The sequence below is a fragment of the Triplophysa dalaica genome, chromosome 16 (genome assembly GCF_015846415.1).
Source record: "Triplophysa dalaica isolate WHDGS20190420 chromosome 16, ASM1584641v1, whole genome shotgun sequence".
Lineage (NCBI taxonomy): Eukaryota > Metazoa > Chordata > Actinopteri > Cypriniformes > Nemacheilidae > Triplophysa > Triplophysa dalaica.
In genome coordinates, this window is record NC_079557.1 from 16740988 (window position 1) to 16794296 (window position 53309).

Sequence of the window (53309 nt, forward strand, 5' to 3'; positions counted from 1 at the left end):
ACACGGCGAAGAGGGAGGAATGTGATCGAGAAGAGAACCACAGTGAATGTCCCGGGCCAGAGGGGTGCCAACATCACAATGTGCGCAGTAATATCCACTGATGAACTGCTGTTACACAGACCACTAATTGGGCCACACAACACTGAACGTCTCTGTGCGTTCCTGCATGATCTCTATGGAAGGGTTGTGCTAGGTGAGGAAAGGGATCCAGAGAGAAGGAATGAGCCAACATTTATTATTGTTTGGGACATTGTGGCATTTCACCACTCCCATGCAGTCACCGAGTGGTTTGCGGCCCATCCCAGAATGGAGTCACCTTTCCTCCCACCTTACTCCCCTTTCCTTAATCCAATTGACGAGTTTTTCTCAACATAGAGGTGGAAGGTCTATGATAGGCACCCTCACGAACAAGTCACTCTTCTCCAAGCCATGGATGATGCATGCAATGACATCACAGCAGAACAGTGTCATGTCTGGATTCGCCATGCCAGAAGATTCTTTCCAAGATATTTAGCGAATGAAAACATCCATTGTGATGTCGATGAGAACCTGTGGCCAAATCCACAAGACCGAGTTTTTCTTCTTTCTTTTAATCTAAATTGTTCCTTTGGAAAACCTATGTTGTGATTTATTTCATCAGTAAATGCCACATTGCAGTATGTCAATGACACCAATGTGTCTGTACTATTCTCTCTAGTCTACATTAAAATAATGAAACCTGAGTCACATATTTTGTAGAACTATATTTAATAATTGTACTTACTAATACACAGTGAAACTATGGGTATCTTGTGTATGGGTGATCTAAAGTAATGTCCCTATGCTATTTCATAATAAATTCGTTTTTTGAAACAATGCTTCTGCAAATGCAAGGTCTCTTTAAAGATATGAACGCAATGTGCAAAGTTTTGAACACTGGACAGCCTGTGTAACAAATACTGACTGTTTTGAGTTTTGTTTCTAGAGTTTTGAAAAATGACATGAAGGTTCTGTTATTAGTGCAAAAACGATTGTAAAAAACTATATTTACAATGTTAAATGTCTTCTCATGCTTTGACATGGTCAACTTCTCATTAAAGGAGTTGGGCGTATGACTTAGTATTTCTGTGCTCGATACAATCCGCCAGCCAGTGCCACCCCTACCTAATAAGCGATATAGGCAGTTGCATGGGGCCTCCCTGTCGTGCGTGAAAATTTAATTTACTTGCTCGTTGTGTCAGTGTCAATCATCATGTGCGTTAGCTTTAAACTGTGCAAAGATTAAAAATGAAAAGGCGGCACTATCAGTCTGGTGCAGAGAAGAGGAAGAAGAGGAAAGAAGATGAGAAAAGACAGGATCAAGAAAAGGGTTAGTGTTCAATTAAAAATGTAATCAATTTTAAGAAGACACTGTATATAAAACATTGTTGAATATAAGTTGTGTGTTCTTGTAAAGGTTATGTACAAGGACTATCCGCTCAGTAAACATACTAAATAGAGTTTTGTTTAAAAAAAATATGCTTAATGTGTATTGTGAGGGTTAGTGTGGAAGGGGACAGAATAATTTAAACAATGTGTGTGGGTCGTGTGTTTTTTTCTCCGTGCGCGTGCGTGTGTGTGCGTGTGTTATGCACCTTAGGGGCACTTTTGAAGTATTTTCCAAAGAATAGACTTAGAGCTGGTGAAAATGCAGGTCAGTTAAATAACTTTCTTATAGATGTCACTTCACTGAAATACAACTAAAATAGCCTTTTTATATTAACAATACTACATGTAAAAAGCTTTATTAGTAAAACATATTATAAAAAATATTAAAATGAACACAAATATACATTATCACAATGAGCGATCAAATTTACTTCTGTTTTTCCATCTATTTTGTGCAGCAGCTGCCTCCTCCTCACATGACAGTCTTGGCCCTGTCTAAGCCTACATTGGCCTTGCTTCCAGCTTATCTGTTGCCTCCACCACATCCCGAGTGTCCTTAGAATTTTTATTTAAAAGATTAATTTACTAATTCACAAATACAGTAAAACTGACTGTAGTGCATGATATTACTTTTGATGTTCTGCTTGTAACCTCTTTCTTTTGAATAAACTGATTGCACACTTTAAGCTTTCTAAGTTATGTTGTGTGTATTTACGAATCAGAACTAACATTTACGGGTTTGGGGACCACACGATTTCATCTCTGCTCTTTGCGTATGATGTTGTCGTGCTGGCCCCATCAGATCACGACCTTCAGCAGGCACTGGGACGGTTTGCAGCCGAGTGTGAAGCGGCTGGGATGAGAATCAGCACCTCCAAATCCGAGGCCATGGTTCTAAGTCGGAAAAGGGTGGCTTGTTCACTTCAGGTTGGTGGAGAGTTCCTGCCTCAAGTGGAGGAGTTCAAGTATCTTGGGGTCGTATTCACGAGTGAGGGAAGGATGGAACGGGAGATTGACAGACGGATCGGTGCAGCCTCTGCAGTAATGCGGTCGCTGTACCGGTCCGTCGTGGTGAAGAAGGAGCTGAGCCGCAAGGTGAAGCTCTCGATTTACTGGTCAATCTACGTTCCTACTCTCACCTATGGTCATGAGCTGTGGGTCATGACCGAAAGGACAAGATCCCGGATACAGGCAGCCGAAATGAGCTTTCTCCGCAAGATGACTGGGCGATCCCTTAGAGATTCAACTCAACTTTATTTATATAGCGCTTTTTACAATTTTCATTGATTACAAGAAAAACAACTAAAGGCATATACCTGTAAAAACAAGAAAAAGGTGAAAACAACAAAAGACAGACAAACAAATGCTCCACACACAAAATATGCATTCATACTTACACACATTGACATAGACACACGCAAACACACTCGCACAGACACACAGTGAAAGCACACATAGGAGAGAGAACCACAGGTCAAATATTAAACGGACTATAAATTCTTATATGCAATATTAATTATGTCTAACTTCTAAATTCTAAAGCAAGCCCCCCGGCCAGGCAAATAGTGCAAAACAAAATGCAAACGGTGGCGAGGAACCCAAAACTCCAATCGAGAAAAAAAACCTCAGGAGAACCCAGGCCCAACCAGGGGATTCCAGTTCCCCTCTGGCAAAAGCTGCTGCCTCTGCACAAGCTAAACAGTGCTTGCACAAAAAGGCTAAATAAAAAATAAATAAACTTACAAATAAGGTAAATTATAGATTTAAGATTATCATTAACAATCTAATAGCATTTGAAGTGTTGTAGAAAAATCGTGTCAAGTTGCCGCGTCCTTTATCCAGCTCTATCATCTCAGCTCTTGTTAGGTCATCGCTTCCCATTCTCAGCTCTGCCATCAGGTCTGGCCATGAAATGCATCCTGCGGTAACCTTGGAACAAAAAGACAAGACTGGCTGAGAGTAGAGTACTGTTCTGCACTCTTTGATGCAACAAGTACATCATTTTGTTGTTGGATGTGTTCCTGGTTGCGGTTGATCTAAATAATGCAGCCTAAATCCTTTGAGGATTAATATTATGGAAGTGTAGTGTATGCAAGATTAAAAAGATGCGTCCTTAGTCTAGATTTAAACTGACAGAGTGTGTCTGCCTCCCGGACATGGCAGGGAAGAATATTCCAAAGTTTAGGCGCTAGATAAGAAAAGGATCTACCACCTGCACTTGATTTTGAAATTCTAGGTATTACTAACTGACAGGACGCATGAGAGCGTAATGCACGTGGAGGATTGTGATACAATAGAAGTTCATTTAAATACTGCGGCGCTAGACCATGTAGGGCTTTATAGGTAATAAGCAAGATCTTAAAGTTAATGCGATGCTTTATAGGTAACCAGTGCAAGGTTGACAGAACCGGGGTTATATGCTCATACTTTTTTGTACGTGTAAGGACTCGAGCTGCCGCGTTTTGAACCAGTTGAATTTTTTGTAATAGGCCTGCAGGGCAACCACCTAAAAGTGCATTACAGTAATCTAGTCTTGATGTCATGAATGCATGAATATATTTCTCTGCATCTGACAGTGACAGCATATGACGTAGTTTAGCTATATTCTTAAAATGAAAAAATGCAATTTTACAGGTGTTTACTTCTGTTTTGTCCGAGTTCAGTAGTAAAAAATTGTTACTCATCCAGTTTTTTAAATCAACTATGCATTCCTTTTTTATTCGATGAAACTGCTGGGTTTCATGAGGCTTCGAGGAAATATAAAGTTGAGTATCATCAGCATAACAGTGAAAGCTAATTCTGTGTCGCTTTATTATATCTCCTAGAGGTAGCATATATAATGCGAAGAGCAGAGGCCCTAAGACTGAGCCCTGTGGTACACAGTACTGGACTTGCGATCTGCGGGACACATCATTGTTTATTGCTACAAATTGAAAACGGTCAGATAAATAAGACTTAAACCATTTCAATGCTATTCCATTAATGCCGACGTAATTTTCGAGTCTGTGTAGGAGTATGCTGTGGTCAATGGTGTCAAATGCAGCACTAAGGTCTAGCAGCACCAATAACGAAATTCAGCCACGGTCAGATGCTAAAAGCAGATCATTTGTAACTCTGATCAAAGCAGTCTCTGTACTGTGACATGCTCGAAATCCAGACTGGAATTCTTCATTAATGTCATTCCTTTGGAGGAAGGAGCATAACAGAGTTGAAACTACTTTTTCAAGAACTTTAGATATAAAAGGTAAATTCGATATAGGCCTGTAATTCCCTAGTTCTAACAGAAAGACTCAGGAAACATAGAACGATAAATAATATTTATTAAACATAATGTTAAAGATCCTCTCCTTGAACTGCCACCTTACCGTGGTGGAGGGGTTTGAGGAATGACCCTAGGAGCTATGTTGTCTGGGGCTATATGTCCCTGGTAGGGTCTCCCAAGGCAAACATGTCCTAGGCGACGGGTCTGACTAAGAGTGGTTCAAAATCCCCTTATGATGACAAAGAATTTGAGGACCGTGACATCGTCCGGCATGGCGCAGCCGGGGCCCCACCCTGGAGCCAGGCCCGGGGTTGGGGCTCGTATGCGAGCGTCTGGTGGTCGGGCCTCCCCCCATGGGGTCCGGCCAGGCTCAGCCCGAAGGAGCGACGTGGGCCCACCCTCCAGTGGACCCACCACCTGCAGGAGGGACCGTAAGGGGCCGGTGCAAAGTGTATCGGGCGGCGGTCGAAGGCGGGGGCCTCGACAACCCGATTCCTGGACGCGGAATCTAGCTCTAGGGACATGGAACGTCACCTCTCTGATGGGGAAGGAGCCTGAGATTGTCGTGAGGTTTAGAGATTCCGACTAGAAAAAGTCGGGATCACCTCTACGCACAGCTTGGGCTCTGGAACCAAACTCCTTGAGGGATGATGGACTCTTCACCACTCTGGAGTTGCCCATGTTGAAAGGGGGCGGGCTGGTGTGGGTTTGCTTATAGCCTCCAAACTCAGCCGCCATGTGTTGGAGTTTACCCCAGTGAACGAGAGGGTCGCTTCCCTGCGCCGTCGGGTCGGGGATAGGTCTCTCACTGTCGTGTGCGCCTATGGGCCAAACGGCAGTGTAGAGTACCCGGCCTTCTTGGAGACTCTGGGAGGGTTGCTGGAAAGCGCCCCGACTGGGGACTCCGTCGTTCTACTGGGGGACTTCAACGCCCACGTGGGCAACGTCAGCGACACCTGGAGGGGCGTGATTGGGAGGAATGGTCCCCCTGATCTGAACCCAAGTGGTGTTCTGTTATTGGACTTCTGTGCTAGTTACAGTTTGGCCATAACGAACACCATGTTCTGAAGACTGGAGATATTGAGTCCCAGTGGACCATGTTCTCCACCTCTATTGTCAACGCGGCCACTCGGAGCTGTGGGCGTAAGGTCTCCGGTGCCTGTCGAGGCGGCAATCCCCGAACCCGGTTGTGGACACCGGAAGTAAGGGATGCCGTCAAGCTAAAGAAGGAGTCCTATCGGGCCTGGCGGGCTTGTGGGACTCCCGAGGCAGCTGACAGGTACCGACAGACTGCAGCCCGGGTGGTTGGGGAGGCAAAAACTCGGGCCTGGGAGGAGTTCGGTGAGGCCATGGAGAAGGACTATCAGTCGGCCTTGAAGAGATTCTGGCAAACCGTCCGGCACCTCAGGAGTGGGAAGCAGTGCCCTACCAACGCTGTTTACAGTGGAGGGGGGCAGCTGTTGACCTCGACCGGGGATATCATTGGGCGGTGGAAGGAATACTTCGAGGATCTCCTCAATCCCACCGTCACGTCTTCCATTGAGGAAGCAGAGGCTGAGGGCTCAGAGGCGGACTCGTCCATCACCCGGGCTGAAGTAACCGAGGTGATCAAGAAACTCCTCGATGGCAGGGCACCGGGGGTGGATGAGATCCGCCCTGAGTACCTCAAGTCTCTGGATGCTGTGGAGCTGTCTTGGCCGACACACCTCTGCAGCACCGCGTGGCGGTCGGGGACAGTGCCCTTGGACTGGCAGACCGGGGTGGTGGTCCCTCTTTTTAAGAAGGGGGACCGGAGGGTGTGCTCCAACTATCGGGATCACAATTCTCAGCCTCCACGGGAAAGTCTATGCCAGGATACTGGAGAGGAGAATCCGGCCGATGGTAGAACCACAGATTCAGGAGGAACAGTGTGGTTTTTGTCCCGGTCGTGGAATGCTGGACCAGCTCTATACCCTCTCCAGGGTGCTGGAGGGTTCATGGGAGTTTGCCCAAACAATCCACATGTGTTTTGTGGATTTGGAGAAGGCATTCGACTGTGTCCCTCGCCGCATCTTGTGGAGGGTGCTCCGGGAGTATGGGATTCGGGACCCTTTGCTAAGGGCTATCCGGTCCCTGTACGACCGGAGCAGGAGCTTGGTTCGAATTGCCGGCAGTAAGTCAGACTTTTTTCCGTTGCATGTTGGACTCCGGCAGGGCTGCCCTTTGTCGCCGGTTCTGTTCATAACTTTGTATGGACAGAATTTCTAGGCGCAGCCAGGGGCCGGAGGGTATCGTTCCTACTCTCACCTATGGTCATGAGCTGTGGGTCATGACCGAAAGGACAAGATCCCGGATACAGGCGGCCGAAATGAGCTTTCTCCGTAGGGTGGCTGGGCGATCCCTTAGAGATAGGGTGAGAAGCTTGGTCACTCGGGAGGAGCTCAGAGTAGATCCGCTGCTCCTCCACATCGAGAGGGGCCAGCTGAGGTGGCTCGGGCATCTTTTCCGGATGCCCCCTGGACGCCTTCCCGTGAAGGTGTTCCGGGCATGTCCCATCGGGAGGAGACCCCGGGGAAGACCTAGGACACGCTGGAGGGACTATGTCTCCCGGCTGGCCTGGGAATGCCTCGGTGTCCCCCCGGAAGAGCTGGAGGAAGTGTCTAGGGAGAGGGAAGTCTGGGCATCCCTGCTTAGACTGCTGCCCCCGCGACCCGGCCCCGGATAAGCGAAAGAAAATGGATGAATGGATGGATGTTAAAGATCTTTGGGTATACGCGCCGTCCAATGAATGAATCATGGAAAAATGATTCTGATGTTCCTGCCTGAAGATAAGGCCGGGGCGGAGCCTACCCCCGGACTGAGGACGGGACCCTGACCTGGTGGTGGTGGTGGGGAGGATGGAGGTTTCATTCATGCATTAGTTTCTGCGAACAAAAGAGAGCTGAGGGATGATAGGATAACCAGTAATTAATTATGATGTGAGGAGTCTTCCTGATAGAACTTGCGTGGAAGCTTACATTTCTACCAGAAAGACTCAGGAAACATAGAACGATAAATAATATTTATTAAACATAATGTTAAAGATCTTTGGTCCAATGAATGAAACATGGAAAAATGATTCCGATCTTCCTGCCTGAAGATAAGGCAGGGGCGGAGCCTACCCCAAAAGAGAAAGTAAACAAAATCAACCCACCGGATGATGTGTCTCCTTGCTGTTCCTAAAGGAGAAAGTAAGTGTCGGTTAGCCATGGTTGAAACATGAAGTAACATTATACCTGCCTTCTATTGATGGTGGGCACCGGCTAATTGGGCTTCTCAAAGCCTTCAAATTCTCTAGAAGCTTGCACAGGCTGAATGGCTTGCACGAGCTAACAGAATTTTCCCCAACAGAATTTTCCAGAGGCCTGCACAGGCTGAATGGGCTTGCACAAGCCAAAAAAAAAAATACCCAAACATTTTTTCCAGAAGCCTGAAAGGGCTTGCACAAAGCCAACAAAATTTCCCCAACGTATTTCCAGAGCCTGCTCAAGCTGAATGGGCTTGCACAAGCCAACAAAATTTACCCAACGTATTTCCAGAAGCCTGCACAGGCTGAATGGGCTTGCATGAGCCGAAGAATTAACTCAAATCTTACAGAGGCTGGTATGAGGCTTGCCAAAGCCGTGCTTTAAGTAACCTATACTTATTCCACCACCACCAGTAATTGTAGAGTGAGTACCTTAAACTTGTGGAGAAGGCCTGCTGAGCATCCAGGATGGTTTTAGAATCCAGTCTGTAGTGTCTGGATCATTGGTGAGAAAAGCCATAAACCCTTTTGTCCTGGTTTCTTGATACCATCATCAAAAGACAATAGTAAGCATGGCTCATGGGTCTGGTTTTAGCTTGAACTCTGTGATAACCATTTGGTTCCTCTGTTGGATATTTAAGACTCCTTCGCTTCAAAGCATTGTTGATAAGTCTCTGTCTCATCTCTTACTTAACATATGAGGCTGAGCAGAGAAACTTCTCTGACAAATAGGAACTTATGTGATTTAAACTATCCTTTTCTGTAAATGTATCTAAATGTCTAGGTTGTGTGTTGGCGCTCATGCCATTTTAGATACTCTGTAACTGTTAGATATGCCAGTTTTGATTCAGGGTTCATTTGATGTATTCATACGTCCACAGTTCAATGCCTTGCATGTTTCATGTGTAACTACACATCTTTGAATTCCCTATATGATGAGCTATGTTATAAAAACAAAGCACACATCATACTATGTCCATAACTAAGTTTAGGTATTAAATGCAAACTGACCATACTGTCAGAGCCATGCAAATGAGGTGCCATGAGAAACAAAGAAACCTTCTTAGGCTCCATTATCACTTTCATGGCATTGGCCCGCAGAACCCCCGCTTGGGGCTCCCCTCTGGGGAGTCCGTTTAGGCCATGGAACTTTGGACTCAGAACCCAAACTCAGCGTTTCAACAGGATTGCATTCTGAAACCATTCAAGATTTCCATCCACGCGCATACGGGTATTGGTCCAACAACGAGATTGCAAGTATCCTTTTCTAAATATAGAGTAGCTGCGTTAAGAGTGTGCCTCTTTGTTAAAGATGATTTTATTGGTTTTCAGACATGTTTTACCTGCCTCGCGGCCATGCCCTCGCACTCTCTCTCTCTCTCTCTCTCTCTCATTCTCAGTCTCTCTCTCTCTGTGCTTCCTTGCACGTTTGTTCAACTCACGGCTGTCCTGTGAAAGTATAATCTTTAGATTTTAATTTAGTTTGACAAAGGCCATGTCTGTAACACTCTCTGCCTGGACGTTCCTCACCGGACTCCATTTCCCACAATTCCCTGCATGCACACCTGACATTGTTGATTTCACCCGCACCTGTTTCCCATTTGACTCATTATTTTGACACTATTTAAGTTTCATCTTTGTTTATATTAATTTGTCGGTTTTACTGTTATTTGATGCTCTTTTCTTTTTATCCGTTTGTTAACTTGAAGTTATGGTTTTCTCGTGCTTTCTGAATTTACACTTACAGTTAATCACATTGAAATAAATGGTTAAAATCAATACTTTGAGGATCGTCACTAATAACTAGATTTTTTGCACTTATAGATTACTGTCAGTGTCTCTACCAGGCTTGACAGGAATTCTCATCTCTTTATTTTACTTTATATTATCTAACGCAATTATGAACATTGTAGTAAAAGTTATCTTTCCCTTTCTCACAAATCTAACGTTTCTGAAGTTGGCTAGTTAGGTACAATTTAATATGCCAACAATCCCCTTACAGTTATGTTAATGATAACAAATATGCTAGTTTTAATAAAGACTACGCAGTGGTTTTAAAAGTGTGTGGGGGGGTATCAGCAGAAAGTTTAATACACCGGCGAACAGAGTGCTCACCCCTGGACACTATCGCGAGGGACAGCATAGCATGAGCATCGTCAGGCGCATTTTCTGTAATATCTGCTTCAGCTGCAGCGTCACCCACAGGCTTACGAAAACACTGAGAAATAGTGTTGTTTTATATGCTTGCCTTTCATGATCTCCTTTTGTTTCATACCCCCGGTTGCACGAATGCTCCCAAAGTCAGTGATCGCACTTTTCTGAAACAAAACGATGTTTTATATCATTTTAAGTGGGCATAATTTATGCCTGGAATACACTAAAATACTTTTAACTCCGAACAGATTATTTTTTAACTAGACGTCTTACACTTGAAGACTTTTTGAAAGTTTCAGATAGAAACACACTAACTGATCAAATCTTCAGACTGTCACAGCTTTTCTGCAACAAGTCCAGACTGAAATTCGGAGCAAAAGTATTGTAGTGTATTTAAGCCATCTTTTCTAATGGCTATACCTGCGTATCATGTAGACTACACTCAACTCCACTCAACTCAACTTTATTTATATAGCGCTTTTTACAATTTTCATTGTTACAAAGCAGCTGTACATGAGACACATTGAATACAAGAAAAACAACTAAAGGCATATACCTGTAAAAACAAGAAAAAGTTGAAAACAACAAAAGACAGACATATACAAATGCTCCACACACACAATATGCATACTTACTTACACACATGGACATAGACGCACACATGCAAACACACTCGCACACGCACAGTGAAAGCACACATTTGGGATAAAGGAGAGAGAACCACATGTCAAATATTAAACGACTATAAATTCTTATATGCAATATTAATTATGTTTAACTTCTTAATTCTAAAGCAGCCCCCCCCGGCCAGGCAAATAGTACAAAACAATATGCAAACGGTGGCGTGGAACCCAAAACTACAATCGAGAAAAAAAAAATGAGGAGAACCCAGGCCCAACCAGGGGATTCCAGTTCCCCTCTGACAAAAGCTGCTGCCTCTGCACAAGCTCAACAGTGCTTGCACAACAAGGCTAAATAAAAAATTTAAAAAAATCCCATTCTCAGCTCTGCCATCAGGTCTGGGCATGAACTGCATCCTGCCGTAACCTTGGAACAAAAAGACAAGACTGGCTGAGAGTAGAGTACTGTTCTGTTCTACACCACTATGGCCACTTTTTTTTTAATAAAATACATTTAAATAGGAGACAAACTGGCCAAAGCTTCTAAAGCCCTTTCATATGGACTGGTGTTTTTTTACACAGGTGAAAGTGTCTCCTACATCTGGGCATTGCAGATGATCACGTGCTCTGGATGAGCGCATTGCGTAGTAGGTTCTCAAATTGATTTCTTTCAAACCTTTTACATTTAAAATGACTTATTTTAGCATTTTATTTAAAAAAAATTAGAGCAAGCTACTAGTTAATAAAACACTGAAATAAACTAGACTTAAATGCATTTATAATTACAACATTTGGTAATAAAGTGTTGAAATAATGTGAGTATCTTACCTAACACACTTCAGTAACGTTACTGCAGCACGTGCAGCACGTTCAAAATACAAGCTTTCTAGGGTAGAGCTTTTTAGGTCAAAATAATGAAAGTCGCTGTGAAAATATAAATCGGCAATCAGAGATGCACTTTAAATACCTGGATCAGATTTCCCAGAGGACCACTGGCTTAACAACAGCAAGTGTTTACATTGTGGGAGAAAAATAAACATGTTAGCATAGATACTAGATTTAGTAAATTTATGAAATCCGGTCGATTTTCGTACATATTTTTTGCGTACGTTCAGAAATTTTAAGTTAGTGCTGCAATACATATAGCCTGTAATCAGCTATAGGTCAACATGAAACTGTAATTTTGAGAAATGTACACCTACTATGAATTCAGTACTTCTCAGTGTTGATGTCAGTTTTTTAATAGACTAGAGCCCCAATACCTGCAGCTAGACAATGCTGCACCCTGGCGGAGGTTTAAAGTTAACACAGCTTTGTAACTGCGTTGCATTTAATTTTACATTTATGCATTTGGCAGACGCTTTTATCCAAAGCGACTTAAATTGCATTATCCTATACATTTTTACACTTAGATATATGCAATCCCCTGGGATCGAACCCACAACCTTGCGTCGTTAACACAATGCTCTTACCACAAAGCCACAGGAAAACTAATCTTTTGGTTGTGTTTATGTTAATAGACTGTGCTTTTTGACAAGAACATTTTGTGTGTAGCTAATGCATGACTGTCATTTAGATATGGTGATGGTGCTATATTTTGAGTTTTGGTATTTGGCCTAGGGTCATTGACCTGCATGCATTGTGAAGGACACAGTGGATTTTTACCTGACTGGTTACATCACACTCAGAATTACAGATTATAAAACTGTTTTGATTATAAATTACTTAAACCATTAAGGCAGTACTTTATTATGTGCTTAAAGTTGGCTACTACTTCAAATATTCAATGTCAGAATGGTGGATTAGGGCCATGGATGTGACATTATCAGTCAAAATTTGAAATATAAACTCTTATAGAATGTTTTAATTACCTTTATATCGAACCATCTGATTTTTTTTCCCTTAACCCATGTTGATAGTTTATACATTAGAAAATATCAGTAAATGTAAGTTTTTATACCAACGTAAAAAAAACATGCATAATGTGACTTAAAAAGACAGGTCTTAAGACATACTGTGTAAGATTTCTGTTAATGAAAATACACAATCCAGTAATAATAATTCCCAAACAAATGAAGAAGGGACAGCTCTTATAACATAAAATAGTTATTATATTTATATATGGCCTAGCCTATATTTTTATTCATATTTTTTTCCTGTGGGTGTTTGAGGAATAGAGACGTTATGGATGTGATAAACTTTAACTACCAAATATTAAGATCTGAGCTATCCATTAGTAAAATCTGGATTATCCTAAAGATGCAATAAGTAAAATTAGCTGGATAAAAAAAACATGTTTCGTGACAAACCCTTTATTTAACAATGTAATAATAAATACACATTACAAACTAAAAGACAAAAAGGCACATTTGTTATAAACATATCCACTGTTTCCTGCATATTTTATCAAATAAATACAACAAGAAGTCTTGTTTTCACATTGACACAAGTTGCATATATGACAATACCTGAATTTGTGTTTAGATATTTTAAGAATACAAAATATATCTGTAACAATCAAGTAGAGCTGATTACAACACTTAAGATGCATAGAAACAATCTTCAAAAGCATTGAGATTCTTTAAGGTTTCAATAAATATTATTATTATAAGTTTATTTTACCAGGAAAAGCACATTGAGATTTAAAATCTCTTTTACAAGAGCATCCTGGCCAAGATTTTAGCAACATAGCACATGTGGGTGCATAAGCAAGATCCATCCGTACACACATTACACAAAAAATTAAATCATATCAAAATAAAAAATTAAACAAAGCACCTCGAAGCAGTTTCTGTTCCAGTTCATTTTACATCACTTTAAAAACATCCATCGAGACCAGCTCACAAATTACAACTTGTTTTTCAAGTTGTGCAGTGGGAGCAACAAATTTAAATGCACTTTGCCCCATTTCAGTTCGCACACTCGGAACAGACAGCAAAAAAGTTCTTCTGACTGAAGATTATAACCCCCTACATGCTTTTTATCTGCAAATAAGAGGGAAGCTGACCCAAGATAGAATTATATACTAAGACATGCCAGTGTTTTAGTCTGGACAAAGCAGAACAACCAACACGAGCATAGAGCATACAATGATGAGTGAGGGCCCTGCAATTTGTTACAAATCTCTGCACACGATAAACAGTGTCCCAAGCATTAGCACTTGGAAGAAATGTAAAGGCCTTGAACTACCATCATAGCCACAATATAAGATAATACCACTGCTGTTATTCCTAATGTGCACTATAAGGCATAAAATATGTTGACATACAATATTATACATGTATTTCTATTTGTGTACAAACTTTATTGAGGCATTTTAGAATGATCATCTGTATTTATAACCCTGCTCTCCAATTCACTCAACAGAGGGACAGATTGTCTTCAGTTCCCTAAGCGTGAGTTTAGTATGCATTAACTGTTGGAAACCTCCCTCCTGATCATCCTGTGGAATTTCCTGTTCTTTAAGACTTGTGGAACCGGTAAGACATGAATGCAAAAATATGATCTACCTGAGGCCACCTTTACTATACAAAAGCACAGGGTAAAAAAAGTCCTCACCAAACTTGCTGGGCGTGCCTTGAGAAAAGTCTGTAGTTAGGTAACAAAGGCCACATTTTCCAAAAGATGCCATAGTGATAAGGCACATGGGCACACTCTCTGATGCTCCTAAAATTGAGTAAATATCTGGTGACTGGCTGAAAGAGTAAAACTTTCATCCTGGCTACAATCTCTAGGTTACCCAGGTTTAGCCATTCAACATAGATTACCCATTTCAAATTACCCATGAAGCTGAGTAAATGTCACAAATGAAATTATATTACACAATTCTGGCTGTAGGATGAGCAACAAACTGAATGTGGGAGTTCATAAAAGTAAACATAGAAGCTTAAGCATAAACAGATTCTATTCATGAGAATGGGCCATTGAAAACAAAGCATAAACAATTAAAATGTGTTCAACTATTTAGCATTACGCCGTTAACTTCTATCTGCTCATCCCTAGGACTAGGGGAAGGTCGTGAGATACAAAATACCTTTAATTTAAGGATAACAGTTGTAAATTGGTGAGTAAAAGTACTACACGATACATAAATGAAACACATAATGGTTTGGTTTTCAACTGCAAGTGTGCTGTAAACACAAGATGTCCATCCATTTATACAGAGATCATTAAATTAATTTATATTTTTCAATAGTTATATATAAATCTCTGTATGATGTCAAGAGAGACCAATATTAATTGCAAACTGTTTATAAATCAACAAAGAGCATTACACAACAGTGTCACAATCTCCATTCTGTGACTTCAAGCTTTGGGCATATGAGATTGCATGGCCAACAGTGAAAAACTGTACATCTTTGGAATCATTCTTTGGGTCATAGTAGCCGCCCCTCCTCAAAGAATCAACGACAGATGTGTTGACCTGCACCAAAAGTACACACACACCCAGCTCCTTGTAGTCCTTGCAAACCTCTTTCAAAGCGTTGACTCCAGCAGTGTCCAGAAACAGCATTGTACTGCAGTCTATGATTAACGTATGAAAAGTTGTGTGCTGTACTAAAAACACATTGGTGGACGCTTCAATCTCTCGCTTTTGTTCTTCTCCACCCTGTTCCTGTTTCTTCCGCTTGTCCAGTTTCTTACGCCTGGCCTTTTCTTTGAGTGGATCCAGTCCTACTTTTCGGTACAGTGACTTTTTAAACAGAGCTTGGTTGGCGTAGTAGATGGGAGCCTCGTAGCGGAAAACAGCCACCCCTTGTTGGGTATGAAGGCCCTTATATGACTCAAGGTCCTCAAATAGATCGCGATCTCCAGCTTGGCCAAGCTGAAGGACCTGTGCACACTGCGTTCGTCCTAACACGCAGAACGAAGATAAGAGAACTCCAACTAGTAGGCCCAGCTCAGTGTTTACTAATGCGGAGGTAGCCATTGTAACCAGCCAGATGATTGCATCTATGCGATTTACACGCCACATTTGGGGAATGTCTCCGAACTTTCGCAGCGCTCCACGGAGGTTGACGACTATGATGACGGCCAACACACATCTGCAGAGATAAAAGCAAAAAGACAGTCTGTGAATGTTAATAATAAATTCCAAGAATATTTTTCAGTCAGTGTTTGGATTAATGTCAAGTTTTGACAAAAAGTCAAATGTTGTTATCAGGGTTGCCAAGTCTGCTTTTTTCACAGACTTGGACTATTTTGTTTTAATTTACTTTTCTTTCTTTTTTTATTTTGAAGCCAAATACCAAATATATTCAGACAGATATTTCTATATTTGTGCTGGGGTTGTCGGGCTAGTTTGTGCTGGTCTTGTTATGCAGATCTGGCAACCCTGGCTGTAATTATAATGATACTGTTCATGCAAGCAAAAATAACAATTCATACGTACTTCTGCAACGAGTAGAAAAGAGGGGCAATAACAAGCAGGACAAGCAGCAGCACTATAGCAGTCACCAACCCTGAGAGCTGAGTCTGGCAACCAGTTGACTCCTTCACCAAAGTCTTGGTCAAAGCAGCACTGGTCGTGAAACAATGGAAGAAGGATGGGATAATATTACAAAACCCCAGAGCATACATCTCCTGGTTAGCATCCACCACATAACCGTGCTTCTTGGCAAACATCTCAGACAGAGAAACGGTAATGGCAAAACCAACAATGGCTATTGAGAAGGCATCGACAGCTATGTTGGGTATGAGATACCAGTTTGGTACCTGTGGAGTCATAAATCCAGTGGGAATGTATCCGGCTACATCAGACCCGTACTTTTCATTGAACTGACCAAAATGGGAAGCTAGAGTAGCAGCAATGACCACAAAGAGCTCAAAGGGGATTGGGGCTTTGAGTTTTGCCTTGAAGCGGTCATTTAGCTCCTTGGTAGGCACAAGCAGGAGCAAGCAGAGGATACTGGTTACGAGGTCACATACATTGGTATGTCCCAGATTCTTGAAAAGATTGATCCAGGTTCTTATGAGTGAGCCCCAGCCTTGTACCCGAGGAAGATGAAGGCCCAAAAAATACTTTATCTGAGATGTGAGGATGGTGAGAGAAGCGCCGGTAGCAAAACCACTCAACAGAGAGTCAGAGAGGAAGACTGACACGAATCCAACCTGTAGGAGACCCATCAACACCTGCAACACAAGAGCAAGTCAATTTGAGTATGCTAAAACAAATATGCATCGTGGCAGCTTTAGGCTATAATACTTTACAAACTAACCTGATAGACACCTGCTGTGAACGTTAGCGTCGCTCCCACCATGATTGCATAGCAACTTCTGTCACAGACTGGACCGGTGGTGTTTTCCACATTTACAGGAAAGGTCTGATTGGTGGATGAGGGGTATCCGGCCAGAATAAGTTCCCTGTCAACTACCTGCCCCACCAGCAGACACAGCACCCCAAACATCCCTACTGAGATATGCCTGGAGGAACCAAGTAGGGCATAGATAATGCTTGCAAAGAATGACGTATAGAGGCCATAAATAGGATCTTGTTCTGCCAGTAAAGAATAAGCGATGGACTGGGGAACCAACAGGATGCCCACGATTAAACCTGACATGGCATCTCCAATAATCCAGTCTTTGAAGCGGTAGCGAGGCAGCCATTTCAGAATTGGGATGGAATCTACAAGCAGGGCTTTGGCTCGATCGGGAGTGCAGCAACACTTTTTTCCCACCTTCCTTTTTAACAAAGATTTCCAGGGCTCCTTCTCTTTCTCACATTCTTCTAAAAGAAAGGGAGTGTCTGGCCCTGTCTTCACAGTGTCCTCTGCTGAAACACTTTCACAGACCTCCTTAACTGCCATATCGTCAGGAAACTTGTGCTGTAAAAGGCAACACAACAGCATGAATTAATAAAGCAAACAAGCATGACTGCAATAAGATGGGTAGGCAATTTTTATGAAAACAAAGATTTTTCTTTCAACATCATTTACTCAACCTTGTGTTCTTCTCTGTTTTCTAAATGAGGAAGGTTGAAAGTGAATTAACATTACCACTTCCAAAGATCAAATATTCATGGCAAATTAAAATGTAAATGCTATTATTAATGAGGCAATATTGCAACTTAAAGTGATACTGTAAAAATACAAATTCTTTACAAACACCTATATGACTTTCTTAATTTTGCAGAACACAAAGTATATTTTGAAAAACAAACCAAATGACGTTGGCCCCCATTGACTTCCAATTTTGTGTTCCAAAAAAGAAGCATATACAGTTTTATAATGACATTAGGTTGTATAATAAATGACAGAATTTTTATTTTTGAGTGAACTATCCCTTTAAGTTTTATTTGACTAACAATAGTTTCAATTTACATGAGGACCATAAAGGATTAATGATTATATACAGTTGTACACAACTGCACTTTGATTTTATTGTAAACTACTCATGAGCACATAATGTACCAGTAAAACTCAATGAAGCCAAAAATCCTACTAAGAGCGCTTTTAAACAGAATGTTTTGTGGCAGACTAAAGTGCATTTAAATGCATTTAAATAGTGATTTTCTCAAGCACCTGGTTGCACTCTAGCTAACTGCCAAGAGTCAAAAGTTCAGATGAACTCTAGTACACTTTGAAATTAGTGTGAAAGGAATCTTGTCAATTGAGAAAGGTAGATTTGGAAAGGACATTATTTTGTTAGTCATTTTAGATAAATTCCACATTAATATATAAATGTTCCTATAGATAATACAGTAAATTTCACCACCCTTTCAATTCCTTTATATTCCTGTAGGATTAATTTACATTGCACTTACAGATGTTTATCATAGATGTTACTAAAAACTGCAGTTATTGCAGTTATGTATGGGCAGAACAGAAGTATCAATGCACTCTAGCACTCGAAGGGGACAGCAGCAATTGTGGTCTTTTGATTCGATTGATTGGAAGGTGCCAGTAATAATTGATGTCAGCATTGTACACTGTGACCAACAACCTTCAGCAGCAAGCAACAGCGCTTCACACTGTACTTGACTATAGCCATTAAATTATTTGGTTGATTGTATTGTACACACAGGAGAATCTTTGAGGTTCAACATGGATTAAATGTACAGGTATGAGTGCACACCTTTATCCCCCCAAAGTAAAGTAGGGCATTTACTACATATTAATCCCCACCACAAATTCATATAGGCCAAATTCAGACATCTAAATTTTTTTGCCAATGTCACCGTTGGCTCGCTCACTTAAAAATTGTGTTGTAGTCAAGACCAAGACAAGACCAAGACCAGAGGCTGTCGACACCAAGACAAGACCAAGACTTTGAGGGGCTGAGACCAAGACAAGATCAAGACCAGCACTCCCAAAATTCATTCAAAGGATCCACAAAACACTAAAAACAAGAGATGCACCGATTGCAATTTTCTTTGCGGATTCCGATTTTATTATTAGTGAAACCTGCCGATAATTTTTTTTTTGCCGATTCCAATTTTATATCCACAAACTATAATTGACAGTATATAACATTAACTTTTCTTCAATAAACATTTTTTCATATTTTTTTATTATCATTACATAAATTATTGAACATTACAATTTCCCTAAATACAGTTTTACAACCTGCATTAAATAACAGAATCTTCTCTTGCCCAAATAACTCTTAAATTGAAGAACTCTGTGACTGAAAATACGTATAAATAATAAAATATAACTAAACTTAATCGACTCTCACAAAAGTCTAAGATAACAATAAAATACTTCAACTTTATTCTTGTCTGTTTCTGTTTATGAAACTATCATTGCTTTATTTTATTTTTTTATTGAATTTATATTGAATGTCATTTTACCTCAGTAAGACAATTAATCAGGTTGAATGGAACTTACATTTGTTTTACACATAGTGAACGACTTCAACATGAGTTTAGTATGTGTCAGAGTTTAGCATCACAGTTAGCATGTAGTACATACCTGAAAAAGACGGAGCAACGAAGGTGAACAACTGGATAGTCAAAAATTATCTGTGCACTACATGATGTGTGGAATCACTCAGTCACGAGCATAAATGAGCCGTGAAAGACAGCCGTCTTGAACAGACGTTTACTTGCATATTTGACATGATTGCCCGCGTCGCTGGCAACATACGATCGGCTTCAAATCGGCAACACGTGAGACTGACCGGCTGGTCACGCGCAATCATGTGAAAACCGTCTGATTCCAGTTTCTAACCGGTCAATCGGTGCACCTCTACTAAAATGTCATAATAAAATAATATTAGAAGTAACTTGTGTGATTTATTGTGCAGAAATGTATGTGTAGGATGTTTTATGTTCCATGTTTTATCACCCACCTACAGTAAAAAATGTCCAGGTAATCCAAAAACTAAAAATAAGAAAAGTAAATACACAAGATCAATATAAGTCTGTTGTGTTCAACAAAACAAAAAACTCAGTTACTTAATTAGTTTCATTGCTGTTTTATCTAATCAATAGCAAAATAGCTGTGTGTCGCTCAGAAATTCACAAAAGTTCAGATTTGTTCTAGATTTGTTTGGGACTAGCCAAAATAGAGCAAAAACTTGTGTTTAATTGTGTCTCGAGCTTATATCACGTATTAACTCAAGGCTTATTGATATATGAATATCACATCGGATGTTATAAAATAAAAACACAAGATCTCATACTGTACAAGTACCCTTTCTTCAATCACATCTCGGATTTTGTGGGCCTTTGTGTGTTGACAGATTTCTTAAAGACAACCCCCTCTTTCTTCTCTTACCAGGAGTAAGAGTAACAAAAGTAACTGAAGAATCAATACCGGCTTCAAGTACTACAACACTACTTAACACTTCTTTCTACTAAGCAACTTCAAAGGGATACTCCACCCAAAATTTCTGTCATAATCACTCACTCACCTGTAAAAAGTTAAGCAACTGACATTTCTGGGACATCATTGACTACGTTAGTAGGAAAAAATTAAATGATAGTCAGAAGTCAAAGGTACAGAAGAGTATTAGGGCCAAGCAATACAAAAATAATAGAACCATGTCGAGATTAAAGGGCTCATTTCACGAAAATCAGACTTCATCCATGTTTAAGTGCTAAAATCGGGTCTCTGGTGCATCTGCCAACTCAGAAAACATGAAAAATTACATTTGAGTAACTTGTGTCAGCCTATCTCTTCAATACTGGGAGCAAACGAGCGGTTCAGATTTCGCTCACTCTCTTAGGTAGCAGTTTTTATTATAATACCTGCATATTATAATGTGTGTATGGTTTGTAAACACGCAATGGGTTTGTCATGGTTACATGGGTTTCCACCACCCTCCTCAGCCCAACCCTAAATTACACTTAAAGACACACAGACCAAAACAGCGTGTTTCTCCTCACATGCAAAACTGGGCAATTAGAGCATTGTATAATAAGAGATCTGTGGTGTATTTTGAGCTGAAACTTCACAGACACATCCTGTGGACCCCTATTGGATTTAAATTACATTTGTGTAAAAGACGAAAAAAATGTTAAAGTCATTACAATGCGAAAGTAAACCCGCAATTTTTCAAGAAAAAAGGATTTATAAAATGTAGAGAATAAAGTATTTTCATTTTGAGAAAAAACTTGAAATAAAATGTTGCTTCTGGACGGCCACTGCAACGCGTGCAGTTGGTGTTAACGAATGTATAAAATGTCAAGTTTACATTAAAATCTCTAATTTAAACAAAAAACTGTTTATTTTCAGAATTATTTCGACATTTTTTTCAAAACACAGTGACTTTATTCTCAAAGTATAATGAGTTAATTCTCAAAATTTTACTCTAAGTTTTTTCCTCAAAAAACAACAACTTTATTCTCGAAATGTATCGATTTTACTCTCGACATTTTATTTATACTTTTTTTCTCGAAAAACTGCAGGTTAAATCTCGCATTGTAATGACTTTAATGTCTATATGGTTCCATCATTTTGCTTGGGCCTAATACTCTTCCGTAAAAAGGTGCCCTGAACTGTTTGCTTTCCTAAATTCTTCAAAATCTCGTTTTTTGTGTTCAACAGATCAAAAAAAATTATAATCATTTTTCCTACTATTATAGTCCATGATGTCCGAGAAATCTGAGTTGCTAACATTCGTCCAAATTATCTTTCTTTGTGTTCAACGAAACAAAGACACTGGAACAACTTGAGAGCAAGTAACAGATGACAAAATGTGTACCGCTTTTTACCATTTTACCACCAAGCAAAAATAAGCAATTATGAACACAGATACGTTAATCGCATGACTTTTTGTAACCTCTAAACTTTTTCTGAGGTTCTGTAGTCGACGTGTCAAAGATGGAGCCTCATTTTTCATTTTTAAGTTACAGTGGTCTTTTGAGTGCGACCTTGCGGTCAGATTGGTTAGAGAGCAACGGAAACTTGCATTAGCAAAGTTCACGGTGTACTACACACTGACTTTCAGTGTTAAGGAGCAAAAGCACTTAACACAGACACATACTGTAGGACACAGAAAAGAAGAACTGCAACTCAATGTAACATAATGCAGGGTTTTGAGAAAAAGTCAAACTGATACATGCTTTACGGGAGGTGAAAATTATAAAAGTAAAACTATTAGAAACATATTTTTATATATGTTTTTTATAAGTCTGCACACAGTTTCACATTCTAAAACGATGTAAATATGTAAATTGTGTGTGTTTTTGCAAAACAAAACAAATTAAATAAGACAATATCTTTATCTATTTATTTTAAAGAAACAAATGAGATGTGAGTTGAACATTTAAACGGGGTGAACAAAAGCTTTTATACTATAGTCTTGTTTCTTTTCTGTTCATTCTTTTAATAATTGGACTTCACTATTGAGTATTTTAATTTCTTCCCAAAAAAGTCATCATACCTTGTTGAACAAAATAACTACTCAATTCAAAACACGAACCACTTTTCCTTCTGATATAAAAATGATTTTTTAAATGCATCGAGTTGACAAAAGACAGTTCTCACAGTAATAAAGGTGTTCGCACCAAAGCTTTTGTTTTGCACTATCTTACCTAGACAAATACACATTTCCATCCAATCGATTAACTGATTTTGCTCTTAATCAGATGAGCTTTAACGTTAGTCATTTCAACACATGATACATTTCTGGCACAACATTTTTTGTAAGGTCAGCAGAATTCTCACCTGCCTACAGTGTTTAAATAAAACAGTCGTGAAACTGTAAATGTGGCGTGATTCATAAAAAACTCCAGTACTGTATGAATTGTATTGATCAATTAATATAAACTACAGTTAAACAAATTGTTGCGACGTGTACGTTACAACCGACAATGTGTACAAGAATCAGCCTATAGAATAATATTAAAAGTTGCACTATAAGGTGAAATTTACCTCAGACCGGGTGCGCGGAGATAACGTTTCATTGCATCATGACCATCCCAAAGAACAAATAATGACCCGGGACTTTTACAACATGGCATGTACACGAATGCTACTTAACACCAGGATCTGTTCCGTGGCGAGCGACACGTATGAACTGCCGTGATAAGTTTCTAAGATCACGTGTTCAAGAAAAAGAGGCGTGTTCGACTTCATGCCGAACTGCGCAAATTGATTGAAGAATGACATCAGAATACCGCGAGAGTGATTCAAACATAGGTTTCATAACTCTCTCGCGATACTTGGATGTAATGGCCGATGGGTCTATGTGACGCTGCAAAGAGCCGATCGCACCCAAACAGTACTACGGCGAAAATCTGAGTTTTATTTTTAATGTTATCGTCAGATATACCTACCTGATTAGTGAAAATCAGGATGAATAAATATTAAATATAATCCGTCGAAGCACGAGAGAAAATCAACAAAATAACGTCTAAATCCATATTTAATTTTAATTAGCCAAACCTTTTCAAAAGTTTTCTTCAACTTCCCTTTCCGTGATCTGAAGTTGAAAAAACATTTCACTTATTTTTTTTCATATTTAATTATTTTATTGTAGAAACTCATACTTTTTGCTTTCAGATAAAGAATTAACGGAAGAAGAAGAAAAGTAGCCTATATTATTCCAAGGATGATGGATCAGTCTAAAATCATTTTTGTATGCCCTATATTTTATTTTATCAGGAATTTCCTACACTTACCTAAAGAAATAAAACAAATAAATACAAAAACCTTTAGCAATATGTTAATCATGTAATGCCTTTAAAGTGCTTTTAATCGTAACCTTGAGCCAAAACAAATGCACTAATCTCCACATTTTAAAGCAGTTCTGTAACTAATCGCATCTAAAATCGCAAGTAAAGCTTTGTGGTGAGTCTAGTGACGAGTAGGGATACAACACAATCAGACTCATTTGTTTATACTTTAGTCTACAGTTTCTGCCTTTTCAAACTGTTCGAAAGAACTAGAGAATGAAGCTGTAGGAAATGTTCAAACCACAATATTCCTTGCTGATAAAAAAATCCAGAAAAAAACATTTTATGAATCTTGCTGTAAAAACCTCTAGTGTTAAGCAAAGTAATATATAACTTACTTGTTCCATTCCTTTCTTAAAGGGAGAGAATATCTGGCATTGCCATGCTTCACTGTTGAATCACTGTAACATGTCAAATATTTGCTTAGTAGTCCCACAATCAAAGAGTAACCAGGATATATTGCGTTATCAAACCTGAAAGGTAAAAAACTGTTTAGAAAACAAACTATTAAGAGGCTTAAACAGAAATTAGAGGTATTTTCAATGAAGAAATCAATCTAAAAATGTCAGGATTAGTAGAATATTGTGACTTTTTCGTTTTTACAAAATGTAGTTAGATCTTGCACAAATATTCAAAAAATCTTTCACGTCAATAGATTTGCATTTGACTGCATTTGTCAACATTCATTCCAGTCAAACAGAACGCCCTGCCAAAGGGTTGGGTCTAATCTTCTGTACTTTTACATCTGACATGATTAATCAAAATGAACTGATTATTCACCCATCAATCAAAAACATCTGAAAGGAATAGTTCACCCAAAAATTTACTTGACCATAGTCATTTTTATTCCTTTTATGGAAAGTCAATGGGGACCTTTTTTGGGGGGTGAACTATTCCTAGAATGAATCTGAACATTTGGGAATTATGAAAATCTTTCTTTTACCAATGTTTTTTTTTGTTCTGGAGTTAGATACCTGGATACGATTTCACTCGGTGAAAGCGTACGTACCAAATGTTTCAGCATTTTTCATTAAAATGTCACTTTAGTTGAATAAAACAAGCTAGTAATTTCCTTGAATGACTTACTGAGCGGCTAAGACAGAAATGTGTTTACATTGTATAGAGTATTAGACCCCGTGGGTTTGGCAGCAGCCGAAGAGAAACAACTGTGTTACTGCTATGAGACCCCAGGTTTAATCCATATAGCCTCCATATTCTACACAGGCTTGAGGAAATTCAGCCACGCTCCCCTGCGAAGATACAAAGAACACAGTGTATGAACCTTCTTGGAACACAGGGAGGGATTTCATTCCTGCGACGGTTCAGTATTTTCATCAGCATTTTCAAGATGATAAATTTGTTAAGTATTTTTAGAGTCCATGATACTGTCTAAGTAATACTCGTCTACTTTTGGAGCATGTTCTATTATTGTATTGAAACATTAATACTTTCGCTCCCTAACTTTATACTCCAGTGATCCATTCACAACACATGTATTACAGAGATTGATCACACTTTGCATTGCATTTGTCATCTTTAACCACTTGTGATTGGAATTTGAGCAGAATCTCTGATGCCTGACTTTATACAGTAAATCACTGACAACTTCAATATGTCTTGCATATATGTAATTGTATTACACAGCACAAAATAACATAAAAGGACACAAAATGTGCTTCTAGTGATTTGTCATTGCATTTTAAGGTCATGATCTGATAATAGATCTTGATAACATTCTGATTTAATGCAGCCCACTAGTCAACCTGATACAATTGTTTTTAATCTGAATGTAAAACTAACGTTTTCTCAAAATATGAATCTGCTATAGAATCACTGTTAGACAGTGTTATATAGAGAAATATGGAGAAATGTATAGAGTGATTTACATCTCTGCCTGAGAGACCATCCCGGTGTGGCACACTGCATTACTTAGACTTTATGAATGACACTATTGAAAGCAAGATTACTACGTGAATGAAGTCAGTGTATTCATTTAATTACAGATGCAAGTTGCACAGATTCTCATATTCACTATTAAGCTATAAATGCATAGACATTTAGGATTAAGAAGTGTTTCCTCTAATGAGAAGTCAGGCAGACAGGAGAGTATTACGGGAGTATTAATAAAATAATCTATACAATAATGGTAAAACGGAAACAACAAGAAATATAAATAAATTTGGATTTCAATTATCTGTATAAGATGCATTGTTTTACTATTTAAATTAAAATCAAACTTATAAGATAAAAGCCTCATTCCATTCCAAAAGGACAGTTAAGACCAAAATATGTTGTTATCTGTTATCCACCCTCACCCTAAATGTGAAACTTAAAAGGTCAATAGGGGCTGATGTTGTTCGATTACCAACATTCTTCAAAATATTTTATTTTGTGTTCTGCGGAAAATAAAGTTACCTAGGTTTAGGAGAAAATTAGGGTGAGCAAAATCATTTTCAATGTTGGGTGAACTAACCCTTTAATGTCTGGGCCACCTAGTGGTCATGTCACGACGCCCTTCACACCCAGCTGGAATGACTGAATTCATGATTTTATAGGAGCCCTACATGCAATTCATCGTCGAAAACAGTCTCCATTAAAGTTATATGTTGGACCCACCGCGCAAAAGAAGCAGAGATAATCTAAACTATCCAAACTATTTTGCTAAATCACGAGGAACGTGCATTGTAATACTCTAACAGAGAGTTAGATTAGATTGTGAAGCCAGGTAGTAGCACTGTTGGGTAAAAATAAGATTGTTCTAGTTCATGAGCTCATAAAAATCTAGTCTAGATGAGAAAAATGCCCATGTCCAGAACAGCTGGGAACGGGATGATGAGATATAGTTATCAGTCTATTACTTCTGTAGCTTTAACTGAGTTAAAATAACTTTACTAGAAAACTTTACAGGTGAACAAAGGTTACAGAGCATTTCTACAGTTGAGCCCTAACGAAAATTGAACATTTCTGGAAGTCTATTAAATCAAATTTGCACAACAAATAAACCAACCAAACAGAAGGGAACAAGGACTATAAACATAAAATCGTGTTTTGCGTAATTGTGGCTGTAAATAACCATATTTAGTGTTTGACAGACTTAGCCTACCTTAAAATGGGCCAGTAAACCCCACAAAAACCCTAATCAGCTAACTTATCATATCCTAAACTACCATCGACCTAATAAAAAGAGCTTCTTTGTAGGATGTTTCTATGGGAGGGGCTCTGCAAGCGGTCTGTCACGTGATCTGCAATAACTAAGCACATTACTCAAAGCTGATTAATATTCATGAGCGGATGAACCCTTCGCCATAGTAGAATTGAAAATTGGGGTGAGGAGGAAACTCCCGCTGCAGCCGCCGGGCTGGTTCACACTCGCCGAGTCTGCTGTGTGGATGGTATGGATGCTACCGGCTGTGGTACTGATTTGTTTGTTGAGCTAACATCTAGCCTGTTAACAAATGTACTTCGAAAAACATTATTATTGTTTTTTTATATTGATTGCTGTGTGAATGATCACCTTGTTCTTTGTAAGCAGTGAAAGAGATGGAGGCCGGTAGAGCAGAAGAGGGAGAGGCTCGGGAGGACAGCAGCGAGGTGAGAAGATGCATGCGTGCAAGAATAAACCTTTACTGCATGTAAAAATATCGCTGTCTAACTTATATAGACAACGTCATTTATTACATAAGTATACTTTAGCTCAGGAGAGAGAGAGAGAGGGAACGGATGAAATTGCACTACGATTCAACCGGCTCTTTCATTCATTCGAAAGGTTGACAGAGACACCCTTTTCATCTGACAGCATCTTTTATATTTTGGACGAGAGTAAACAGATCATGCAATCAATGACCTAAAATGAAAGATTTATTAAATAACATTAACTCTCCTTAATCGTCCTTGACTGTCGATCTTTAAATATTATTTCAATATTATAGTTGAAATAATGTTTTAAAATGTTCTAAAATAATATTTAAATGTTATTCAGATTAAATTCTTCAATTCCATTTATTTTAAATAAACATTTTATGTTTTTGTTTGTGCTTGTGCTTGACATGGAAGTAATTTATTCTACATTTATGCACAGTACATTCAAGGTATACATTTTGTCAGTGTGTTCCCTCGGGATTGAACCCATGACTTTTGTGCTGCTAACACAATGCTCTACCTATTGAGCTACAGAGGCTAAGATATTTTTTGTGAGTCCAAGGAAAATCAATACATGACTGTCAACACAAGCATTTTCTTCCTTACACTCCACTCTAAATTGGCTAGAGTACAACAAAGCATCTTAGTTTTGGTTCACATAACGATTTAGAATGACAAACAGGCCTAAATATTTCAGCCTATATGAATTTTATACATGTTATGAAAGGTTACAGTATATGACATTTGTTATGTGATTCGATCCTCTCAACAGAACACTTGAGTCTTGTTTTTATCTGTCTATGTTGACATCTTTTCTGTTATATAGTGCCAGAGACTGAAAGCAGAGAGAGATGAAGCTGAAAGGCAACTCAAGCACATTAAACGAGGTAAATTCATCATCTCTGATGAAGTCATCACTACCTATTGTGATTGTGTAGGATTCTCATTTAGGGGCCTGAATGGTTCAATATTCCTAGGTGTTAGCAGGTACTTAAGTCTCCATGGCTACTGGGAGCCAACCATAGAGGTGCGTTAGTGTTAACGTGACCTTCCCTGCTTCCACTTTGTGATATGTAAGGAAATCCGACTGCTGTTACTAATTTGTAAGCACTCTGACAACACTTTGGCAGTTGCCAGCCTTAGGAAACGAATCTGGAAACTTAGGTGAGAAAATGCTAATTCATGTTTGCAATAGCAAGAATAGCCCCCGTTTACAAGTTTTGACTTATATTTGCAGCAGCACATTTACTTACATATTGCTATATTGAACTTTGAGTTTTTTGGTAGATTTGGTAGATGTTTGCAGAAATGATAACTATCTTTCTACTGTTGTGTATTTTCGTGTGTCGTTCTTTTAATGTGTATGGACGTCTGAATTGTCTGTATGTTTTATACGTTCGTATGTGAACTGATGTGTATATTTGAATTTATTTTTCAAGTAAATCTATGTATAATGTGTTTTTTCCTCTTAAATTCATCCTTTAGAGGAAAAGACTTATAGGATATGAGGGCATTTACAGAATTTACCTAGAAACACATTATATATTTTTTTGGCTTCTACATCTAACACTTTATTTTTATCACCTCTTTTATGTTTCAGACTGGTTTAACATTGTAGAGTATAATGTTTCTGTCTGCTTTAATGAAATGCCTGCTGTCTTTTATATTGGTGTCATGAAATTTTCAGACACTCCCCAGGGAGAGACTGTAGACCACACTGAATTCAGCTCTCATTGCTGTCCTGTTATATCACTAAATTATTAAAAATCACAAATAATGAATTATTTATCAGTAGAAAATGAACAGGCTAATGCCTTTCAACCTTCTTATTGTAGTTTATTACCAATACCTCATGCGCTCTCATATAATTTCTGAAATCCAGGTCAATCCGAATTTGCTTTAGTTGTGCTATACTTGATATGAATTGCAGAAATAACAATGGCCAAACCTAATTCACACAATATTTATTTTCATATTTACCTTGTCAACCAATAGATCTTTGCACCACTCGATTGTGTTTTTGTATATAAAAGGCAGTCTGTGTATTCACATTTTTGCTACATTAACATGACACAGCAAATGTCACTAGTTTGGTCTAGTTGCTGACATACAGGACAATAGTCTTGTGCTGGTCGCATGTGATTGGTTGATGTCCTATTTGATGATTGGCTGCTGCAGGGACGCTGCTGTTGAGTATCTGGGTGGCACGGGGTCTGTGTCTGGGAGAGCATCTGTCTCCCACCTCCTTTTTGGGGTGCTAGAATGAGTTTCATTAAGAATCGCCTCCGCACTTATGCAAATTAAAACACACACACTGGTATTAAGCCATCATCTTCATTACCCATCTTATTTACCACTATGTTTTACATATCCTATAAGGACTGTAGAAAGAGCCTATATTTTTGTAAATAAATTATATAGTTGATTTAAAAATGAATGCTTTTCCCTCTGTGTACATTAAAAAAATCTGTACATCCGCCCTTGGATTGAACTAGATTATGGGTCGCAAACACAGACGCAATTAGTACTTGAGTTGAAACCAAAATTGCCGGGTGATTAAACTTGCACTGTTACGATTTATTAAAAGAGATTAATTGCCGTGATCAAAATTGAGATGGAACTGCTTTAGACTAATACTAGACTAACATTGCGTCTAAGTGGCAGATTAAATGTTTTTTTGAAGCAGTTTCCTGCCTGTCCGGGATGCTCTGGGTTACTGTAAATTTTCATCTCTGTCTGCCTGATTCTGCAGAGCCGTATTTTTTGCTCATGTAGCATTAAGCGCAACGTTCTTGCTGACCTAGAATGTAGAGACAGAAGAAAAGCCCAGAAGCAGAGCTCTGCCAGTTAATCATTTCAAGCCATATGAGTTGGCCAAATGAGGGAGGGAGCAACTACCCTTTTTATTGTCCTGCTTTATTTTCATGGGCAGCATGTGCACAGACAGACTCAGCCGCATGTTTATTCTGTTCATTTTGTTTTGTTTTTCCTTTATAATCACAATACTTAAACATATGGGCAATTTCAAGCAAATGTCAACACTGCGATAAGATTATCAATGTTTTTACCAAAAGTTTTCACTATACCGATAGGTCAGATGTCAATATGGTTTAAATACCAATGTAAAATCTCTCTTTAGGTCCCATGTGTAATTTTTTTGGAGGATCTTTTGACAAAAATGCAACATAATATACATAACTATGTCTTCAGAGGTGTAAAAACACCTTACATAATGGTGAGTTATATTTTTATTACCTTAGAATGAGCTATTTCTATCTATATACACCGCAGGTCCCTTTGCATGGATTTTGCCATGTGGTTTATACAGTAGCCCTTAACGGACAAACGGTTCTACAGAGCGTTGGGTAAATACGTTTTTTCCTTTGGCAAAGAAGCGAAAACGTGACGAGATCTTACAGGGTGACCACGAATCCTTAAAAAGTCTTAAATCCACGTTTCCAAGGTCTTAGAAATGCAGTCGAACCGACACCGTAAAGAAGATTTTATTTTCGTTCTATGATCATTTGTCACGCAGAACAAAATAGGCGGAACCAACTAACAAATAACATGTTCGCGGGGGGTTCGTTGGGTACGCGGACCGGACATTACCACATGGAGAAAAGAACTTAGAGCTTTAGCCATGGGTAAGTGCAAATTTGTTGCAATAAAATTGGTCTTAAATTTCATTCTGCACGGTATTAAAAAGGTCATAAAAAGTCTTAAATCTAACTCTCAGAAACCTGATCTTAGTTCCGTGCCAGCCACCGTAGTGCTTCTAAAGGGAGAGGTGGAGTGAGCCATTGGTTCGCAACCTCACCACTAGATGCCGTTAAATTTCATTAACTTTAAATTTAACAAGTGATGTAATTACATATTTAGCATCTTAATCCTGCTGAATTTGTATTATCTGGTAATGTGATTTTGTCAATTTATAAATTCAGAGACTTTCCTGTACTTTAGCAACCAGCAAGCCGCTCTTGGTAGGCTATGTCAGCTTCATAAGCTTTCCTGTAACTCAGTGGTAAGATCATTGCATTAACAACGCAAGGTTGTGGGTTCGATTCCAGGGGATTGCAAATACCTATGTAAAATGAAAAAAAGGACTGGGTCTAAGAACTGACCAATAGCAGTTGAATAATTTAATAATTCAACCCAAAAAATAATTCGGTCATTATTTACACACCCTTTTATTGTATCAAGCCTTTAGGACTTTCATCTCAACACAGTCTGTTTCAAGGAACACTCCCAAACAGGTTCAAAATTAGGTTGTGGATTGATGAAATCCTGTTTCCATCTATGTTAGTACAAAAAATTAAAACGAGTGGGAATATTCATTTTAGGAATGGGTTTAAGGGTAAGATGACTACATACTCCACCGTGACTGCATGCTGAGAGAAGCGTTGTTTCTGCATAATTCAACAATGGAGAAATGCATTATTGAGACTAACCCCTCCCTTCGTTTAATTTCTCAAAAGGCACAAATAATGAAAATTTTGTCACATTCACTTGTGCTTTTAATCTCAAAACAGTGTGTTTATCTAACATTCAATCAAAGAATAGTTGCAAGCGTACTATTTAGAAACAGTGCAGTGCACTCAACTGAGGTGACTTGTGTCGCTTTGACATTAGGGGCTCTGACATCCAATCCTCTATTTTAGTGCAATCCTCTACCTGTGTGGTGTCTAGAGTTTCTGTCCTCGTGCTTTTGAACAACAGGAATTAATGGGGCCCAAATGGATGGGAAATGGTTCACATTGTGAACATGTAACCGATAACTATTTATCTTATTATACTCACTGTGTCACTGATCACGAAGCCCCATTTTATTATCATAATACAGTCATATAGCCATGTTTGTAATAAAAGTGTTTGTCTTATTTCTGCATTCCTAAATGATACAACCCTGTTTTGTTTCTTTAAAGTACATCATGCATGTAATAGCAGGGTATCACAAGTTGACACAATCCCTCACTAAACTGTGTAGGAGGTGGAATAATGATCGATACAGGAATGACTGTAATATGAATGAACAACATGACTGTACTCCCACCATTAGTGCCATGAGAGCGGCTCACAGTATATAGCCATATTAATGATGCTTATATTTGAAATATGCATATTTAACACCCTGCTGGTAGACAATCTTCTGTGCATTTACCCAATTTTGCATGTTATTGCTTTGTGTAGTTTCCCAAATGGTCATCGAGGAGGTAAACGTACTAACAACCCAGCTGGAGATTGAGAAATCCTGCCGGGAAAATGCAGAGGCTCTGGCCACCAAGGTATTCGGCCACCTTTTTTATTTCAGTGACTTAAATATAGGAATATATTATCCAAATGTAAAACCTTCTGTTGTCTCCAACTGACCTCAATGTTGTCCCAAACCTGTATGAATTTCTGAACATCACCCTTCTTGTTTTCATATAATGCTAAACAGAAGCAAAACAGTATAAAAAATCATAATAAATAAATAAATAATTCATAAATCGTAAATGCAGACTACATTTTAAGTCGTCTGGAGCCAGCCATACAGACCTTTTCGGGTGATGTAAAGCAGTGTGTCACGGTTCAGCAAGGAAAACAAGGAGAGGATCCACGTGTGGGAAAATATTTATTCCAAAAGACACATAAGGGTATCTCAATGGTCCGAGAAACAAGAGGGAGAACATAAAACAACGATTCACACCAGATAACTGAACACAAGGGTTATATATACACAGATGAAGGGAAAACAGGTAATGAGACACAGGAGAGACCAATACACGATAACGAAACAAAGCATGATGGGAACTGGAGTCCTTACAAAAACACAGGCAGTACACAGAGTAGCATAGCGCCCTCAGGTGGCGAAGTGAGGCGCCAGCAAAAGGGTGTGATGTAGCCCCCCCTTAAGGGCGGATTCCAGGCGCAGCCTGGTCTGGAGTTCAGGGAGGCGCAGCATGGGCTAGAGGCGTGGCAGGCAGGGCTGGAATGATGACTGGAGGTTCTGAACTGGCGGCCATCTTGGGAGCGGGCCTCGGACTGGCAGCCATCTTGCGAGTGAGCCTTGGACTGGCGGCCAGCGGGACTCGGACTGGCGGCCAACTTGCGAGCGGGCCTCGGACTGGCAGCCATCTTGCGAGTGAGCCTTGGACTGGCGGCCAGCGGGACTCGGACTGGCGGCCATCTTGCGAGCCGGCTCAAGACTTGTGGCCATCTTGCAAACCGGCTCAGGACTGGTGGCCATCTTGCGAGCCGGCTCAGGACTGGCGGCCATTTTAAGAGCCGGCTCAGGACTGGTGGCCATCTTGCGAGCCGGCTCAGGACTGGCGGCCATCATGCGAGCCGGCTCAGGACTGGCGGACTCTGTGGCCACTAGGGATGGGACGATTGATAAGAATTGAACGATTCCGATTCCATTATCGATATTGCTTATCGATCCGATTCCTTATCGATTCTCTTATCAATTCTCATTGGGTGAGGGAATAAGTACAAATTTGTTTGTTTGTATTAACTCACTTTAGTATCTGATAAGAACAAAGCACATAATCAGAGTATACACAAATTATGTGTAGCAACCTCAGAACAAACCTAAAAGTAGGCTACAAAGTAAAGTCCAGGGACCTATAGAATTTTTCACATTCATCATTGGTCCAGACAAAATTTTTTAATAAAACTGCCATTTAAGCGCCCTAAAAACTAAAAACACAGACTAAACAGTCAAGGAAGAGTTTGTGCCTTTGGGAATATTCTACCTGAAGCAAAATTCAACTCAACTGACATACAAAATAAAAAGAAGTCTTCTGTAAAGACCACAACTATCAAATTAACAATTTTTGTGCAGAAAAATGGTCATGTTTGCCCTCTCAGGAAGGATACGAGATAAAATGGCGCTCACATTAACTAAATAGAGAAGTTACCTTCGGCATTAATAGCAGATGACGTCTTGTTAGCTCCGCTGCTGCTTGACTCACTTGTTGTTGCTGTGTCGCTAAGTAGTAGTGTATCAAACACGCGACAGTCCTGCACATGAATTGCATGCTGTCTGGCCAAATGTTTCTGCATATTGGAGGTAGTTCCTCCCTTTGTCGAAATTCAACTTTTACAGTTGTTGCAAATGACCGCATTGGCGTCTTTTCTAGTGAAATATAACCACCCTTTAGATCGCTTCTGCCTCGATTACATGTTTGCTGCGTAACCAAAACAACGCAGCGCGTGTGTGACGTCATGATGATGACACATTTGCAACGAGCGAGACCGATAAGCGGAATCGTTAAGCAGGTACGCTAACGGTTCCAAGGAATCGATTCAATGGGCACCGGTTCTAAAGAAGAACCGGTTCTCGGTTCCCATCCCTAGCGGCCACTGCAACCCCTGGTCCACAGCCCCCTCCAAAAAATATTCAGGGCCGACCTCTTCCTTCAGCTTGCCTACGGTAAATGTGGAACCAGTCCACAGCAATGCATAATCCATTAATTCGGTTAGCAACCCTCGAGGACCATTACGATTGAGGTGATCATGAAGCGTTCGATTTGTTCCATAGCAAAAAAAGTCTATAAATGCAAAGTCTGGTAAATCTGTAAAATTAGCAATGTCCAGAAAATCTGTAATATGGTCCTCGAGGGTACGATTACCTTTCAGCGCATGCTGAAAAGACGTACTGCTGGATCCATGCTTTGGTGAATCGTTCTGTCACGGTTCAGCAAGAAAAAGAAGTAGAGTATCCACGTGCAGTGAAATATTTAATACTAAAGACATTAAATATGACACAGTGGTCAGTGTGTATGATGCATCGCTTTGCGCCCCCAAAATAAAGACTTACAATCTTTAACTTAGAATTTTAATTAAACCAAAAACATATTCAGTTAAATGAAGCTGAAACATCAATTCTTTTGGTTTGATTACATTACATTTATGATAAATGTCTATATTTAAAAAAATACCTAAGGATCTGTGGCCACCCTGGATCCAGTTTGAGAGAAACTGATGTAGAGAATGCTGCATGGTTCAATGTCAAAAAATCAACTTAAAAACGTTAAATAAGCTTCATTACATTTTTTAGTTAAATCAAATTAGCTGTATGAGTCGATTAAATTTAAATTATATTGAACTGACTTTGAAAAAATCTAGTTGTATTTTACAATTCGATTTTTTAAGTCAGTTTAATATATTTGAGTTTAATTGATTCAAAAAGCTAATATGATTTAACTCAAAAATTTAAGGCAGCTGAAATTGGTGAATTTTACAGTGCAGAAAAAACGTCCCATTTCAACACCACATAAACAAAATACAACTAAAAGAATATGAATTATTTAAAAAGTTTAACAAATATCTTTAAGATATTTTTACAAACAATATGTCTTCTTTATAATATCAGACTATTTGTCTAACTGTTTAAATGCTTCTTTTTACAAAAAATGGATATGTATTTTGGAAAGGGGTCCCCTCACAAAAACGTCATCATATTTGGGTCCTTGTCATGAAAAAGTTTAAAAACCCATGGTCTACACATAAAATTGTGTACGAAAAGGGCCAACATCTAGGTTGGGGGTGAGTAAATGATGACTGATTCTTTAGGCCATTTAATTTCTGTTTATTTATTTCTACAAAGCAAAGTAAGTCTGCTCTACTCTATAATCTTTGGAGACAAACCATTATATTTAGAGTGTTTTTTTTATTTTGTGTACATGTTTCAGTCTGGTACTAATATTGATACTGTATGTTGCGTTCAAGTAATTTCCTGTGTTGTGCAAAGTTGAACTGTGAGAACAGAAAGCTGAAGTATCTGAGTCTGTCATCACGGCCATGTCTGGACGAGCTGTTGCCCAGTATTTCTGACTGCATTTCTTTAGAAGAGGAGTCTGACCAACAGGATACCAGCTCTGATCCCTTCTCTCAGTACAAACAGCAGGTCAAAGGTAAATACCACACAAACATCTTTGCTCAAACTAAAACAGGATGCAAGCTGAACAATATGACAGCCACAAAAGGCTCTAATGCTGCATTTAAATTTAACCTATAGACAAATTACATAAAACATAAGTACTATTTGTTCAATGCTTTATAAGTAGAGTTGCCAACTTTGTCACGTTGATATATGGGACAAAATTTGACCTGTGCTGCAGTGCTAGTTAGCATATGCATGACATCATTGCATCATGTTTGCGTTTACCGTTTACTGTATAAATGGTTACATACAGTGATGTACAGTATTTTATCATTTTAGCACTACTATATGCGCAACATAGCCGTTTTTATTCACATATTTTCTGTTCATGTTTTCAGACATAAATTAATAAAATAACATTCATCCGGCGTCCGTCTAGGTAACAAACTATGTGCATATGTTCAGGCAAACTACATTCATGTTGCCATGCGCTTTTCTGTCAAAAAAGTATGTTAATATCGCAAGACTGCTCTATGTGTGTGCTTAATGTAAACTGATGCGCGTCAGGGGGTCTGTGATTAGATGACAGGCGTCGGTAATATCATTCTCAAGTTTCTTGTTCACCACTGCTGCTGTTGCTTCAATCCGCAGAGCGGTCAATAAACGGGGCATGGGATGTCACGTATGTGACAAATCAGGCAGGCTCAATATACGGTACGTTCCGGCTAATACAGGACGGTTGGCAACCCTACTTACAAGCATTGATATTTCCTTCAGGAAATTATATTTATGTATGTCTGATGCCATGTCTAATGCAATCTATTGATCTTTATGTTATAGAAAATTGCCAATGTTCTTTATCAATGACAGTTTCTTCTGCATAGGAATCTGTCCTCACATACATCCATCCATCACAATACTTCTGATTATTTCACAGATCTTCAGGAAACAGTGAGTTCTCTGCTGGATGAAAAGAAGCAGTGGACGTGTCAGCTTCAAGAGCAGAAGAGACAGATAGAGGATTTGACAGCACTTGTGAGTACCAATTCAGAGTTATATTTTATGACTCAGAGATTGATCTTTCAAGGCCCGGGAGACATTAGTTATGTTTGTCTCAGATATGATTTTTTTGTCATAGATTTTTTTCACTAAACTATTAGACAATTGTGGACTGTGAAACAGGTCAGCAATGATGTGTAAGCTATGGTATAATGACCATTATTTCTCTGTCTGTTTTTTAGAACAACCAGAAATGATGGGAAATAGCCTCTATCGGCTAATGTGGCTACATTTAGCATACTGTAGCTCAGATTAATGGGTCTAAAGTTTACATTATAAAACGGCTAGTTCTGGTCCTGATGATAATTCTTATCAGACATTAAAACAGTACGTTACTGTGAGTAGTATGAATACATTTCGGACATACTGCATCCACCATGTTTAATTGTCATAAGATTCCTATGCTCTTTAAACTATGACGTTAAAACATATACTGTGGTGGGCTATATGAGACCAGTTTTTTATTCCACTTATGCTTTTTCCTCAAACAAATAGGAGAAAGCAAACAAACAAAATAGACGATCAAAAGCAACTCTACTTATTTCAGTCAAACCTGACAGCTGTTGATGGGGGCTTGAACTCTTAAGAGTCTTGCTGTATTTTAACCTGTTCATGAATAATAAATCAGCCTGTAATGAAGACTTAGTAACCAGCGGTACTGCTGGACCTAAATGGATATCAGTGTAACAATATTTAATTGACTCTCTTTGCCTGATATAACTTGTGCCTTGTGCTCTTTTGTAGACTAAGGAGCATTCCGAGATGAAGGAGCTTTATAAAACCATTGAGCAGCAAACCAAGACCATTAAGAGGTTCAACAGGGGTAAGTAAAGTGTTTGTGAATGCAGGGCTTTTTGATTTACTCACTTACATTCAGTAGCATCACCATGCCATCCTCTCTGATGCTCTGCAGTGCATCTGCTTCCCAGAAGATTAATGTTTTCTGCAGCCCACTCACTGCCGGCCTACAGCTACATATAGCTAAATACTAATACTGAAAATATAAATATGGTATTTACTATTAGTTTAAATATTAAAACAGTAAATAGTAAGTTAGTATACGCTAATACTGTGAATATTAATATACAATGTACTAATACTTTAAATACTGGTAATATGAATATAAATACACTATTATGTACTACTACTGTAAATATAGTACAGTATATACTAAGAATGTAAAAACTTCTTCTATATATAAATATGAATGAAGTATATTCAAATACTGTAAATACGAATACCATGAATATTAATACATTATATACTAATAATGTAAATAATACTTCAATAAATAGGAATGGATATACTAATACTGTAAATGTTAATACTATGAATATTAATACAGTGTATACTGATGCTGTAAATATTGATGCAGTGTATACTAATACAGTAAAAATTAATACACTATACCAATACAGTAAATACTACTACAAAACATATGAATACTGTAAATACTCAACTCAACTTTATTTATATAGCGCTTTTTACAATTTTCATTGTTACAAAGCAGCTGTACAATGAGACACATTGACTACAAGTAAAACAACAAAAGTAATATAACTGTAAAAAAAATAAAAAAAAGATGAAAACACAAAAGACAAACATACAAATGCTCCACACACACAATCTGCATACATACTTACACACATCGACATAGACGCACACACCCAAACACACTCGCACACACGCACAGTGAAAGCACACATTTGAGATAAAGCAGAGAGAACCACAGGTAAAATATTAAACAGACTATAAATTCCTATATGCAATATTAATTATGTTAAACTTCTGAAAACTTCTGAATTCTAAAGCAGCCCCCCCGGCCAGGCAAAACAGTATGCAAACGGTGGCGAGGAACCCAAAACTCCAATTGAGAAAAAACCTCAGGAGAACCCAGACCCAACCAGGGGATTCCAGTTTCCCTCTTGCAAAAGCTCCTGCCTCTGCACAAGTTTACCGTGCTTGCACAACAAAGCTAAATAAAAAATAAATAGACTTACTAATAAGGTAAATTATAGATTTAAGATTATCATTAGCAATCTAATAGCATTTGAAATATTGTGGTGAAATCGTGTCAAGTCGCCGCGTCCTTTATCCAGCTCTATCATCTCAGCTCTTGTCAGGTCACCGCTTCCCATTCTCAGCTCTGCCATCAGGTCTGGGCATGAACTGCATCCTGCGGTAACCTTGGAACAAAAAGACAAGACTGTCTGAGAGTAGAGTACTGTTCTGCACTCTTTGATGCAACAAGTACATCATTTGTCGTGGATGTGTTTTCCTGGTTCTATGAATACTATGAATGTTAGAACAGTATATACTAGCACTGTAAATATTAATAAAGTATATACTAATACCGCAAATACGAAAACAGTATATAGTTATTTGTAGGGCTGTCAAAATTAACGCGTTAACGCGAGATGATTAATTTCTGGAATTAACGGCGATAATTTTAATAACGCATTAACGCGTTCCCGCCATGTTTTACCAACAATTCAACCCCCGCCGCGTTCATTCCTCGTCGCGTAAACAGCATGGGTGACACGAGCGAGCTGGAGGTGTCGGAAGAACGCGAGGGCCCTCTGGTTGGACAAGAACTGTAAACTGATTAATATTGTCGAGGACACGGGCCTCGCAGAAGTTTTGAAAGCGACAACTTTAGACGCATTCTACAAGCTACCGTCGAGAGGCACAGTGATGACTAAAATAAACTTCAGCGTAATATGTTGCTTTGACAGGAGACCACTGGACCTCCGTTAGTAACAACAATTATCTGGGTGTGACGGCGCATCACATCACTAAAACCTGGAAAGTAATGTCGTTTGCTTTAACCTTAATGAAAACAGAAGAGCGTCACTTTGTAGAGGTATGTGCTCAACAGTTTCAAATCGTGGCACACAAGTGGAAAATTGAAGAAAAAAATAGATTTCTCGAAAAGAAAAACGTTCCATTCACCTATTTGCTAAGAGCAATGGCTAAATTGCAAAACTCGTTTATAATTAAAATAGTTTTTTGGATTTGTAAATAATAAAAATGAAGAGACAAATGTAATATCCGCTTCTTGTCATTTATCTTTCTGTTCTGAGAACAGTAGGCTACACAGAAAACGTGAATTTTTCAATCATATTTAGTATTGTGATTAATCGAAATTAATTCAAGAAACCTTGTGATTAATTAGATTAAAAATTTTAATCGTTTGACAGCCCTAGTTATTTGGTTAATATAATTATAAAACACTGATGTCTCTTATCATATTTCTGTTGCAATAAAGGTCATGCTTGACAGTGATTTTACTATGCTTATAAATAAACATAACTGTATAACTTAATAGAGTGCCGAAGTTATGCACCTGATAACATTTTGTGTCTCTTAAGTGTCTATGTTGGCCACTCATGAGTATGAGAATATGAAGGAGCAGCTGGATTTGGAGCAGAACCTCAGGCAGAAAGCAGAGACCTATGCACACGAGGTAAGGTCACTACAGACAAAATCTCTCTGCATTCAAATTTCTGTGTGATCAAATGCGTATGCAGTGTCATCATGACAATCCGACACATCCTTCCCTGTCCATGTATTAAATTGGCTAGGCCGATTATTCTTTTAGCTACCGATACAAGTGTTACTCTCCCACACCCTATTTGAATCAATTTCTCCTGCAGATGCTGGTAAAGCAGAAACAAACAAACAGACAGAGCATGATTCTCATGCAGCAGGCCGATCCCAGCCTTCAGCTGCTTAAAGCTTTAGAAGATGTGGCCAATGTGACCAAAACACTGGAAGAAGAAAGACAACGGCACCAAGAGAAGGTAAATCTCCATAAAAAAATAAACAGAAACGATACCCCCCCAATCCTCTCAACACAATAAGGTTTATGGATAATAATTAACTGAATTACATGATAGGATAGACAATGGCATTCAATTGACTGGACCTTGGCTAGAGCTTTTCATACATTAAACCGTAAACACCAATCCTCTAGTTTCAGTCATGAGTAATAACTCACTTTGTGCAAAATCTGTTCCACATCTACAGTCTCAGCAGTAACATACTCCTCATAAATACTCCTCCATTCATATTTAATAACAAGAGAATGTGATCGGGTATTAAACTACAATCCCACAGCATCAGAGACATTTGGATGCCCACAGCTGTCATTCAGCAGCCGTCTTTCATACAAAACATCTGTGGTAGCAACTGAGAAGTCCCAGTTCATCAGATGTATTTACATGTGATTGTTGCTTAAAGGCACTCCCAGCGTGCTGTTTGGATTTGATCTGTTAGCTGGCCGGGTTGGCTGCTATTGAAAATTGCTGAGTTTGACTGGACAGTTGCAGCATCATTAGCATAACTGCTTATGGGTCAGACTGATGCATCACCAGTCTGAAACTCACAATTTAAAGTAGAGCCTCATAGTTTTAAGGTGCACCTTTGCATCTGGCTACTTACAGGCTTATATATATATTTTTCTTTGTGGTTTGGAGGTCAAAGCTCTCGAGAGCGAGATGGATACATGTGCTTTACGTAAGCAACTAGTTCAACTGCAGCGGCAACTTGAGATATTAGAGGAGGAAAAGAAAGAGACGGAAGAGCGACTGCAGGAGGAAGATAAAAAAAACTGTGTGTTGGAGAAGAAAGGTGAGATAATGCCGTACTTTAATATTTCATTTTTGTCTTATTTAACTCTTGTAAACATTGTTCCTTAGATACAATCTGACATACGTGAACTCATAAACACATTACGGAAAACCGGAATAACCAAAGCGATCGACATACCATACATCCTTGTGTCATTTGTTACAGTTAAAGAGCTGCAGGAGCCAAAGCGGAGCTGTGATTCAGCATCATGCCCCTCCCCTGGGATGGCTCCTCCCCCCGCCCCTCTTCCTCAACCTCCTCCACCTCCCCCACCCCCCCCCTCCTCCGCCTCCCCCACCTCCTCCCTCCCGCTGCAACCCCATCAGGTACAGTAACTCTTTACTTTACTGCACCAAAAGCAGGCTCTCCACAGCCTTCACTGCAGTAACGTTTAAGAAAGTAAATATGTATTTTTTTCCCTGTAAAATCTGAGCTTCATAACAGAAGCATCTAATGGCAAAACACTTTGTTCTGTAGTTCTCTTATTGCAATAATGAGAAAATCTTCCAAGGGAGGAAAAGGATCCCCCAAACCAGAGCAAGTCCCAGGTGACCTCCCACTTTTGTTTCTGAAGTGCATGTTATTTTGTTAGACTATTATTCACGTGTGTGTTGACCGTGTCTGACGGATATGATCTCTCCTCGGTGTAGAGAAAGAAGCAGTGGATGATGTGAAAGTGAAAGCTGTCAATGAAATGATGGAGAGAATTAAACATGGGGTGGTTCTCAGGCCTGTCAAAGGGCAGGACACTAAGGTGTTGTATATGATGTGTTTTCCTCACTATGAAATAAAAGTGAATATATTGAAGTTAATAAATATAGACATTCACATTTTTATAGGTGACATTTCAAACAATAATTATTATAATAATTTTTGGTTGGGATTTATTGACAGAAATGCAATATAATATACATAACTATGTCTTAAGAGGTCTATAAAGTCCTGTATAAAGTTTTTATTACTGTACAATGAGCTATGTCTACATGAACCGCGGGTCCCCTTACATGGAATTCACATGTTGTTGCCCTAAATGGACAAACTGCTCTACAGAGTGCGTTTCGTATTTGACTTCTTTATTGACAAGAAAAAGATTTTTTTTTAAGTAATACATTCGCAGCATTGTGGTTACAAATAGCAGCCAGCAGTGTTCAAAGATAGCATTTGAGCACAAAGGCAGCTTAGAGAGACAGGCTTCATAGAAAGCATAACGGAATTATATTTGAATTATAAACAGAGATCGTCTTTGCTATAACCAATTACAAATTTATTTAAAGTGAAAATTAGACATTTATACAAAACGATGCTCCAACGTGCGTTCTTACGTCAAGAAAAAGATGCTTGGCGTAAAGCATTTTATTTTCAACCTCAAAGACACTATGAGCTTGCGAAAAAGACGATGGCGTTTAAAAAAGCGCACAGGACTTTGTTTGAAAACATGGTTTCCTCCATAGGATTATAATGTAAAACAGATGCTAGCAGCTTCAAAAAAAGAAGTCAAGTGTGAACATGGCCTGCGTTCTGTGTCAGCCTCCGCAGTGCTTGGAAAGGGAGGGGTGGAGTGAGCAGTTGGGTGCAAGATATTTCTCGTGAATCACACTAATAATACCCGTCTTGGTCGATCGCAAGGCTTCGATTCTGTGTTTTATGCACAGCTCTTCAGTGAACTACGGCTCTTTGATCAGTATGTACTGCTCGATCTAAAATCACAACCAGATTGAATAGTTTATAACATGCATTTGAAAAAGGAACAATTGTTAATCATCATCTGTCACGGTCGGTCCGGTTAAACATAAGACTTTAATGATAAAATAAAACCAAAACCCACGAGGGGGTGACATAACAGAGATATGAACAAGAACACAGACTAACTACACTACACAAGACTAAAGGTAACACTTGACATAATTACAAATATCTAGACTAGACTAGACCAGACTAACTAGAGCAATACAAAACAAGACAGGTGACAAGGACCAAACAATTCAAAATGGCATTTCCTGGAACTAGTATATGTCCTTCTTCAATTGTGTCCCATATTTGGAGTTTCTGCGCAAGAGCACCCATTTGTAATGTTTTCTTTTTACTCATCTTCACACTTAAAAATATATATATATATACTGACCTCATCGCTGCAGAGATTTTGCACAAAGGTACGCTTTAACACATATTTTAACGACTATGTTTACTAACAGTTCACGCTACACAATGAGACAACATGCTTTAATTGCTGTATAAGAATAGAAACCTTTTTATCAACATAAAGAATTCCTAACACCATTTGATAGTCCTCCCTGAGGATTGGTCAGGTCATTAAAGCATTTTGTGATAGTTCATAGCAGCTTATTTTGGTTCTTTATGGACTGACCCACTGTCTGTATAACTCCGGATCAATAGCTTGACCCTCTGGTCATGGTTTTCAAGATTGCCTTCTTCACATTATGCTGTAAAGGTTATATTAAGAGTATATTTTTCATATTTTTGTGTAAAATAAACAACAAGAGATACTTACTAATGTAACTAAAATAGCTCATCTCTGTCAATGATGATCAACAGCAGCAGAGTCCGGCAGCAGAGGAAAAGCCACAGGAGAGCGCAATGGATGAGCTGAAAGGCATCCTGGTATGTTTACTGATTTACTTCTGCCTGTCATTCAGTCAAATACCACTCGTGCACTACAACACCCCCTTATTAGGTAATCTATTCCACCAGCAGCGTGTGTTATCTCACAGATGAATGAAATTACATTAAGAGAAAAAAATATGAGTTTTAAATAATCTGAATTTACCATTTATAGGCAAGTGTTAAGGTAAAAAAAATGTTTATTTCATTCTGTGAACTACTAACAGTAATATACACAAATTTCAAAGTAAAAGATAGTTTCTATATGTACTTATTTGAAAGAAAAAGAAAAGAAAGAGAAACAGGTCAAAACCACAGAAAAAATTGCTCTATATTTTTTCAGACGTCAAATACGTAAAAGAAAACAAGTTCATATTCAAGTTTAAGCAACACAACATTAATATTCGTACATGTATTTAGAAAAGGTTTAAAATGTTTTTTTGTGATAACCTAGATTTTTATCACAGTTTTGTATTGTGATAAAATGTGTTTTTCTTGTCATGACGTCAGTCTTTCACATCGCTGTTGGATGATTTTAATTTACTCCTGAGGTTTGTTTTTGTTGAAATTCAACAGAGACTGGACTGGAATGGCCACAATACATCTTCAAATGCTGATAAATTAAAATTTGTAATTGTCTCTCTCTCTCAATTTTCTCTGTGACTGTATTTGTGTAGTACTGTACGTCATTCTGAAGTGATGAAATCACAAAAATATTGCACCTGACAGTCTATAGAAAAGAGTTGTGCTTAGGTTTGAAAGTGGAACCTATGAGCAATAAAATGTTCTATATGTTAAAACAGAATCAATATGTTCTGTTTGTGAACCTATAGGAGACGGTGAAAAAGAGTCCTAGCCGTGGTTTCCAGGAGACAGTCCATGTTAAAAAGGACACTGAACTGGAAGTGATTCTAAGAGGAGACGCAAACAGGCCTGTGATCCCAAAACAGAAGGTTAGGAGTCATACGCAATTCAAATGTGTACCTCGCTTATTTTCATTTGTACTTCAAAGTGTATGTTTGCAAAGTATAGAAATACACTTCTCTAAATGTTTAGTTGGTTAAAACAAATGCAAAAATGTTTAGGAATATTAACGGTCATGTATCTCTTCCTCAGTAGATGATGCCCAGCTGAGTAAAGTCTCCTCATCCAACAGTCTGAACTGTCGACAAAGCTCTGACTCTGGTAAAGACTCTGACGTGCCGGGCAGCAGCTCTCTGTCAGGCAGCGAGCGTGGATCTAGAACAAGCTCAGACTCGTGCCGAGAGGCAGCCGTGGCCCGACAGATCTCCGATTCTGGCACAGGGCCTAAAGCAACCAATCAGCCAGACATAGTCTGCAGCTCTCTCACTGAAAAAGAGACCAACGAGCCCCCAAAACCCATCTCCAACGGATGCTGTTCAGGGTACGCTTCCATTTAAAAATCAATGTAGATTGATAAAAAAGAATTGAGTAAATGACACCGCATATGTTGCAGGGAAGTGAAGGATGACGATCCAGAGAAATGGGCAGGGTCTAACTGGATTGACCACACAGCTGCAAGTGGCGAGCTGCATGCCACCATCTGCACTTCTGCACAAAGCCCCGACGCAGCACACAGTAGCACAGACGCTGACTGCTAACAGAAAGTTGCATTGCAAGGACAGCTCAATACTTCGCTCAAAAAACATGATTTCTACATTTATTTATTCTAAATTTAAAAAAATCAATTCATAATTAAACTATAGCAAAAACATTGCATCATTGCGGATTTTGAAAGCAAAGTTTGTTACAAAAACTCACATAAAATGTGCGGCATACACTTTACACTTAAGATGAATTCTGAGTTGTTATGATTTTGGATTCATATTACATTCAAAGATTCAGCAGCTGAGCAACCAAGTAAACTTTTAAAGGTGAAGTATTTAAATGCCTTCGTCATCAAATAGATTTTGCAATTTAAAGCATGCTTGCTCAAGCGGAGTTTGAGGTGAGAATGTCTGTTTGTTCGACCAATAAGAGATGAATAATATATGAAAAACAATATCACAAAACTATCCAGAGACAGAATTACAGCATTACACATCATGGAACCTTTGTTGTTATAAATGAAGGCCTTTAGGTTCCAGCTTATCTAAATTCACTAAAAGATGCAAGTTAACGCCATGCGTGTGTTTCTTATTGACAAGAATTTGGTTGTCTATTCTGTCTACCTCTTTGAACACCCTTACATCTCATGGGATGTAATATTGCACATCCTACAGGTCAGAAAAATATAACATCTTCAAATAATGGAGGGCTATCCAACCACGTCTTCCATTTGTCTCCAAAACATTGCACTGCATGAATGCTCTGAGCAAACACACGGTTTGGCTTTGAATGACACAGCTGCGCTATCTTGATTCAGACTGGACTCACTGATGGGCTCCGATGAAATAAAATCTGCAAATTGTAATGTTGTGACTGAAGATCAGGCTGTCTTTAAAATTTGTCTCAGTGGATTATAGTAATTTAGTGTCCATTGTTTTTCATGGTACAATGACATCGTCCTGATACTTGATTTGACTATAATATCGACATGTAATGCAATTCAACTTTTTGATGACTGCAACCACATTTGACATGGCCAATAGATGCAAATGCAGAATTGCTCGTTTCACTTGTACAAAAATTCGAATAAAATAACTGTCTATTTCTCTCTCACACCGTCATCACATCTGAATCTGTTACTATGGAAAATAGGTTTACCTAAACCATTTACATTTTTTAATGTAGAGACTTCCTTAACCGCTTCTTAAAGTCTCACCTCTTCTGGAATGTGTTTCGGCCTTATACTGTATGCACCATTTTATACTTTCCAGCCTTTTTGGAGTGTAGGCTTGTTTTGTATATGTGAGAGATGACTGATCTGATGTGATGTTGAAATGAGTGTGTTTTGAAGCTTAAAAACGGAGTGTACCTGTTTTTATCTGAAGTGCTCGAGTTCAGACTTTAACCTTTTCAAGTCAACTGAATAAACTTGTGAAGAAATACAGACTGTTCTCTTACTCTTTTTATCTGTGTCACAATTTATTTTTCATATTCTTTTAGTGGATTTCGGGGAAAACTATGGGTTCTACCACAGTAAAATACGTATAATTAATGTTGATTAACCATACCAATTTTTACACACTTCACCTGATGCAGTAGACCTAATAATAGCGACAAACTGTATGCACTCATCCAGGAAGCGATCAGCAGATCGTATATCAACTCTAGGAAATATTACTTTCCTGGCCTTGAGCGTGGAGACAAATGCGGGTTTATTGACCACACTAATGGGAAAACAAACCGACTAACTAACAAATAACAAACGCTAACAAACAAACATAAAATGAAAAGCAGTAAAGAAATGGAGGAAATAGACAAGGAAAGAGTGGCAGTATTTCAAACAGCTATTCACATCTGCATGAACAATCGAGGTCAGTCTCCTTAGTTATAAAGGGTTACAGCTTAAACGCGTGGAAAGGGTTTTCAGAGTCCTGATGGTTTCAAAGCAAGCGGGTGAGTCCGTCTAATTCCTTCATAGGACCGGATTGGCTGACGAAGGTAGAACGAATTTAGCCGAAGCAAACTGGCGGAAGAAGCTGTCTCCAAGCCGAGAGACAGGTCTCGATGACGTGCCGTGCAGGAGCACGAGGACACGAGATGAGCCTCGTTTGCTCCATTCACAGATGTTTTAAGCCTGGGGGATTCAACCCCCTCCAAGGTGGAAGATCCAATGCGATGAGATGATTTTGGGTGGAAAATCATTGATTCTTGGTCCGGTTCATTAGCTCATTTGCATTTAGAGTTACCTAGAAGTTGGGGCTGTAATAAGATACTGAATAAGATAAAGTGAGTATGGTATAAAACGCATTACTGTGCTATACACCATCTTTTAAGGAATGAAGAGATATATAAACATTTAGATATAAAACATGCCAGGATTATAAGTACATTGACCTAAAGTTTGTACAAGAATGTAAATATAAGCTGACTACAACTAAACACACATGCTTTTAATGTTATAGATGAGGCCGAATTACATGGGGACAAGCATACAATGTGGAGATATAGGTGTACACCCATTTAGACCATTATTTTGTGGTAAAGGAGAACGTCTTGGATACGTCTGTAACCTCAGTTCCCTGATAGAGGGAACGAGACGTTGTGTCGAGCCGACAAATGGGGTTAGCCTTTGAGAACCAATCAACTCTGACTACTATAGAAAAGGCCAATGAAATTTGGCGAATGAAATTTGCATGCCGGTCTCCACCCCCGGATATCCGGTATAAAAGGAAGACAGCGTGCAGCATTCAATTACCTTATGTTCTGAAGAGCCTGAGAGCCTCTCACGACTAAAGCAGAAGACGATACATGTTGTGGCATAAGGGACACAACATCTCGTTCCCTCCATCAGGGACCTGAGGTTACAGACGTAACCAAGACGTTCCCTTTCTGTTGGTCTCTCGACATTGTGTCAAGCAGACAGATGGGGTTCCTATGGAAAACGCCACAACGCTATATCGTGTCACAATCTTTAGCGAAGCGACGGTAGCAGGCCTGGGCGTGCAGCACGAGGCTTTCGCGAAACTGCAACCTTCCAGTGTGATGGTCGGGGGTCCCATTGCTTTCTTGGAGAAAGATGGGTACAGCCCTGACCGATAACCTTTCAAGGAGGCCTTAGCTCTCTACTGGCGAGAGGCCGTCCAGATCTGGTTTAATGCCGGGTGAGCGCGACTTCCTTAATTAGGGATGCGCTGCAGAGGCCACTTCCTACCCGAGGGGAGGAATACAGTGGATATAGGTATGGTCTCGGCCTTGGGGTAGATCGCATGGAACTTGCGGACTGAGTTGTTAACCGCGAGGTGCAGGTCCACCTGGGGGAATTCATGGGTTACCAGGAGTGGGAACCATCTCATGAGGATACATCAGACGGAACAGCCCACGGAGGGAGTGTTACAGACGTCCGCTAGCACTAGGTCCGGTTAGAGCTATCTATGATAGTTCATGTGTTGTCCCGGCCTAAAGGCCTGTTTATAGTCGAGCCTGGCTCCGCTTCACGAGCCTCCGCTGTCCGCGCGCGCAACTCCCCAAACGGACGAGACGTTTATACTTGACGCGTTCGCCGTTGAGATATTCTTTGAAACGACAGGGGGAGCACAAACGAAATCGTCCTGTAAATCTGCAGGAAGTAGAAGAAAAGTAGGAATTTTACCGGAATTACGTCAGATCATCAGGGAAATTTAGGATAAATTTAGGACTATTAAAAAAAGGGGCGAAAAAGGAGATGGAATGTTCACCCACTGCATGCCACAAAACGTGGAGATGTAGAATACATCGCTCTTGTGAAGCAGATGTGTGTGATGGACGGGGAAATCCATTTCAAACTATTGTTTGTTGATTTATTACATTTTTACATCAAAAACTTTTTGTTCATTCTTTCATTTCTGTGCATAATGCAGACACATTTCTACATATTGTTGGTGAGGGACTGCTAAATGTACATTGCCATAGATTAACCCATTGGATGTCTTTGCTCTTTTGAACTGTTCTTATATCTTCTCATTTTATAAAACAATGTTTATAAATATTGTTTTATTCTGAATACAATATAAAACAGACACACTTATGATTAAAGATGTCTGTACAGGCGTACATGTTCAGCCAAAATCTCTTCAAAGCTTTCATGTTGACTGCGGCGCCGCGCAAACTGTTCGCACGAGTCACAAAAAATGTCGTGCACGCCGCTACGCGAAATGAGTTCGCGCGGACACAAAGCGAACTTCCGCTAACTCCGCGATGACGTCATATTTGCCGCGTGCACCCAGGCGAACTAGCGACTGCGTCGAGTATAACCAGCCCTTAAGGGGGAAGGCTGCTCTGTCCAGCCGACCCCCAGGGGGTGCTTGCTTAATGATGGATGGAATGCCTTTTCTAAACCAGTGGTTGGGTAAGAAGGAAGGTGTTTGGGGTTTAGCTGATGTCGAAGGGGTCCTGGGCTGCCGGGAAGCAGACATTGCGCGAGATCTTGGAGGCATCTTGGCGTCCGAGTCACCAAAAAATGTGGTTTACCTTCGCAGAGGTCCCCATATCACTAACGCCGCTAACACTGGGGACAAAGAAAGACAATTTAAAGCGGAATGAAACCATTTGCCACATTCCCTTTTAGGCATATGGTGTCCTCGTTGGGGGAGCACTCCATCCTCCTCGTTGGGACTCCTTTGAAGTTGGATCGTAATGGTCAAGGTGACAGGTGGGTCTTATTGGTCCTCCATGCTGTGGTGCACTGGCAGTGGATCGATCTCGATGAGGTAAGTTTCCCATGCAGTGCAGCCCTCTGGGTCGTCAGACGGGTGTGGTCTGCTCCAAGGTCTCTCGGGGGGTCCTGTCGGATGCATGGGTGGAGCACCAGTGTAGTCATACCGGTGACATCTCCGTTGACAGGCCTGTCATTGTGATGCGGTTGGGTGCCCTCTAGAGTCAGCTCTGGGTCGTGTTCAGAGACAGGGAGGAGAACAGGATTTTTAACAGTATTTTGCTTAGCATAGGCCTTATGGGCTAGGTCCTGCAGCTGTTGAGTGTTCGTGGTGCGGGGGCATGCCATAACTCCTAAGTGGTGACTCACACTACGATACATGTTGCGCAGGAAAAGAGTTCTTAAGTTAAAATCCTCCTCTATTTCTGGCCCCAAAGTAGGTTCGTCTGAGTCTGTTATAATAAATCTGTGGGGTTTCGAGACGGCCCTGTTTAAGGTCCATGGCAGCAACCATGGCTCTTCCCCCCATTGGTTCAGCTTGAAATTGATAGGCGCACTTTAGTTCTCTTTGCACGGTATCAAATTCAGATTGGAGTTGGTCGTGTTGCTGAGCCAAGGCTTGGGCTTCAGCTGGGCTGCTTGAAAGTGTTTCTCAGAGGCTTTGGCTTTTGCCTCTCTCTCTTTCAATTCGGTTTCAGCTCATTTTAAAAGTGTCTCTGCTTGTTGGAGCCTGCATTCCAGGTCCTCACGGGCCTGCTTTTCCAACCGTTCTCTGTGCTCTGTGTCTGTACAGAGGTCGATTACGGTATCTTGGAGCCTTTGCACCTCCTCCTTTAGCTCTGGGTGCTGCTCATCCGATGTCGGCTTCTGGGCCTCCAGGGTCAGTTGATCTAGGCGGTTCTGGGCGTCTGCCTGGTTCCTGCGAGCCTGAAGTTTTAGTGCTGCTGTCTCTTGTTCCCAGAATGGTGACGTTTCCGTCACTCAGCTTCAACTGGACGATGAGGTTGTGGGCAAAGGCACCGCTGATCCTACCCAGCTCCTTGTGGGTGTTGCTCTGTGTTGGATCGGGGGCCATCAGCCGGTTCAAATCATCAGCCAGCTGCTCACGGCTCAGGTCCTGTAAGTCCCTGGTCGACCAGGGAAGGAGGGCCTCCGTCATTGCGGTGAGCCAGACCTCTAGCTGGTCCCAGTGGGTGGCAGTGCTGGAGGATCTGGACATGCTAGCACACTGGGTCGAGTTCGAGTACTGGGTTTCCTACTTACCGAAGAGGGAACGAAAAGTTCAGTAGACGATTTACGCTTAATAATTTGTTAATGTCATGGTATATTGAACAGAAGCTGCTCTTTGTAAATAATTTTGATCTGTTTTGGGAGCGACCAAGGCTTTTCCGCCCCGACGGCCTGCACCCCAACAGCAATTATATAGACCAGCTCATCAAGACCAGATGATTCCTTCAAACTATCCAAACTGGCAGAGTGCATCAAGGACATAAAAAACTGGATGACTAGTAATTTCCTTCTTTTAAACTCTAGCAAAACCGAAATATTACTTATAGCACCAAAAACACCTAAACAGCATATCTCAGATAACAGCCTGAAAATTGAAGGTTACAATTGCGCTGTTACTCCAACAAATACAGTTAAAGACCTAGGAGTCATATTAGAGGGCAACCTGTCATTTAAAAATTACATCTCAAATATCACAAAAACAGCCTTCTTCCACCTTAGAAATGTTGCCAAATTAGGAAATATTGTTGCTGACGCAGAAAAGCTTATTCATGCATTTGTGACCTCAAGACTTGACTATTGTAATGCTCTACTTAGTGGTTGTCCTGTACCATCAATAAACAAACTACAGTTAGTTCAGAATGCAGCTGCCAGAGTTCTTACCAGCTCAAGAAAATACGATCACAAAACCCCAGTTTTATCATCTCTTCACTGGCTACCCATAAAGTATCGTATTGATTTAAAAATTCTTTTAATTACTTACAAAGCTTTAAAAGGTTTAGCCCCTACTTACTTAACTGAGCTTTTATCACATTACAACCCATCACGCTCTCTACGATCTCAAAACTCAGAACTTTTGATGACACCCATGTGGCACCCCTTGCGCAATCAGCGTCGCCAGGGAAACAGACGAGACACAGCTGACGATCGTCAAGGCAACAAGTAAAGGAGCATAAAAGCCAGCAGAACATAAGACACGGGAGAGACTTATACTCCCATTCAAGCCGCAGCTTACCTACATGTCTTCTGTTCTCCAGGCTCGGACGATTGACGATCGACAGCTCTCACGGGAACCCACATTGAAGGCACGACTGCACGGTGGACGAATTAGCACTTGGGCACGGAGATCACGCAGAACTGGAAGAAGCATTCCCAGAACTAGCACTCCCACGCCTGG

At 39.7% G+C, this 53309-nt stretch overlaps 2 protein-coding genes across 3 annotated transcripts; one reads left to right on the forward strand and one right to left on the reverse strand.

Moving 5' to 3' along the window:
- Nucleotides 1–13004: 13004 nt before the first annotated feature.
- slc26a2 (solute carrier family 26 member 2) lies at nt 13005–25074 on the reverse strand. Of its 2 annotated transcripts, XM_056770207.1 has the most exons (5): nt 24946–25074; nt 24170–24304; nt 16927–17532; nt 16101–16840; nt 13005–15753 (listed from the first exon to the last, which is right to left on the reverse strand). In XM_056770207.1, exons 2-5 carry the CDS (start codon nt 24176–24178, stop codon nt 14979–14981), a joined length of 2130 nt encoding a protein of 709 aa, XP_056626185.1. In that variant the 5' UTR covers nt 24179–24304; nt 24946–25074; the 3' UTR covers nt 13005–14978. The 2 variants fall into 2 exon arrangements, with proteins under 2 accessions (XP_056626185.1, XP_056626186.1); XM_056770208.1 differs by lacking the exons at nt 24170–24304; nt 24946–25074 and adding an exon at nt 23029–23164.
- Nucleotides 25075–27187: 2113 nt separating this feature from the next.
- Nucleotides 27188–47659, forward strand: shtn3 (shootin 3). Its single transcript, XM_056769852.1, is given in 19 exon segments — nt 27188–27244; nt 27364–27422; nt 28297–28357; nt 32658–32752; nt 36205–36367; nt 37274–37371; nt 38140–38218; nt 40767–40861; nt 41052–41198; nt 41874–42027; nt 42193–42299; nt 42301–42353; nt 42505–42575; nt 42678–42781; nt 44581–44646; nt 45480–45558; nt 45561–45599; nt 45766–46051; nt 46124–47659. Coding segments are annotated over 19 exon segments (1920 nt in total). The 5' UTR covers nt 27188–27225; the 3' UTR covers nt 46269–47659.
- The last annotated feature ends 5650 nt before the right edge of the window (nt 47660–53309 follow it).

Bases quoted from the DNA above. Each gene is read 5' to 3' on its own strand.
- slc26a2 (XM_056770207.1), bottom strand. The intron at 16,841-16,926 runs GTTAGTTTGTAA...CTTGTGTTGCAG, and splicing joins TCACAGCAGGTGTCTATCAG to GTGTTGATGGGTCTCCTACA. The intron at 15,754-16,100 runs GTACGTATGAAT...TTATCTCTGCAG, and splicing joins CTTTTCTACTCGTTGCAGAA to ATGTGTGTTGGCCGTCATCA.